At 44.3% G+C, this 72,089-nt stretch overlaps 1 long non-coding RNA gene and 1 pseudogene across 1 annotated transcript; one reads left to right on the forward strand and one right to left on the reverse strand.

The window, feature by feature from the left end:
* Window positions 1-10,174: 10,174 nt before the first annotated feature.
* Window positions 10,175-44,706, reverse strand: LOC136645463 (uncharacterized). Its single transcript, XR_010794137.1, has 4 exons — window positions 44,489-44,706; window positions 20,089-20,278; window positions 17,727-17,786; window positions 10,175-12,527 (listed from the first exon to the last, which is right to left on the reverse strand). It is a non-coding gene; the product is annotated as an uncharacterized lncRNA (long non-coding RNA).
* Window positions 44,707-50,022: 5,316 nt separating this feature from the next.
* LOC136646155 (5S ribosomal RNA) lies at window positions 50,023-50,142 on the forward strand (annotated as a pseudogene).
* Window positions 50,143-72,089: the final 21,947 nt, after the last annotated feature.

The following is a 72,089-nucleotide window of genomic DNA, read 5'->3' on the forward strand; positions in this document are numbered from 1 at the left end:
AATTTTTAATCTACCTGGTGGTACACGAGTCAAGAAGGATAAATAACTTCCAGAGGCAATCTGAACATGATCAGAAGTCTTCAGAGCAGAGTGAAAAAATGTTTTGAGGACACAATTCTTTAGTTTCAGGAACTGTACTTTTTTATGGTTTTAATTCCTCTTGGTGAAAGAGTAAAAAGAAATTATTTTTAAAAAAAAAGATAATTCATGGCTGCAGGAGCAATTTATCTTAGCCTTCAGCTTAAGCCTTCCGTTTAAGCCCAGTTGATGATTTCGCTCCTCCTGTTTTCTTTCCTAATTGTACATTTGTGAAAGTGTAAGGGATGGAGGAGGGAAACTGATATGTGAGAGAGTAGGTGCCGAGTGTTATGAGCCATGTTGAAATTAGGAGTGTGATTGGGCTTGGCTCACAAAGCCTTTTTCTGAGCTTCCTTCTGAACACACACACACACACACACACACACACACACACACACACACACACACACAATTTCTGAAATTCTTCTCCAACCTGGGGGGGTGGGTAACAATAAAGGACGTTGAAAAATCCCACACAATCATTACAGAACAGCATCTGGCAGCCAGAAAATTAAAGAATGAATCATACTATAAGACTCTAAAAAGACAATCCTGCTATGAGAGTCTCACTGTTTTTTAGATTTCGGGAAGGCAATATGCCGACTTTTGGTATTCTCATATCTCACACGGCCCACTGCAAAACCATGGTGTGACATTGGTCTACCGCTCTGGTGAGAGGCAGATACCAAGCCAAGAGGTTATGTGTTCAAAGGTGCTGTAGAAGGCACTGTCATGGTAAATTTTAAAGTGCAGGAGCTTGCCAGGCCACTCCTCAGCCGTATACCATTAAAGCTATAACCAATGGGAAAAGGGAACCAACAATTAAATTTTATCATTAGAGCCTCTCCTACTGCCATTTATTTTTTCTTTGAAACATATTGTACAGTACATCATGTTAAGATCTTCTAGCTCATTTCATCCCAGACACTTTGAGTTGGTTGCAATATTTTTAAAACAAATATATAAAGATCAGAAAATGGAATTCAAAATATTCCAGAAAATGTAAATGGTATATGAAAGTGCTCAGCTTTGATAAGATTACTGATAAGTCCCACCATGTTCAGCAGGATGTACTCTCATATAAATTTGTCTTGGATTGTATCCTTAGTGTAATATAAGCACATATTATCTATCAGGTAGAACTTGGAAAAAGAGATGGCCTAGATCAGTGTTTCTCAAACTGGGTGCGTCGCAAGCCAATTTCAGGTGAGTTCCCATTCATTTCAATCTGCATTTTATTTTTAATATATTAGACTTGATACTACCATGGGGAACTTGATGCATTTGGGGAAATATTACTGATCTGTACTTTTAACAGGTGACTATGTATATGCTTTTAACAATGATAGTCAATGGAACTTATTCCCAGGTCAGTATGGATAGAATTGCAGCCTTTGGGATGTTTGGGGATTTTTAAAAAACAACCACTTGGGAGGGTTGGAAGTCTTCTTCTTTATTTTAAATAAAATGTTTTAAACTTATAGTTATTTTAACTTCGAATTAACTGATTGATTTGATTTTGCTGTATGGGGGTGTAATCAATTTTCCTGCTTGATCATGTCACTTCCAGCCGTATCATCACTTCCAGGTTAATGACATCACTTCTGGTGGGTCCCAACAGACTGTCATTCTAAAAAGAGAGTCCCAGTGCTGAAAGGTTTGAGAACCACTCAGTAGCGGACCTCTGATTGATGGAATGGGGCAAATGCCCTGGGCACGGAGCCTTGTGTGTCTCTAGGACTGTGCAGAAAGCCTTCTGAGGCTCCTGACGTGGTCAGAAACTGTGCTTCTGGTTTCCTGGAAGCAAGGTTTGAGAGCCCCAGGATGCTTCAGTAGGCTTCCCAGGTGTGTCCTAAAGTTGTGCGAGGCTTTGTGCATTCCAGGTAAATGGGGGTGTGGATTTGCATGCAGGGGGGTGGCGGCATCCTGCAGGGATGTGCCATCATGTACTTTCGCCGCGGGGCTGGGGAGGTCTGCCACTGGAACCACTGACTGTGCCCCTAGGCAGGTTTCTCAGTTTGCCGTCTACTGAACCGGATCTTAAGAACATAAGAACAGTCCCACTGGATCAGGCCATAGGCCCACCTAGTCCAGCTTCCTGTAACTCACAGTGGCCACACCAAATGCCCCAGGGAGCACACCTGATAACAAGAGACCTGCATCCTGGTGCCCTCCCTTGCATCTGGCATTCTGACATAGCCCATTTCTAAAATCAGGAGGTTGCACATACACATCATGGCTTGTAACCCGTAAAGGCAGCTAGCGTGCCTGTATGGGCACGCTAGCAATGATTGCCATGCCTAACCCCCTATCAGCCGGCAGCAGGGCTTTGCTGCCAGCTGATTGACTGGCTGGCATTAGGGGGCAGGACGACTGAGCCTGATCTAGCGCGCAGGCACTAGACCCGGCTCAGTTCCATTCCTGGAAGCGACCGGACAGGACGCTTCTCCAGGATCGGGAGAGGGACTGCCCTGCAACGGGGCTTGGGACACGTGTTGCCGTGCTGGCAAGCTCCCGTCACCTGCAGCAGTGGGCAGCCTCTCTAGTTTAGCTCGGGGGGTGGGTGGCGCTGCGCGCTCTGCCTCGCCGCATTTGGGACGGTGGGCTCACGTGCCCTGCGGGCAGCGCTTGAACGGGGACAACCCGCTGCGTGCTCTGCAAAGGAGCGTAGGGAAGGGGTGGCCCATTGCGTGCTCTGACCGAGCGGCAACATCAAGGTGTATGAGGATAAAATGGACCAAAATTGGGGTGGGGCCTTGAGTACTTTCCTCCAGGAGTGTCAGTTGCTTATTGCTCTTTTGACTTCATGTATAATTAGAGCCCCTGCTTGTCCTATGTACCGTTACCAGGTAGAAATATCATTATACATTGTTTCTTACATCTAGCACTGAGCTCGTACATCAGCAAACAGGAGAGTGGGGACTCACGCATGTATGGATTGTCCCCTCTCATAGATTCGCTCCGGCTGTTGCTGTTTCTGTGCATTTCCCACATGGAGAAGGAATATTTTGAACAAGTGTTGGTCCAACCCTTGGGAAAGAGAAAGCAATGCTGAAGCAGACTGTGCTAGAGACACAGCAGCTGCTCCTCCTCGAAGCATCTTACGTTTTCCTTTCACTAATGCCAGCTGAGCAGCGAGAGAGTAATGTTAATAACAATACTTCAAAAAAGAACCCTGCATACTGTTTCAGACTAGAAAATGAGAGTGAGAGGAAACGTCAAAGAAATAACTATTTTCTAGTCCTGCTGCTATCTGTGTTGCCTCTGACTGAATTCTCACGCTCATTGTAAATGTCATTTATTGACCGACAGCCCAATTCTATGGGCCGCTTAGGGCAGCCATACCCCCAGTCAGCAACCATAACTGCCACTGCAATGTTGTAAAAGGTGTGCCACTGTTGTGCACTTCAGGGTCGCTGGCATAGATGGCTGGAGGCTCCACACGCTTTCGATTTGTAGTTCAGATTGGTGGGGGAATAGCAGCCATGACTGGGACGGTGATGGGGGAGTGGCGGAATTCATCTTTCCATTGCAGTGGTCCATGCATGGTTGCAACTGATAAAAGCAAAGAAGGCCAAACAAGATGTTGAAAGTCATAGTTCGTTGGCCCAGACACCAGAGGTATGCGGTGCAGGGGTGGCAGGTGAGGCAGAACTGTCCCACTGGTGTCCTCAGAAAATAGGCACAGCCCAGTGTTGCAGGCACATTCTGCCCACTTACTCAAGTGCAAGTGGGTGGAATGCTTGCACAATAAATGGGTTACAGTCCAATCCTGAGCTCCCGTGGCATGCGGCTGTGGCGGCACTGAAAATGGCTGCCGCCGCATCCTGTACACCAACGGTAGCCACGGGCAGCACCTTGGGAGAAGGGGACAAAAGTCCCCTTCCCCCGGGTAATGGAAGTAGCCTTACAATGGGGCTACTCAATTCACCACAGACCAAAAGGTTGGTGGTGAAGTAAGAGCATTTGTGTCGGGCGCCGAGCCCCATACAAATGCTCTGGATCTGGTGGAGCAGATCTCCACCAGACCTGCCTCCCTCCCTCCCCACTCCCTCCCCACCGGCATGCCTCCCACCTCCCCATCACCCTTCTCCCCGCCCTCTTCCCATCTTCCCCCTCCCCAGAATGCTCACCCCCCGGCCCCCACCCCCGCTTTCCTCTCTGTGGCTCGGCGGTCTGTGATACTGCTGAGCGGCGGAGGCCAGGCATCCACCTGGCGCTAACCCAGCACCAGCCAGCACCAGGCTAGCACGTGTGTTCGCTTGGTATTAAGCCTTGCAAACGTGCCTTATGGCACATTTGTGAAAGTGCGCACCAGCATTAAGCCGGTGCGTCAAGCCCAGGATTGGGCTTAGACTGCAGTGATGCTGGAGGGGAGGTTCTGCCTCACCTGCTGCCCCTGCACCCATGCCAGACTTGCACAGCTGGTCTCCTGAAGTTGGCTTGCTCACAAATGCAACAGATTAGAGAAAAACATGCCCTTGTGAGTAACACATCATTGAAATTTCACAATAGATGTTCCCTTTGTGTACAGGTTTGTGCAGGGCTTTTTTTCTAATGGAACGCGGGGGGACGGAGTTCTGGCACCTTTTTGCAGGGGCCCCTCCCCTTTGGAGGCATTCCAGGGGGGGAGCAAAACAGAGGCATTCGCTGGGTGGGTGCTGGGGGGTGCAGGGTGGGTGGGCGCCTGGCCCCTGCCTGACCGCACAACGACCCCCTCCTGCCCCCACAAGCTCTCGCCTGAGCCCAGCCCGCCTCCCCTCCCCCTGCGCTCGGCTTCCCCATGCAGCTTCCAAGGGCTGGTGGAGGAGGGTGGAGGGCGTGGGGGACACGCGCTGATGCTGAGGAGGAGGACGGACAGCCAGCCAGCCAGGGAGACGGGCTGTGGCACCCACGGAACGCCCAGTTACTGGCTTGGCGGAGGAGGAGGGGAAGGAAGCTGGCTGGTGCAGCCCCATGCCAATCTGCAGCACGAGCCTAGGCATGTCTACTCAGAAGTAAGTTCATCTTTAGGGGAAAGCACATAAAAAATATTTTATTTCTCCAATAAAAAATGGTTTAAAAATAAATAAATAAATAAACAAACAAACAAACAAACAAACAAATAAATAAATAAATAAATAAAAGATTAACAAGTTGTGAGTTCCTGCACCTTTTATTTTACAAAAAAAGCACTGGGTTTGTGTATGTTGCAGAATTAATTGCCAGATGATTAAGAGATGCTACTTTGTGACTGAGAAGCTTCCGTTGGATCCATCAGTTTGGGAACTTTAATTTGCTTGGTTAAATTCAGTCAATTCTCAGTATCCACGTACTCTGTTCCCATGAATTTGCCTATCCATGGGAACAAAAAGTGTGACTTACCTCATGCCATTTGCAGTCTGTTCTCACTTATCTGTGGCCATTCTGATGCTATCAGGGCCAATCTGAAGCAATCCCAGCATCCGCAGCCATTTTGAATCTCACAGTGGCTATTTTGTGGAATCTTGTGGTGGCCATTTTAAAGCTATCTGGGCCATTCTGAGGCTGACCGGTTGGCAACCTTCAGTCTCAAAAGACTATGGTCTAAGCCTACAGCACCTGGTATTCCCTGGCGGTCTCCCATCTAAGTACTAACCAGGCCTGACCCTGCTTAGCTTCCGGGATCAAACAAGATCGGGCGTGTGCAGGCTAACAGTTGCTATTCGCAGCCATTCTGAAGCTTTTTGTGCCATTTTGATTTTCCCCTAACCCCATTGATCCAATAGGATCAATTATTCTGTAGCTGTTCATTCAGTACCTGGTGGGTTTTTCCCACTGATACAGAGAATTGTCTGTACCAGGTTAAACGATCAAAGTTAGCATTGTTGCAAGTGTTCATCCCACCCTATTTTTAATCACAATAATTGAATACTACTTCTTTATCCATACAGTCACTTTGTAAACATGTCCAAGCTACAATGGCAGAAATTTTATTTTGAGGAGACTAAGAAAAGAGCATGTGGAGCGGTGAAGGAAACTGGAGTTAACAGATTGAGTGCTATTATTTCTTGTCATTTAAATGAGCAGAACAGTTCAGTTTTGCAGGGACTGATGAAAAAGAGATGGGTGTCTTTCCAAGGGTAAACGAGCATCAAAACAGCGATCAGAAAAGCCTTAACCTCCAGTGACAATAATGATGAAAGTAGAGAGCTGAAAACAACTGGAAATCCTTTTTGCATGCCCTCCCTGCTATTGCCTGGCTGTTGGGTCCGGAAAGAACAAAACAACACTCAGTTTCCTAGAGGTTTGAATGACAATTGGCAACTTCACAAAGAAAGAAACAAAAGCTTCATCTATCCAGTGCACTCTAATTATGCTAATTGCTAACAATTTACCAGTTAACCAGCAGCCTCTTACCTTCCTTTTGAACTCCCATTTGTTTTGGACTTTTAAGCTTTCAAAAAGACCAAATGCTAATGAGAAAGTCGCTGATTTGTATAAACAACCAATTCTTGTTTTGCAGCTGGGTCACTGCTGCAAACAAACAACAAAAAAAGTTCAGTCATGCAATCAACTGCCACTGTTCCTCTATTTTATGTCCTACAGCCTTTGTTCACTAATTCAATTCAATGATTTATACAGCCATCATTCATTCATTTCTTAAAATTTAGAAGCTCTGCAACAAGACTTTTGTTGCAAACCCCCACACACACACCAGGGATGTGCGGTGGGTGGGGAGGCAGGTGAGACAGAACCTCCCTTTCAGAGTCCTTCAAAAAGTGCCGTTGCCATATGAGGTGCTCAATCACTCACAACCCACATGTGGAGGTCACTGCCAACAGCCCCATCTGTGGAATCAGGTGAAACCAAAGGACCAATCCTGTGACACTGTCTGATTTAAATCTGTTGGAGAAGTGACAGCATATGAGCTGGACCACTGAGTGTATGGTCAGCAAGTGTATAGATGGTGGCCTCCACCAGTAGGGGGAATTTGTCTCTGGTTTAAAGGTTTGTGCATTGCTTCTCTCCTTCGATGGTAACTGCTCTAGATTCCAGGAAAGGGGGAGTGGATAGATTTATGGAGGAAAAATCCATCGCACGTTACAAAGCATGGTGACTTGTAACCTGTGATGACTGTGCAACCTCTGGGTTTTAGAGGTAGCCTATCTCTGAATGCCAGATCCAAAGGTGCCTTGTTGTCTTGTGTGCTCCCAGAAGCACCAGGTGGGCCACTGTGAGATGCAGGAAGCTGGACTAGGTGGGTGCTTGGTCTGATCCGGCAGGGCTTATGTTCTTAACCTCTCTTGTCTTGTTGTTTCTGCCTGTGTGCAACAATGGTTGCCATCCTTTATTTATCCCAGTAAAGGCAGTTTGTGAATGAGGAGGGCTGAACAACACAGTGATTACATGAAGTGTTAAATTAAGCAGCTTGTGCAGCCACTGCCTATATTGAAGAACTTCTGGAGTGAGCTTGCTGTTCCCCTGGGGGTCCATGGGCCTTCAGCTAGTATCTGACATGGCCAGGCAGGTTAGTTAGTGCCTGACCTGGCAGCTTCTAAACCTGTCCCCAAATATATGGAAATCAACGGATTATGTTTTCTATGCATGGAGATAAACATCACAAGGTGCTAATGCCTACAAGTCAAGCTACAGCTAAAGAATAGCTACAGGGACCAATGAAGAAGATGGCAACCAAAAGGACAATCCTCTTGGGACAGGAAGGGGCTCGCTCTCTTCCTGACAATTCATGTCTTGAATTGTATTGTATGAATCATGTATTCATGTATTCTCTCATCAAAAATGTTGAATGGGTGTATGACACAATCTCTCCAATCCTTCTTATTAATACCGGAGTGGTTCTCTATCACTTGGTTATCCAGGCACCGATCCACGCCATCGACGCACAAGCCAAAATGATTTCTGCAGCGAAGAGTAAACCTCTTATGTCAGCATTTCCACTAAATTAAAATGCAAATGTCAAAGACTATAAAATTCATTTTCAAAAGTGAAGGTTATAATCCTGTTTTTCAAGAAGGTAAGACTTCTTAGCATTCATCCACTGTGCATGTATATTGGCTCCCCCCGCATAATGTGGTGGGAAGGAATGGCGCTCGTTGCATGTAAAAGGAATTGTGTCGGATGATTTGGGCGAACAAATGCAGATAGGAAATGGGCTATTTCTGTCTTATTTTATCATGAAACATTCCTTGGCACAGCATGTGGTGCTTTCAGAATCAAGCTCAGTTGTTCAGCTCTTGAGCTGTGCAGATTGGAGAGAAACTGAACTTATCTCGCCACTTAATTTAAATCAATTTTATTGCACAGGGAGTAATAAGGACCCGCCGGTTCCTTTAATTCTCAAAATGCTAAATACTTGGGACATTCTCCGGGTGTGTATGATATTTTCATTAATCTCCCGAAGAACTTTTTTTTCCCGTTATTGGGCTATTGGCCAACTCAGTATTGGCCGAGGCCAAACAATAAAACTGGAAGTGGGTGGCATTATCTTATTTTTCAGGTTCTGGAATTCATCAAGACTATAAACGCCCCATCTTGCAAAAAATAGGATTTCATTACATTGTTTCAAGCAAGTGTGCTGCAATTGAGAATTAACTTTTATTCATTTGTTCCCTCCAGTGAGAAATACCCAAACAATCCCAGCCCACATGCACTGAGGAACAAATTGCCCACAACAAAGAATGTGGATGTTGGTCTGTTTTGGTTTTTTTCCTTGCTGTTTAAAAACTGCACAGAGGGTGCAAAATTGGTCAAAGATAGACCAAGAAGCCTGGGGGGGGGGGCGCTTTAGCTCTTTGCCTTTGTCATGGTTTTTATCCCAACTGTGCCTCCATGGGACATTTTTATTATTATCATTATTTTAAGCATCCATTGACTTTCAGCTTTTCCCCTGTTTTGACAAGTTTCATGCCCCATGGTCAAGAGAGGGGCTGCCAGCAACTGCATGCTGCATCCATGGCAGTAGTGCATAGTGGTTAGCACGCTCACTCCTTTCCCCGTTCCTCTCTTTCTCGTGTTTGGACATGTAGTTCACTGGGGAAAAGCCTTGGTAGATTGAATCCAGGAGACCAGGCTAGCCAAAGAGGCTCCCTGTGTAGAACCCCCTCCTAGAACAGTACTAAAACTCAGGAGTCTCTATCAAAATCATTCTCACTGTAGTGCCTGCAGAGTGAGAAGACATGACAATCCATTGATGTTTCCCTTATCAGGCATACTCAAAGTACAGACATGCGCCGCTTACCAACTGTTCACTTAACAATAGACCGCATATATGAGGGTGATCAAAGCACAATAAAGATGCTCTTAATGAGGCAATCACATCTCCCATAGCCTGCGGCAAAGTGTCTGTTTACACAACAGAGAGGCTCTTAATGCAAAGAAGAGGCAATCTATTTCCAGTAGCCTGTGCAGTCAGCTAGTGTCTGGCAGGGAATGTATGTTTATGCAACAAAGGCAATAGATTGGACTGAATGTTCACTTAATGACCTGATTGCATAACAACAGGGATAAGAGAGCATATCCCCGTTGTTAAGTGGCACACACCTGTATACATAAAAGGTTTATTAAATGTCTTATAGAAGATAAGAGATAAAAACATCAAATGACAAATGTAAGAAGCATTGATTTTGGCAAGAAAGGGGTTGAGTTAACCTGCACTAATTACTGCAGTGCAATAATACAAGCAACCAGCAGGAGGCACTGCAGAATCACACAATCCCTGCCTGGATTGCTGGTTGGCTGGAGGAGGAAGAGAAAGACTACCTTCTGCTTGGGAGTTATTATTCTGCTGGAGTGATGTCATCCTGCCCTCTGATTGGAGGAGTGCCAGATGCTTGGTCACTTGTCTCCCTGTGAAACTTGATCTTTACCTTTTCCATACCTGGATGACAGCAGGTAGGAATCAGAGTCAATCAGCAGCTGAGTCCTAACCCAACATTCCTGACTTTGCAGTAGGAAATGAGATGCAAATGAAGTTTCAGCAAAGAATCTCTGAAGGTTCTGATGGGGAAAAATTCCCCAAGCCATGACACATACATGCATAATTCCACAGAGAAACAGGAAAAACTCCACAGAAAAAGGAACAGAAAGCACATAAATATAGTGATTTTATGGCACATCAAATCTCTGGGGAGTGTAAAGAACAGGGGAGGAGGAAAACAGGCCAACATATGAAGGTTGTTCAGCCATCTCTACATGTTTTTCACAAACTTTCCATCTACAGCAGTGCTTCTCAAACTTTTAGCACCAGGTCCCACTATTTAGAATGAGAATCTGTCAGGACCCACTGGAAGTGATGTCATGACCAGAAGTTACATCATCAAGCATGAAAATTTTTAACAATCCTACCCACACTTACCCAGGAGTAAGTTCAATTTACTACACAGTAGCCTGTTAAAAGTACAGATCTATAATTTTCCCCCAAATGCAGTCACATACCAGGGTAGCATCAGGTCTAATATGTTAAAAACGAAATATTGAAAATGAATGAGGACCCACCTGAACTTCACTCATGACCCACCTAGTACAACCCACAGTTTGAAAAAACACTGATCCAGGGTTCAAGATACCTTTACCTTGGATATCTTTCTAAGTGGCATCATGTGTATTGCAGTTTGGGAAAGCTTTAAGAAACTGATAACAGCTCAGGCTGCAATCCTAACCTCACTTTCCTGGGAGTAAGTCCCATTGAACACAATAGGACTTACTTCTGAGTAGACCTGGTTAGGACTGTGCCCTCAGATGTCTTTCTTGCATTGGGCATCTGTGTTTGTAGGATTAAACTAGACAGGATGAGAAATGTGTTATCACATTTTCCTATTCAAATTTTCCTGCATACTATAAATGTCCGTGTCCATCAGAAGGCTCATCTGATCAGAAGGCAGCACGTGATGTACTATCAGGGGGTGGATGGAGGCACCACGCGTGGCCCAGTTCAGGTCTTTGCTCTGGGCCCCCCAAAACATGGTGCTGGTTTGATATGATATATGTGTATCATATAGTGACTAGTGGCTCCTTGTAGATTTGTCTGTAAATGTGTCTAATCCTCTTTTCAAGTCATCCAGTCTTGAGTAATCGCCACTCAGATGTTGGGTACAAGGGAGAGAATCTTTTTCTGTAGTAGCAGTCAGACAGTGGAATGGCTGCCTTTATAGCGGAGACATGCCTAGCTGTTTTGGAATTAAGCACTGCATACCACCAGAATTCTAACTTGTCAGACTTTGAGTGTTGACAAACATTGCCTGCTTTTTTTTGTAGGGCAGTTAGGACCTATTTATGTCAACAGAACTTTTGTAGCTCAGCGGAATCTGATTTGCTTTGATGCTCCTGATTTTTTATGTGCTGCTCCTTTGGCTGTTTGTTGGAATATGTTGTTCTATGGATGCTGTTTTATTTTGGTTTGCTGCTATTTTGCAAGCTGCTTTGATGATTAGTGATAGAAAAGTGGGGCAAAACGTTTTTTGGAAATGAAAATAAATAAATGCGTGCAGGAAAAATGCAACATGTGAGCTCGCTGGCATTTCTGCACTGATTATGAGCTTTGAAGTTGAATTAGGTTGTGCTTTGCCCTGACCCTGGTCTTGCAAGGATTGAAGTGATAGGCAGAATAATTCCGCACAGCCAGCTTCCTCAGGGGTTTCAAGTCAGTGAAAAATGTTTTATTTAGCGCATGTGTTGTGCCTGAACCTGGGTAGAGAGGGAATAGAAGCACTCTGGCTAGCCACACCTAGGGGCATATCTAGGGTGTGGCACGATGGGGCATTTGCCCTGGGTACCACTTAAAGGGGTGCTGGGTGAGGACTTATGGTGGCAGTGAAGCCCTCCATCCACAGCACTCTGGGTGTTTCCCTGCCTCCCTGCAAGGGGGGGGGCACTCATAGCCCATAGTTGGGCTCACCTGCTCTACCAAGGTTTGATTTGGCTCCAAAAAGGGGCCATTCTGGCGGGGGGGGGGGTGTAACATCCAGGCACGGGTGAAATGATTACTCAGAGTGGTCACATAACCGCATCACTGCATTGCCTCACCCTGGGTGCCATTAGGCTCTGGGACGTGGCTGGCCACAACCCTGTACCAATGTGCTCTGTGGCTTCATCTCCTGCATTCATTGATTATCTGCTGAGAGAATCACTGAAACCCACATTACAGAAATCTGGCCAGTCTGCATTCAAGAAAGTGGGGAAGAAATTCTCCCTGGGTTCAGTGCGTGTTTCTGCAAATATTTTACCAGAATATATTATTCGGTTAAAATAAAATATTTTATTCTGGTAAAATAAGTCCACACCTTCATGGTGGGTGGAATCATAAGTTTTAAAGCATCTCTTTCACTGTCTTGGAGTGTGGGGAAGGGGAAGGGGCCCAGCCAACTGCCCCGTCTCCAACCTGGACACACCTCCAAAAGGTCCAGGCGCTGGATGTTGGGTCCGGGAGGCACCAAGACTCAGCCCATCCATGCAGCGAGGTGGCTGGGGACCTGTGAGGAAACAGGAGTGGGAAGCAAGAAGAAACTCCTGTTAGGCGTCAGGGGTTTGAGCGAGACAGATGAATGTTAAGCTACTCTCCAGATTACATTGCGTAAACAGAAACTGGACTACAGCCTCTGCTTCAGCTCTAATGGCGGGTAAGCAGCGTGGGACCCCAGGGAGGGAGGCGGCCCTGAGAATGGACATTACACTTCTCTTTATGCAGAATCAACAAGTGTTTCAAAAACAATGCTTGCCCTGGCACAGACATGGGAAAAAGAATTTTGAATGTGGACTCATTAAAAAAAATAGAAAAGGACGTATACTCCTTTTCCTAAGATTGTCTTCCTTCTCCACTCAAACATTTGTGCAATGATCAAGAGACTGAGTGACTTTTATCATGAAGCCTTGTATGAGCTCATGTACAGTGATGCCACTAAGCATCAGGGGAGATTAATATGCCAGACAGAAAAAATGAGATTGTGCATGCAGGGCTGGCAATTCTTCATGGTTCCTTATGTAGGTCATGAAAAAGAAACAGAAGGCTCTCTGGTTACCATGCAGTGCCCAAAGTCAGGGTCAGGCAAAGTCTGACAACTTAGAATTCTGCTCATATGCAGTGCTTCATTTTAAAAAATTAAGTATTTGGAAATGTCATTCAGACAAAATGAGTTGTGTTTTTTTTTTAAACATTAGACAAGCATAGATCCAGTTATGTAGGAGGAAATGAGAGACTGTTAACATTTATATTCTGGTAGTTAATATAGAATATATTTAAACATAATAAAGGTCAAGTTTTAGTACTCAAAGGTTCTCCTTCAGCCTTAGATTGAATTACCAATGCCTCTTGCTGCTACGAAGATGGAATTTTTGGCACTTACATAGGAGTGCAGCATGGGCTGCTGCCTGAATAAACGGCATCTTCTCAGAACAAAACCATGTAACATGTGTGATTCTGACATGCCTTCTGACTTCATTCTGACTTCATTCTGACTCAATGCCTTACATTGAGTCTTCTTTTTTAACATTTATTTAGGCTGGAAGATACCATGCAGGTCATCAAAATGACATTGTCCCTGAAAGAATGTCTTCCAATCTACATTAGATGGATCGCACAAGACAGGAGTAAAGGAGGTAGTGCTCGGAGACAGACAAAATATAGGGGAAGAAGTGGATGACTGGTGGAAAAGCAGGAAATACAAAGTCGGATGGGTTTGGGGAAAAGCTTGCAGATGAATTGTCCATTCAGGAAACCATGCCCTAACCATTAGCTCACACTGAAGGAATTTCCACAGATCATCTCAGGCAATTAGCAAGCAATCGGTTTTACAAAGATGCGCTGTCAGGCTCAGGCTCAGTTGAGAAGGTCTCATTCATGTTTTATCTGACTTATTAATTGGCAAATCTGTTGGACCGATGACGAATGGAAATAGTCTGTCAGGAATGAACAATTCGAAGAAAATGGTAGAAAAAGAAGGCCTGAGTTTCTTGAGCTGGGCGGCACCCTTCTTGTGCGTCTCTTGACGTTTTCTTCAGTGTATGCTTTGAGAGACAACCGAGAGACCAAATAAGGGGGCAGAGTGCAACTGTGGGCAAACCCCAGGCAAGCTTTCTCATCTAGGGTAGCTCTCACAGTGATGAATCTGAAACTGTGCTGTACAACCTTTAGACTTGGCCTCCTCTCTTCCAGATAAGATGTCTGCACTGCAAAAGACCCATCATTATTTTCCGGCAATTATCCCTGACAGATGACAACCCCAACTTATTTCACTTATGACCTGGACAAGATTTATTCTCACATGTGGCACATTTTGGACCTAGGGATTTAAAAGAGAAGTGGCATAGGATGTTAGCCTGAATTTTGACATAATGGTATTGGAGGACGAAGGCAATTCTCAGTGCTGCCTCCAAGAAAAAGCAGACCCTGAAATGTAGCTCTCCAGTAACGGAAACCGAGGCTATGCCCACGGAACAAGATGCAAAACCTCCTAATTGGCACAGTTGAACAGGCCTTGTTTACATGTTGAATTGCACAGATTTGAGAAACGACAGGACAGTTCAATGTCACTAACACTAGAATTATGACTCCTGCTATCAGAATGGGATAGATTATATTATGCTGGTAGCACTCATAATCTTTTTATTTATGTATTGTGTATTTATTGCATCTGTTATTCACTTTCCAGCCAGCTGAAGGCTGAAAACAAGCTCCCAAAGCAATTTAAATAATAAAAGGGTTCACTGTGTTTGGTGGAAGCATTTATGAGTGTCTAGCTGCAGGTTGGGACAGACAAAAAACCTGAGGGTGCAATCCTAACCAATTTTCCAGCACCAAGCTAAGGGCAATACAGCTCCAAGGTAAGGGAACAAACATTGCCTTATCTTGGAGAGGCCTCCATGACTGCCCCCCAACTGAAGGATGCAGCACATGCCCTACTGCCTCTCAACTACACCTACACCCCTGGTCTGAAGTAAATTTTGGACAAAAGCGCAGCCGTAAAGTGTTTAGCTTTGGCTGAATAGAGCATAGTTTTTGCACTAATGCAGCAGTTAATGTGACTCATTTTGAACACATATTTGCTTGCACAGCAAGTCTTAGGACTGGACCGTAAATTCATGTGAATTTTAATGATATGCTTAATGGTAGCTTCCTATTATTATCACAGCATCATACCATCAGCTCTTTTTATTGTTTCTTTTTTTTCTAATTCAAACTAGCTAGTAAAATCCCATCCGACGTACATTATACCGCCCTTGATCCTCTAAGCTTTTGGTAGGCAATGCAGTGTGGAAAAGAGAATGGGCAATAAATTCCAAATTTAATGCAACCCAGTGGAAGAGATAAGACAAGATGATACTGATATGTAGTAGAAGCTACTCATGAATATTGGGAGTTTTTTTTTTTTTTTTTTTTCAAAACCTGACTTGGGATATATGGGATTTGTGCTCGGTTTGGGATTGCTAAAATGTATCACCAAGAAAAACTGTAACCTATTTAAGACCACCCTTTACTCCGCTCAGCCCCATAGCCTTTACATCCATCAGAGAAATTGCAGTTGAGATCGGATTGAGCAGGTCGTTTATTTATAGATGATGATAACGACAAACAAATCTTTACTCACCGTGCCATGCAATCTCAGCAACAAATCCAAATGGCACAGTAAAAGCTTGTTCCCAGTTCAATAAATATAGCTATTGCGTGGGTGCATTGTCATTAAATGACTGGGATAACGAGAAAGCATATTCCTCTACCTTATATTATCCATCGTACTCCCGCTTATCACAGTGATACATGTCGCGTTGGATACTTGGTTCTGTACTGAAATGTCATATGCTTACCGATTCATGCAGACAGCAAACTTGATTATACGACCCGCAATCAAGTTTGTAGTACTAGGCTGCGTTTTTCTCCCCTAAATGACGGTCACCTTTTTGTCTCCTTTTGGGAGTACCAGATCCCATACATATGTACAGAGAAATAATTTGGGTACTTCTAGGGAGAAAATGGGAAAGTAGTATTCAAGGGGTGGGAGACCTCACAATCTACAATTTTGCTGCCATGATCACTGCCATGTGAGAAGTCTGGAAGCCTGTGAAATGAAGCTGTGATAAGAAAAAGAACAAAAATGACATAGTTCAAGAAAGAATTAGTTACTTCTGGTGACAAGAGTCTGCTAAACTACAGATTTTACCCACTGACAAACCTGGCATCAAAGACTATGGCCTCTTAGCATGTCAGATTGCTACCTGACAATGTAGTACATTTCAACCTATTATGCCCATATTGCAGCTGAGGCTGGGAGTGGTGGTGGCGGCTTGCTGAAGGTCACTTAGGGCCCAATCCGGTCTCCTAAGCACTGCCCTGGCAATGGCCATTGCAAATGTGCCGTAAGGCACGTCACAGCACCCAGGAGAGGAATGCTGCCAGTGGAAGGCCAGTGGCAATCAGTGCTAGGCCTCAGAACCAGTGGAACGACCACCTTGAGCCGCTAGAGATAAGTTTCCCACCAAGTAGTGGGGAGGTGTTCTAGGTCGTGGGGAGGGTGGCAAGGAGGCAGGGAGGGGGATTTCTGGGGGCAGTTCAGGCCTGCATCCCACCCTCCATTCTGGGCCTTGGAGCCCTACATGAGTCTCTGTGGTTCTGTGCCAGTTTAATAGCTGGTATAGATCTTAGCTTGGAGGCAGGCTGTGCAGCGTGGCCTTTCCCAGTTTGAAGAGACACTTGGCCAACAGTCTGAGGCTAAGAGGCAAAGAAGGAAGGCCCATAGCCAGGGAGACAGACCAGGGACAGACTGCACTTGCTCCCGGTGTGGAAGGGATTGTCACTCCCGAATTGGCCTTTTCAGCCACACTAGACGCTGTTCCAGAACCACCATTCAGAGCGCGATACCATAGTCTTTCGAGACTGAAGGTTGCCAACACTGCATAGGGACTACTTGGGCCTGCATGGGATAAGGGAACTCATGTTCCCTTAAGCCAAGGAGACCTCTGGTTGCTTCCTTGGCCCCACGGAATACAGTGGCAGCCATTCTGGTACCATAGCAGGGGCAACCGACATAGGATTGGCCTGCCTGTAAGTTCATGGCAAATGGATATTCAAACCAGAGAAGTCCAGATCAGCAGCTAAGGACTCAAACCGATCCTACTTTCCAGCACTGATGCAGCAGCAATGCACCCGGAGGTAAGGGAACAAACGTTCCCTTACCTTGAGGAGGCCTCCATGACTGCCCCCCCCACCACAAGATATAGGACATGCCCCATTGGCACGCCTGCATCAATGCTGGAAAGTTGGATAGGATTGGGCCCTTAGGGCCAATCTTATAGGTGGCGGTGCTGCTAGGTGCAGTGGAACCAAAGCAGCTACCGCTGCATCCTGCAACACCAATACAGCCACTGGAGGTCTTCTTGGGGGGAGGGGACTTTCATCATCTTCCCCGGGGAAAGCCCCAAGCCCAACAATGAGGTCTCCACCAATCCTGCCCTGCTGGATGATCCCTTTTTAATATTTTACTGCAGTGAGCATGCCGAAAGTAAGGAAAAAAAAGAAGCAAATATTCCAGGGTTTATGTGGGTCTCTTGGTGGTTTGAGACTTGGGCCATAATGAAAGATATTTGAAAGATATGAATTCAAAACAGCACACTCCTGACATTTTGAAAAGAATGCATTTCTGAGCCACTGAAATAGCCAAAAAGCTTTAATGATACATTACCTGACATAATGAATGTTTGCTCTCTGTGCTATTCCAGTTTCTTCCTAAGATGCTGATGGTCTGAATTTGAAAAAAAAGGAATAAAATTAAATATGACAGTAGGAGGAAAATGAAAATAAGACATACTCTTAAATTATATTTCCCAGAAAAAAATGAGAATAAATTGAGCAAGATTACAAAGTGAGGTAGTATTATTTATGGGTCTGCATCACTCGGCTAATAACTTATGGAAGTTTATGACTGCAAATGAAACAGAATCAGCAATTTCCTATAAATTTCTTGATTATACTTTAATAACAAAGGTATATTATTTTGGTGTGGGGGAAAAAGGCTTCAGTTTGAAGTTATGTTTGGTACAGAAGCGTTTGTGTAAGCATCTCAGAGACAATTGTTTGTGTTAACTCAATTTTATCTTCAACGTTTCTTAATTTATCTCCTTATCTATTTTTCCAAGGTGCTAAAAAGAACAATATGAAGTAAATTGTTGAGGCTCAGCTCTAAAAAATGAAGAATAGATCCAATAATTTGTAGCTGCAGTCTAGCAAGTGAATCCTTTTACCTTCCTTTTCAATGGTGGTGGAACTACAGTAGGGCAGGCAGTGTCAGCCCAATCCTATCCACACTTTCCTGGGAGTAAGCCCCCATGATTCTATTGGGACTTACTTCTGAGTAGACATGCATAGGATTCGGCTGTGTACCTCCCCAGACACAGGTACCATGGATTGTGCTGTACACTACCAGCTATGAAGATAATGATAACCTATGTAATATTTTCTTTATTTCTAGAATAATTAGATGTATTTTCAAGGTATTAGATAAAAAAAAAAAGTAGATAGCTTCCTGTGAGACTTAATGAAGGCTTGATACCTACGTTAATTCAAAAGTGTCAATTTTATTTTTGGGAGGATTGTAGTACCAAAACGAAGAGAGTGATATGTTTTGTTTATAAGCCTGTAAACTGGAGTTGTCTAAATTAACAAACAGGTTAATTTGTTAAATTAACAAATAGGTATTTAATGAAGAATTAGAACTGTCTCACCAAAAAGACAGCTGGAAAGAGTTTCACGGTCCAATTCTAACTAACTTTCCGTGCTGTGATATAGTGGCAGCGGTGTGGTCTCTGCTGTGTCCCATGGGAACTTCTCCTTAGGGTAAGGGGATGTCTCCTTGCCCTGGGGTAAGCCGCAGCAGCTGCTTGAGTCAACTTGGACCTGCACTAGCGGTATCACTGGCACAAGTCTGCTTTGATCTATGAAGGAGGATCAGGAACAGGAAGGGGCTTAGGATTTGGCGGTTGCTGCTGCTGCAGAACCCACCCCCTCCAGGGCCTGATCAGGTCATCCCCCACCATGTCACCTCTCCGTTCTGCCCTTCCCCACCACAATCCACCCTCCCACCACCCTTTCCAACCTCCTACACCATCATACCTTCCTCAACAGGTCCTCCAGGCCAACAGGATCTGCTGGCACATGTAGGAAGGTTCTGGCTTTCCTGCTGGCGAACCAGCAAAGCATCAACTAGTGCCAATGGAATAAATGCTGTGCTGGTGGGGCAGCCCAATAGTATCCAATATGAGCTAAGAATCCAAACTATTAATCTGTGGACTTGGAACAAAGCTGTGTGTAAAACCGGAGTCACAATTGCTTAGCTGCAGTGTGCTGGTGGTTTTTTGGTCAGTACAAGTCAGCTGTGCTAGAGGCCACAAACCCCCACATTCACTGAAGGCATGAAAGGGGAGTGTGTTGGGCAGTAGCACCCCCTGTTCTGGCACACCTGCTGTCCTTGCCCACTGGAAATCCCCTTGTTCAATGCCTGGCTGCAAAGGGCAGCATTAAGCATGAGGATAATTCCTCTGGGCCTGTAGAATCTCAACACATGAGGGCTTTCTCCCTGAGTGGAAAACCAAAGTGAGGTTACAAGCCTCTTTCTCCACAGAGGATGATGGAGCTGTGTGTACAAGACTTTACGTCTCCTGGAGGGAAAGCTGTGATGGAGTGAAGGACCAGCTTGAAGTAGGTTGCGCCCACCTTGGTGCTGCTCAGAACAGTTTGACAGGAATGCTTGCATGATCTCTGGGAATCATTCATCCCACCTCAAGTGAAATGGCAGATGATGCTCTATTTTGGCACCTATTTTGGTCCATGCATGTATATTTACATGTCAGCACTAGAGACCCTGAGAGGAGGCCTAGGATCTGAAGAATGACGACCTGGATGTCTGCTTATATGCATGAAACAAGGTAAACTTCTCCCAACGTTAAAGTAGAATGGTGATCGGTACCAGCAAACAGGCACTCTCCTTATTAAACACATAAGAATACACATAAGATTAGAGCATGCATGTGTTCAGTTGTGTATATTACCAGGCTGTCTGGCTCAGTTGGTAGAGCTGCCGCCTTGTATGCCTGAAGATCGAAACAACCGGAAGTACCCGAGAACTGACGACAGGCTGATATACTGATGAGCTGACCCTCGGTGGCAGAGAGGAGTTGCCGTCAAGTGGAGCGTGAGAGGCGAAGGGCCAGAGAGAGGCCAGACCGGGAAGGAATCCAGCTGGAAAGAGGAGTTCGATGAAAGACTAGAACCATTCAGTTGTAAGGTTTAGAACAGCCTGCCTATGTAAACCGCCTTGGATTAAATTCTGAGGAGAAATCTGACAACCAAAGAAAGGCGGTATATAAATACCTGTATAAATAAAATAAATAAATAAATTTCCACTCCTTTGGGGAGAAGCAGGATCACTGAAGTAAGGTGAATTATGCATACAGATGTGGATTTTTGTATGCAGTGGTAGATGTGCATCATCTACCCTAATCCCCTGACTCTAATCCCCACACTCTACCAAACATAAGGTCTTACCAGGAGAGTAACAGCCCCATCCTATCCTTTCCCCCGCTATAGCATGCAGCCATGCCAAAACTGGCTGCACTGTATGATGGGGGGACAGATCAGGAGGCTTGGCAGGGGAGAGAGAAGATATTTTCCCTTAACCCTCTGTAAACCTCCTGCTTGCCAAAGCATCCTCTTGAACCTACACCAGCTCTTTAGCTGGTGCAAGACCAAGGAGCCAATGGGAAGGGTTTGCTGACTGCTGTTAAAGGGTACAGCATCTGGCATGAGTTGCCTACGCTGGGTGCCGCCACCTCCTGCCTCTATCAAGTGCCCAATCCTCCCATCCTTCCCCTTCCCCATTCTGCCCCTCACTGACCTACTTGAGTTGGTGGGTACTCCTGCCCCCACTGTCATCTGCTGGGCCTGTGTGTTCTCTCTGGTGGTGGGCTGAAAGCACCTGGTTCCACATGCTGCCAGCAGGCCATTTACTACTGCCGTAAAGCATGTACTGCCACTAGAATGCTAGTTCTGGCAGTGGGGATAGGGGATAGAATTGGGCTGTAAACATCTGAACACATCTTGGTGGCTCGCAACTGAATGTGTGGACTGAATCAGTTGAAAAGTGCAGGTGAGAGGAAGCCTCTGCCTGTGGCATTGATTGGGCTGACTCATTGTGGCAAATGGCTGCTTGCCTTTGCACTCATCAAGTGACTTATGTGCATGTGTGAACAGGGTCTTAGTGGTTTCTAGCTGTTAAAGTCTCTCTCTCTCTATTGGCAACCTTCAGTCTCGAAAGACTATGGTATCACGCTCTGAATGGTGGTTCTGGAACAGCGTCTAGTGTGGCTAAAGAGGCCAATTCGGGAGTGACAATCCCTTCCACACCGGGAGCAAGTGCAGTCTGTCCCTGGTCTGTCTCCCTGGCTATGGGCCTTCCTTCTTTGCCTCTTTGCCTCAGTCTGTTGGGCGAGTGTCTCTTCAAACTAGGAAAGGCCATGCTGCACAGCCTGCCTCCAAGCGGGCCGCTCAGAGACCAGGGTTTCCCACCTGTTGAGGTCCACTCCTAAAGCCTTCAGATCCCTCTTGCAGATGCCCTTGTATCGCAGCTGTGGTCTACCTGTAGGGCACTTTCCTTGCACGAGTTCTCCATAGAGGAGATCCTTTGGGATTCGGCCATCATCCATTCTCACAACATGACCGAGCCAACGCAGGCGTCTCTGTTTCAGCAGTGCATACTGAACACATATTTGATTCCAGCTCATTCCAGGACTGTGTTGTTTGGAACTTTGTCCTGCCAGGTGATGCTGAGGATGCATCCGAGGCAGCGCATGTGTACTATTCAGTAATATTGGTGATTTTCCATCTCTGGCGGGGGTGGGGATAGCTATGCAAATAGTTGCAGGTGATAAATAATGAAATGAGGAACTATACTGCCAAGCACTGCTCTTCATTTGTGAACAATTATATAAATGAACACCGGCAACTTTTTAACTCCAATTAGTTCATGCCACTGCAAATGGAACACAAGTAAGGTGAAATAAATGATCGAGTTAATAGGATTGCCTAATGGCCACTAGCGTTTTTATCTGTGCTTTGGGGGCCCAATTACATCCTGATTAATCAAGAAAATTGGAAGGATTGAATGAAGTGGGGAGGGCTTTACAGGAATCAATTTGGCAAGGCCTTAAGCAGCCAGACCTGAAGGTATGCATGAGGGGAAAACCAAGAAGAAGCAAGATTTACATCTTGACCACTTCTGCGCGGATCAGGACTGCCTGGAACACTGGCCTGAGCGGGCAGGTGGAGCAGCCCCTTCCCAGAACCCTCATGTTACTTAAGATTCTTATTCCCTGCAGGGCAGGCAGAAAATGTGATGCCCAGGCCAAGGGATTTTATGCCATCACCTTTTGTAGAGGCCAGAGACATCTGCTTTATTTTATGTCATTTTGGTTGATGATTGACAGCCCAATACTAGGCAGGTCTACTTAGAAGTAAGTCCCATTAGATTCAATGGGGCTTACTCCCAGGAAAGTGTGGATAGGATTGGGCTGTTAATACATTATAAATTTATATATTTACGTATACACCCTGAATGCTAAGGCCGAAAAATGGTACCTAAGCAAATATGGACAAATGTGAATAAATAAGAATATGAATAAATAAATACTCTAATTTGAGGTCACAAGGGGAGCAGAAGAACATGACAGAACATCAGCTGATGGGATCTGGTTTCTTCTCATTATTTTTGTTTTCATTTTTTCATTTTCATTTTAAATTTAACAGACTATTTGGTGGAGTGATGACTCTCCTTTCCCCACTGTGAAGGCACAGCAATGCCTGGCAAAACAGCCGTGAATAGTGGACATTTTAATTTTACAAACGGTAACATTTGCAGGCTGATGCTATCAGAAAGATCAAGCTGTGCAAACTATGTTGACCATCAGGAATCAGAAGGTGGTTTTTATCATACTCAAACATAACACGAATTAAGTGAAACAGAAATCCACTACAGCATGAAAAACTTAAATAGCACCCTTCAGTTGCACGTGGGCTACTATCTCTTGCAGTCCAGAGTTTTGAAATGGCCCCTATTGCTAGTGGTTCTGGGACGCGGGGCCCAAGGCCCTGGTACTGCTTCACCTGTTCCAAGCAATGGGTCTAGCATATTGTTTTCTCTAGATCTCTGCCCCAGGGACTCATAGTCTCACTGAAGCTCATTAGAAGACCAGTCCTGAACAGACCAATACGAGCATTCAAAGCCAATCACGGAAACGGCTGAAGTACAAAGAGTGATGAATAGAGTGATGTGTTAGAAACAACTCATCTGGATACTTTACACAAGTACACATGCGGCAAAACAACTGAGAGCCCAATCCTATGCATGTCTACTCAGAAGTAAGCCCCATTAGAGTCAATGGGGCTCACTCCCAGGAAAGTGTGGGTAGGATTGGGCTGTAAAGCATCTCTAGTGAAATTGATTGAAAAACAATTTCTAAAAACCATTATAATGCATTTGTTTAAAACAATGAATATTCTTTTTGCTGCCTCTACAGATTACAGCAGCTTGAAGAAACAGTTCTGGCTGCTAAATAACTCGAACTGTTAAATGTAGTAGTAGAATCTTCCCCTATATGTCATACATGCATTCTTGTTATGCTGTTGCGATTGCATATCTAAGGAGAGATTGCAGACTGCGATTGCAGTCTAAGGAGAGAAAAGATGGCAGGACAGATTTAAAAAGAGAGGATAGGATCCTGGCACTGCTGGGATCACACCTCCTTGCCCCCTGCCTTTCCCCTCCCAACCATGACACGCCTCCACTGCCCATTTACCAGAATCACGGTAACCTGGTCTCCTCAGGAGCAGGGGTGTGAAGCCGCCACCACTTTGCACAAGCAGGTAGGACAGGTAGCAGCAGTCTGATCTTTGCACAATCACTGAGTCTTTTATAGAAGTTCTACTGTCATAAATCAGCCATAGGATTGGGCCATAAATGTGCTGAAGACCACTGCTTTTAAATGGCCTGATCCTATATTGGAAGGATGTGCAGGCTGTATGTCTTGACAACACAAGATCTGGGTCTAATATCAGTTGCACACGTTAGAGTCATCCACCTATATTCCAACAAGGGGAAAAAAAAAAAAAATGTCAATTTGAAGCAGTAGATGGAGTGCTGGATTTGGAATGGGAGACTTGAATTCAAATATCTGTTCAGTCATGAGGACTGAACAGGGTTCAATTACTGCCTCATATCCTACATCACAGGATTGTTGTAAAGATAAAATGGGAAAGACCCACATATGCTACTCTGGGATCCCTAGAGCAAGGACAGGACGCAAACATGATTAATAGAGATGCAACCAACTCAGATTATTGCAGGGGGGGTTACAGTTCCCTCTTATTACCACTTTGTGGCTTTGTTGTGTCATTTTTTTTTCAGAATCATTTTCAATGCCATAATAGACTGTTCCAGAATGAATTTCATTCTGTATGTGCAGTTATGGGGCTTGCAATATTGGGAAGCAAGTGGTTGTTGAGTTACTTCCATCTCCATTTCCACAACTGCATGGAAGCATTTCAAAGTTCTGAGATTCTGTTCTCTGGGGATTTATCACCTCCAAGACATGAGTGTACCCTAAGGAAGACTGATTTTATTTGTGAAAGTCATGGGCTCTAAATTTATCACTACAGTATCAGAATGAAGATGGAAACTGCTCAGGGTTGACTGCATTGCATGTTTCCTCTCCCTCCCCCAAAGTACCTTGCAATATTTTTGCTCTTCATTTTCCCAACTGGAACATCAGTCAAAGTCATAAAAAGTCTGCTGTAGCAAACTAAAATAGCTTAGGGCTATTCCAAGAACTTACAAAAAGATCACCTGAGGGCATGTGAGAAGGGTGGTGGAAATGAGAGGCCTACCGTTCTTTCGTGGTCAAGCATTTGTTCAACTTGAGTGACAGTGACAATTCTGACTGAAAAAGGAGGGGAGGGAGGAAGAGTTTTCTATAGCCACCTCCATTGACATTTGAAGAAATGGGCAAGAAAGGAAGCTTCTTTGGCGGAAAAAAGGCTTCTAGGGAACTTGAAAACCATGGCCTTCATCATCCTATTCAGAAGTCTTCCTGTCACTGGTTGAACCTCTTTCAGCCTGTCTCAGTGCAAGAGAGACAGGACTCATCTTTAATTTATAGCTCTTAGGCTTTGGAGAAGGGGAATGAAAGTGAATACGGACTTTGCTAACTTCTTGCCTTTGTACAGATTTCTATGAAACTAAAGCCTCCTCAGACATTCCAAGTCTGCATATAAGAATGCATAGAGAGCCCCCGGATCATGCCAAAGTTGCCCTACCCCTGCTAATAATGCCTGCGCTTAGCCTTGCCCCACCCTCCAGCTGTTCATCGCATGGCACAATTCCAGGGACCTTTCATACATTGTTGTACACAAATTCATAAGTGAAAGAAGAAATTTAAAAAGAAGAGAGACATCAATACATCTATATTCAGTATACAATTCCAGTGGGTTTGCTCTCATGAAAGTGTGCATAGGATTACAGCCATAGACCCTGTGCAAACATAATCCTAAATCCAAACTTGTTTTTCTTAACCACATTAAGCATTGTATCTGAGTACATAGGATTGTATTCTAAGCTCCTCTTCTGTACACTTCCATTTGTATAAGATGGAGGGTGATTTGGCCGACCTCCTGTTAGATCTACAGTGCTCTGCACCCCATACAGTCCAGATTTTTGGAGGGCACAGAGAGTTGTTGAGATGAGGAAATGATGTGTAAGTTAAATTCTTTAAAATTCCATCTATGCATGCTTCTTAGGATTCAACTCCTAAATTGTAGATATTAGTTAGTTAAAACCAGGATGTGAAACCAGTATTTGAAGCCAGAGACATGCAGCTCCGTGCCACATGCCTAATCAGCTGAGTCAGTGTTTCTCAAACTGTGGGTCGTGAGCCAATTTCAGGTGGGTCCTCATTCATTTCAATACTTTATTTTTAATATATCAGACTTGATGCTCCCATGGTATGTGACTGCATTTGGGGAAATGTTACAGACCTGTACTTTTAATAAGCTATTATGTATATTCTTTTAACAATGATAGTAGCCATCTCCTCATGGCAGGAGGAAGACTTTCCTTCTTGCAAGCTATGGTAGGAGCTCAGAAACAGGAAGTGTGTGTGACTAGTGCTTCCCACCACTGTGCAGCATGCAAAATCAGCTTTGGTTTCATGCCTTTGAAACAAAGCATCCCAAATTAAACTGGCTTGCTTCCAAGCACTCCAACTTAAGTGATTCATGGAAATTGCTGAACATCTGGACCCGCTACTCTGAATTGCAGGGTCTGTTGACAGCTGTTCATGTGCTTTGGTTCTATTCATCTCATTTTGTGGGCTCTTTCTTTGGTGAAGGCCTCCAAATCAAAGCCTGGTGATACTAATTGGATGGTTCTTGTTATGGCATTTTATTTGCCTTTGAATGTACCCAAATAAATGTTTTGCTTGCTTGGGAAAAGGTTGTTATCAAATTATGTTTCAGCTCTTTCAGTCCACTAATGATCCTTGATGTCTAACAAACATGCCTGTCATTCAACTGTTAGAAGCCTTGGGGGTGTTACTGATTCTCATTTTAGAGTTGAGACTGCTAGAACACTCTGAGCTTTTTTTTTCACATAATATTCCAAAAATCTGTATCCATCAGCTTTGCTACAGACCTGGATTTTATGTCAAAGGACTATAGCAGCAATTTTTAACCATTTTCATCTCACAGCTCACTGACAAGGCACTAAAATTGTCAAGGCACCCCATCAGGTTTTGGACAACTGACAAGACAGACCACAATGCCGACGAGGGGCTCATATCTCCAATGGCCCTAGTAACAAATTACCCTCCCCTGAACTTCCACGACACACCTTTTGACCATTTGTGACACACCACTGTGCCATGGCACACTGGTTGAAAATAGCTGGACCATAGAGTACTCCTGGGATCCAGGGTGTGACACCCCATGCCTGTATTCTGTTGTAATATAGAAGAGCTTGAGTCAGAAATGTGGGTTTCCCCACTTTGGTTAGAACCCAATCATTGTGCCTTTCATGGCAGCTACAAAAAAAAAATGGCTAATATCTCCAAACCTGAAATCACGGGGTGGGGGTGGAGATAGTGCAACCCAACAGAAGGCGAATTGGGGTAGGTTCTACAAGTGACCTCTAAAATCAATGCTTGCCCAAGCCTTCACCTCATCTGAAATACAGTGGTGCCTCGCAAGACGAAATTAATTCATTCTGTGAGTCGTTTCGTTTTGCGAAATTTTCGTCTTGCGAAGTGCGATTTAAAACAAACCCCCCCCCCCAAAAGGGAAAAAATTCATCTTGCGAAGCACGGCCATAGAAAAATTCGTCTTGCGAGTCACCAAAAAAATCACAAAACGCTTTCGTCTTGCTAGTTTTTCGTTGCGCGAGGCATTCGTCTTGCGAGGCATCACTGTATTATGCTCCCTTTCCTACCCCATCTCTCTTTTTGTGTGTGTCTATATTGGTGTGCATGCACCACTGCTCTCATTTCTTCCTCCTCCCCTCCTCCTCCTCCTCCTTCTTCTTCTCCATTGCTGTTACACACTGTCCTCTATGTCCTCCTTTTCCATCTGCTTCCCAATCTTGGTAAGTCAGCAAAACAGAAGGGTCTGGAGGAGATGCAAGGCAGTGGCCTACTGCATCCTTGCCTCCCCTCTGTATACTTCCTTAGGATCCAGGGAAGAAAGAAGCAGAAGCAGCAGAGGTGGCTGCTGGGACTGGTCTCTTGCTGCCTTCCTCTTTTGGCCTGATTGGACCAGCCTAAGAGGCAGGTGAAATGACCAGCCCAGCTTGGAGCTGGCTGCAGCTGATGAAGCAAGCCGTTGGGCTACTTGTTCTCTATCCTTCCTGGCTGGATTCGTCAAAACACATGGGCAGTCCAGCAGCAACACCACAGGGGCAGGGTGAGCATCAAGCAGAGGCAGTGGGCATGTGTGAACTATGTGGTTGGGGTGTCCTGTCTAGCCCACTACCTTAAACACTCACTTCATTGTGCCTCATGGTGAACCAGCTCTGCCCGAAACTCACAATTAGGTCTAAGACTTTGAAGAACTGCTCTGCTGGCTCAGATCAAAGGTACCTCGTTCTGTTTCCAGCAGTGTATTTTTATATTAATGTACTTTTTCAAATTTCAAAAGAAATCTGCTCTTTTATTACCCTCTCTGAGTGCAATAGTATATGGGTCAGCAACAAGAGAACTTGAGAAGCTCCATTAGAATTTCCATTATGGTGACCGGCTGAAATGAGGGCAAGGCTGAGGTACACTGAAGATGCCTCTCTCTCTCTCTCTCTCTCTCTCTCTCTCTCTCTCTCTCTCTCTCTGTACAGCAAGGAATACTAGAAATCACAGTGTGTCATGCAAGGGTGGGTGAAACTGCATCAGCTAAAATTCCCCCTTCCACATAGCTATAAAATCAGGTTGCCAGTTCTTTTTTCATACCCAAATGTATGAAAGTTTCCCTAGGAATATTGTAAATAAAATAAATGAATACCCCTCCCTCTCTCTGTGGCTAACTGGCTGGATGGAACACTGTTGGTGGTCATTTTGGGAGCACTGCTGCAAGAGGTGGCAGAGCTCTGTGGTCATCACTGGTTCCCACCACACCTGCCAGAGCAAGTAAGGCAGCAGTGGGGACATCAAGTGGGCAGGGCGGGGGTGAAGCTGGGTGGGGAGGCTGCAGGAGAGTGTCAATCTGGCAGCGATGGTGCACACCCTATCCCCTCTTCTAGCAGTCTCCCTGCCCCTTCTTCTCAGACATGCACCAGCTAGAGAGCACCAGAAAGGAACATGTTATATCCAGCTAGAGAGCTGGTGCAGGTCTGAGGAGACCCATCGTTGAACAGGAGGCTTACAGAAGAGTGAGGGGAAATAATTTATCTTTCATCTCTGAAGCCTCCCAATCCACTCCCACACTGGATATAGCATGTTCCTTTCTGGTTTGGCCACATCAATAGTGGAGAGATAAGATTGGGCCCTGAGCGAGTGAGTGTATGTACACAGATATATACTTTGAGATCCTCCCTATATCTTGGTAACTCTTGGAATTTCTGTTTGAATTATGAAAATGTAGCTGATATTCTTCAACTTCTTCATAAACTTCTTCAACCATCCTTTGCTTGGTGTGTGTGTGTGTGTGTGTGTGTGTGTGTGTGTGTGTGTGTGTGTGAGAGAGAGAGAGAGAGAGAGAGAGAGAGAGAGAGAGAGAGAGAGAGAGAGATGCCCATCACAAGCACAATTAGAAAACATTTTGCTACTTGGTACTGGTCCAAATGTTCTGTTTCCATCCATTTTTATTTTCAAATTTGTTCATCCCAGTGTGATAGACTATTACGACCAGTCTCATTTAATTAGTAATCTCCTCCGTGAGGATTCACATCCTTAGCACCCTTGTTTGGAAATCAGAGAGAACTGAATGCAATTAAACACAATTACTTTAAGCTTGCCTCACTCTAATCCAATTACTTAACATGTTTAGCCATTTAAAGCCAAATCCTGGGAGGAGATGAATGCCTGCAACTTCTGCTGAATAGTACCCTTAACTCCTATTAACATCAAGAATTCATAAAATGTCTTCAGTGGTATACAACAGCTTGCCCTGCTAATCTTGTTCTCTTTTGAGTCAATGGAAGTTGAGCTACTGATCTCATTTGTAACCTAATCTTATTCTGGCGGCTACCAGTGAATACAGTATTGCTGAGTCTGCTACCAGTGAATACACTGTAGTCGACTAAAATACTAGGTCCAGATTATAACAGTTAGAGGAATACATATGGCCAAGAATCACTTAAAAAGTGATTGACAGCATTGACTTATATGTCTGAAAAGTGAAGAAATAGCTATTTTGGGGCAGCCATAACATTTATATGGAATTGGCACATGTGAAGGCTGCCATTCAGCAGATTTTGAACATTCACTGTAGCATATGCTGATCTAAATAAATACGTGTGCCATAACTCACAATTTGTAATTGTCACATGTTTTAGTACTGAGGAATGTGGCGACTGACTACGTAGGCAGTTATTTGACAAATTTAGGTTACAATCAGAGACACGTCCACAGTCATCGGCATCATAATGCCAAACTCAGCAGGGTTCTCTAGGAATGTCATTTTAGAACACTCACTGGGGACAAAAATATATATAAATGAGGTGTCAAATTAAAGCACAAGCCATGTAGATGTGCTAAGAAACAGTAATTTTGCCAATTTCCCACAGGGGCTTGGGAAAAAAAAAAAAGAACCTATCCCAAGACAAATAAAGACAGATTGTTATCTGATAGTCTGTGAACCATCTCTAGTGACAGCAGTTCAGCTGCTGTGATGTCACTGAAGTCTAGAAAGAGCTGGGAAGGCTGGAAGATTGAAGAGGAAACTGAGGCCTGGGCTGTGCAAGTTGAAGATTAAGATAGTACAATAAGAAGATGATTGAATAAATTATGTTCTTTGCAAAGTATTGGTGGCAGTTCAATAGCGTAACTAAAGGGGATGCAAAACACTAAGTTTAAGATTTCTGGAATTTGCTGCAGCCTGGAATGGCTCCGAAAGGAGAGAGGGCCACCTGCATGCTGCAAAACTTAGTGTTTTGCACCTCCCTCGTTATGCTAATGGTTAAATCATATTTTGAATGAACCTTTTCATGAAAAACTCCCTGGAAACAGAAAACTAGCACAGTCAAAGGACTAGGCCAGACCCTTTATGCCTTGAGTGCTAACTTTCTGTCAACAGAAGAGATTTAGCATGGGGCAATTGTTCCCAAATGGTGGGTCCATGGTCCACCAGTGGGTCATGACCCAATTTTTGATGGGTTGTGAAAATTACAAGGCAAATTAGACTTTGTGCATCAAGGGTTAAACAACCTGCTTCTTGGGGGGGGGGGGCACTGCTGCCCAGTCACCATTATAGCCACAGAGGCTTGAGCGGCTGGTAAAGTGAAACTACTTTTTCAGGTGGATCCCAATGCTAAAAGGTTTGAGAATCAATGACATGGGGGAACATTTCAACATGGCTTCTTCTACTTGTAGTGTGACTTGCTGGAGTCCAGTATATCACTCCATCTCATTCTGCTGAATGTCTAGAACCAGCTTGAAGAAAGGGCTTGCAAGGAGATAAGGAGCAGGTCTGTAGGTGGTGCCAGAGTGGAGCAAGGAGGAAAGACAGGAAGCTGTCTCTCCATTTCCTGCCATTGTTGGAACCCTGACAGAAGCAGGAGAGATGAAGGCAGAGGTAAGCAGGAGAAGCACATGTAAGTTATTCATACTTATGGCTCGGTCCTGTGGGCTCACTGCAGTCTGGTGATGTAGTGTTCTTCAAAGCAGTCACAAAGCATGACTTTCAAGTGGCTACACCCTACGCAACTAGCTTCCCAAACTGCCCTGGTGAGGGGGGCAGGCTGTGGAAGAGGAGTGGGTAGAATGGGGAGAGGAGGAATGGGGTGGAGAGCAAGGCAGGGAGGGCTGTACTGATGGCATCAGTGCTGCTAATATCCTAGCTTCTTTCCTGGCCATGACTCACCTTGCCAGGTCCACTCAGACTTGTACGGGTCCACTCAGACTCGTACCAACAAAATTACTGGTGCAGGTCTGAGTGGACCCACCAGGGCAGCAGAAGCTTATCTCCAGGCAAGGGAAGAAATATATTGTTAACTAGAGAAGACCATTGGGACTGCCCGCCTACAGGTTGCAGCATGTGCTGCAGTGGTGCAGATTGGGTTGTTTAGTTACAGTAGGGATAGCTAGAAAGCCTCAATATAGATAAGGAACAGTTCTCCTTGGGCTAAATGTTTATATTTAGGATATAAGAACATAAGAAGAGCCCTGCTGGATCAGGCCAAAGGCCCATCTAGTCCAGCTTCCTGTATCTCACAGTGGCCCACCAAATGGACAAGAGCATGTGTGTGAAATGCCCCACTGTTTCTCGTTTAGAAAGTGAACTTCTGTGACAAAGCTTGCCCTCTAGCAAATGCACTTTGTCTCTTCTGTGACCCCCTCCCCCCATTTTAGGGAGTTGCCACCAGTTACAGTTCCCATTTTGAGGAGCTGCAAGTTACAGATTTGCAGTGGATTATTAGAGGGCTTAGACAATGGGAAGAGAAGAGAAGAAAGCAGCAGCCAGAAGAGATAAACTGGGGACTTAGTAAAAGACACTTGCCTTCTTCGCAAAAGAAGGGTGTGAAGTTATAAGTGAAAGGAGTTTGGTCAGGATTGTGCTTTAAATGTTTTTGTAAACCTGGTTGTGATATAAACTATCTAATGTTGATTGTGCCATCCCTTTTTAAAAAAAGCAATGAAAAAGCTGTATTAAAGAGAATGAAGTTTAAAGGAGCAAACTCACATTTTCCCTTCAATTAGTTTTTGTGAAACAAATTTTATGGGAATATTCATACCCATGTTCAGCATCATCTATACTACCACACTTTTAAAGAGAAAAAAGAATTAACTTTTCCATCTCTCCTTTTCTTCATTATCCCACCTTACGCGAACAAAGAACTAAAATCTATTCCCTGTTAAAGGCAGAAAACTGTGACTTTAAAAGCAAGCATGCTGCTGATCTAAGTCTGGAGGGCAGATTAATAGATCCATCCCCCTACAAAAGCTATTATAGGATTCCAGCCTGACAAAGAACACAAGGAGACATAAGCAAATGTGTAAACTCTGTAGTTGATCTTTCAGGGTGCATGCAGCTGTCATGGCCATCACTCACTCTTGCCCTGGTTTTACTCCACTGTAAATTAATTGATTTCAGCTGAGCTCCACCTGCAATAATCGCACTGGATTTACGCTTCCAAGAAAGGAAAACACAACCTGCTGACTCTTGTATATTTGCCATGTATATTACCGGACTCTCTCCCTGGAAAGCTTCTCTTTCCTACCGTTCTGTAGCTTGACTTATAATACCCCTTTTGCATATAAACCTGACACCTTTCACCATGTGGCCACAAGTTAGTGGCTTCTTTTGTTCATAGTCAATATACTCCCCAAAGGCCTTATTAAATTACCGCAGTCTGATGAATCTATAGTTTAGAGAGTATAGATGCAAGTTCCAGAGAAGAAAAATACCTTACCTCTTTGGAACCCTATCTGCTGCCACCTTTCACATTTGGAATAGCAATGCATGTGTAGTTACAGGAAATAATACTTCTCCTCCTCCTTCTCCCCTCTCTGATGGACAGTGGCTTTCTTCTTCTGTTTTGTTCTGCCTACCTCCATCATGGCACCAGTGTCATGGTCTCAGAGTATCATGATAATAATATGACTGTTTCTACTGCAATAAAATGCATCAAGGTTACTGTGATGGGTTTGGTGGGTCTCAATGATTGGAATCGACACAGGGAAGTTTAGCCTCTCTTCCCATAATAAGTCGCTGAGTGACCCCTTCTTTTCAATCAGTGAATAACTGCTATTCACTTATAGATCATAGCTGCTATTTACTCAAATGGGAAATAATGTATTCACAAGTCATTGTTATGGTGAGGAAAAAACCTTCCTTCTGCTCTTGACTCAGCCACCTCTGAAAGAATTCTAGTAGAGGGTGCATTAGGGGAGATGTATACTTCATTCCATCGGGGAACCTTGCCATATACAAGCTTTCTCAGTGCATCTTCACCCATAAAATGGTAGATAATATCGGATGTTTGTATATTTTATTTGTTATCTGTGATACCAATAAAGGTTTCTGATATCTGAAAATGGTAGATAAGGGAGCAGGTGTCCTACTTCAGTAGCCTTCAACATGTCTCACTTTACACCTCAACTTGCAACATGGAACCCACCTTCAAGAGGTGGGGAGGTTGAGAGAGCTGGGTAAGTGAGTGGCCAAACTCCTATGGTTCTTCTTCCTTCTCTTTTTTCTCTCTTGTTCCTGGCTACAGTTCAAGTTAGGTAGGTCTCAGTCTCCAACAAAATGTTGGCAGTAGCATTGCTGCAACTCAGCTGACTCCTGACCCTCCAGTTGAAGAACTCTGTCTTACTTAACTTTAAGTGAACATGCTATAATCTGGATCCCACAGTAACCAGCTGTCTGTAACCAGATGAAGTAGTCGATGATAGAGTTTGATGGAAAATATGGGCTTTTGTCCATTATGTTCTTAACAACACTATCAGATGTATTATCTATCCACTTACAGCACAAGCCTATACTCAGAAGTAAGTCCCATTGTGTTCAGTGAGGCTTTCTCTCAGGTAAGTGTATCTAGGATTACTGCCTCGCTGAGGTGCTTTCCCTCATTAGTTCAATGCCAGCCACTCTTATTAATCTCTTTTTCTGCCCTGTTTGCAAAACACATTTATCTTCTCTTCTTTCTTCATTAACCTCTACCAACCACTGAGAAACACAGACATAATGTTATGCTTACAGTGTCTCTCATCATAGCCTTATTTCCATACCACCTTTGCAGACATTTCTAACTGCAGAAGAGTCTGCGGGTTCACCTTGCTAACAAGAGATCATGACTTGAATGTAAGTAGTGTACTCTTGCTTGTAAATGCTCTGGCTAGACTTTTCCCCTTGCCCCCCACAAAAAAAATTCCAGCATTATTGGAAAAAAAGGCAGTCAACTAAAACTAGTGGTGTTAAAAACACTTCAGAAGACAGCTGTTCACATTCTCAGAGAAGAGAAAATGATACGGAAAATGCACTCGTTGGATCAGTAAAGAGAATTATGTGCCACTTATATAATGTAGGCAAGTAAAATACCCCAAGGTTAATTGAACCAGCCTCAGTGGGCCATGTCTGCCATAGTATTCTCCTGCTATTGTTCTTTGTTTTCAACAACTTATCTGAATAAAACTTAACTTTTCTCACCAGATTCCATTTGATTTGAAGGTATTCCAGTGACTTGCCGTGAAATGAATTGCTGGGAAGGAACTTGCTGTGTGCTGCATTTTGGGAGCTACTGGAAAGTGCAGCACCTGAACAATCATAACAGAGGCTGAGCTCTTGCTGCCCCATCTCTAGTCTGTTCCTAACAAGCAAGCATCTTTTACTATCCAGGGAGAGACTAGCACTAAGGCAGACAAGAGCTGAACCTCCCCAGTGATCATGCAACCAGTCAGAAACTGGGTGGGGCACTGGTGCAATCACAGGGAATCACACTGGGCGCTGCAGGATCACAGGGGAGACAGCTTTTGTCTGCTGCAAGCTCTAGTCTAGCGGCAGTGAGAGCTCAGCCTCCCCTGTGGTTGTGTAATCCCTCAGAAACTGAATGCTCATCGAGGAGGTTGAGGCTATTTTGCTTGGAGTATCACAGGTGAGGCTCTGCCTCCCCTGATTGCAAGTCCCTGAGGTATTCAAGGTATTACTGCTGCAGTGCTTGAGAAGATCACTCTTGCTATTTTTTCCCCAAAGACTAATAATGCTCACTTTTTTATATTGGTCTTGGCCAGGGCCTGCTCCAGATTTCAAAGGGCCTCCTTGTGCCCTTAAGTTTTGTAGAGTTTACCTTGGCAGATGGGGTGAGAGAGATGAGGCAATGACTGAGGTCTTCTAGGCACTCTGCCACCACAAGACAAAGGCCACGGGCATCTCAGGGATGGGCAATGGACCATCTGAGACCCCTAGGCTCCCTGTAGAAACCCAACAATGCTGACTGCTGATGCTGGACTGCTGGTCCAGCAATGATTACTGGAGGCATGAAGAGAGGCAAAGACTAACAGCCCAATCCTGAGCTGCGGGGCTCGCAAGGCATTCAACATGCGCTGAGCAGCCTGTGGTGGCTCCTTGGGGGAAGGGAAGGAAAGTAGCCCTGCAATGGGGCTATTTGATTCTGCAGCACTTGACGGTTTTCAGAATTAAAGAATCCTGTGTTGGGCCTCATGGTCTGATACAGGGCTCAGGATCCAGTGGAACTGAGCTCTGCCGGTCCTGCCCCTCCCACCCTGCTCCCTCCCCTGCCACGGCTCCTCCTCGCCCTATCCTTGCCCTCCCCCAACTGCCCTGCCCTGGAATGCCTCCTCCATTCCTCCACTAACCTCTCCGCCACCCAGCAGTTCGGGCAAGCGCCAGGTGGCTGAACGTGGGCCCAGCAGTGCTGACCTAGCATGGGCTCGCTCTAGGCTAGCTCCGACACTGGGCCCATGGTAAGGCTCCCAAATGTGCTATGGCACGTTTTGCAACAGTGTGCACTGGCGATAAGCCAGCGCACTGGGCTCTGGATTAGGCCCTGAGGCTGCAATCCTATGCACACTTTCCTGGGAGTAAGTTCTATAGAGTGCAATGGGACTTACTTCTGAATAGATTATGCATAGGTTTGAGAACTGAGACTGCAATTCTATACATAATTACCATCAAACTCAATAGTTCTTGCCTTTTAGTAGACATGCATAGGATTGTACTGTTAGGAAAGAAAAATGGAACAACTAGGAAAATAAAACCAGAAAAGAAGCAAGGAAATAAATCTAACAAAAGGAAAGAAAAATATATATATATACATTTGTAGCAGCCCAGATACAAAGTGTTCTGTGACATTTTAGTTTTGCCCAGAATCTCAAATGCACCTCCTTAAAAGGGATTGGCAACAAGGGAATGGCAACAGGATACAGCTATTGTATTATTTTGTCTTGAGTGCCCCCTAAGGCATCTGGTGGGCTACTATGAGATGCAGGAAGCTGGACTAGATGTGCCCTTGGCCTGATCCAGTAGGGATCTTATGTTCTTATGTACAAGTAAATTTCACTGGAGCTATGGGACTTACAAATAAACATGTTAGAACTAAATTGGCTTGACCTGAGTTTTCAGAGACTTTGGGTATAGATTTGTGAAGCGCTGTGTATATTGTGCCAGAGATCAAAGCAAAAAGAAAACCATTTTACAGCATATGAACTGTAGGTCTCCTCCACTAGGTCTGGAGGTCCTCTTATGGTCTCACGGGCTTGGATTCAAAGTTGTGTAATGCGAGCAGAAAGGCACTTCCACTCAGTTTCTGTTAACTCTCCCATTATATCTGCAGTTCTTCATATCATATCACATAGCATTCCTGAGAGGCCCCAACCCTCAGGACCAGATTGGGTAGTGATGCTGGGGTTACAGTGGGAAGGAAAGTTCCATTCTACAAATGGAACACCATTTGGTATGGTTATCAGCAAAATTAAGGCCCCGGTTCTATTCCCCAACAGTGCCAATGCAGCTGTGCCAAAAAGGCACATACTACATCTAATGGTGTGTGTGTGTGGGGGGGGGGGGACCCAAGGACAAATGGGAGGTAAGTAAAAAAATATTTTTTTTACTTACTTCTGCTTAAGCACTGATGGCCCAGTCCTATCCAAATTTCCCACACTGCAGCTGCAATGTCACCCCGAGGTAAGGGACCAAATGTTCCCTTACCTTGAGAAGGCCTCAGTGACTGCCTTCCCACCACAGGATGCAGCGTATGCCCCATTGGCACGGCTGCCCTGGCACTGGAAAATTGGCTAGGGTTGGGCCCTGGTGCCATCCATGGGTCTTCTTGTACAAACATCACTGTGGTGGCATATATCCAAGGAGAAAAAAGGGACAGGGAGGTTTAAAATTGCGCACATCTAAACAACAACTCAGTGATCAATAGAACCCAATATGGATTTGTCAAATATAAATCTTGCTAGACAAATCTCATCTCCTTTTTTGATCGGGTTACTAGCTTACTGGACTGTGGGAATGCAGTAGATGTAACATATCTTGACTTCAGTAAAGCATAAGAACGTAAGAACAGCCCCGCTGGATCAGGCCATAGGCCCATCTAGTCCAGCTTCCTGTATCTCACAGTGGCCCCTCCAAATGCCCCAGGGAGCACACCAGATAACAAGAGACCTGCATCCTAGTGCCCTCCCTTGCATCTGACATGGACCATTTCTAAAATCAGGAGGTTGCACATACACATCATGGCTTGTAATCTGTAATGAATTTTTCCACCAGAAATTTGTCCAGTTCCCTTTTAAAGGCATCTAGGTCAGATGCCATCACCACATTCTGTGGCAAGGAGTTCCACAGACCAACCACACGCTGAGTAAAACAATATTTTCTTTTGTCTGTCCTAACCCTCCCAACACTCAATTTTAGTGGAGGTCCCCTGGCTCTGGTGTTATGTGAGATTGTAAAGAGCATCTCTCTATCCACTCTATCCTTCCTGTACATAATTTTGTACGTCTCGATCATGTCCCCCCTCAGGCGTCTCTTTTCTAGGCTGAAGAAGCCCAAACGCTGTAGCCTTTCCTCATAAGGAAGGTGTCCCAGCCCAGTAATCATCTTAGTCACTCTCTTTTGCACCTTTTCCATTTCCACTATGTCCTTTTTGAGATGTGGCAACCAGAGCTGGACACAATACTCCAGGTGTGGTCTTACAATCAATTTGTACAACGGCATTATAATATTAGCTGTTCTGTTCTCAATACCTTTTCTAATGATCCCAAGCATAGAATTGGCCTTCTTCACTGCCGCCACACAAAAGCATTTGACAAGGTCCCACATGGCATCCTAATCAGCAAGTTGGTAAAATACGGGTTTGAGGATACAATTGTTAGATGGATTTGCAACTGTTTCGACGGCTGTACCCAGAGGGTGTTTGTCAATGGCTCCGTGTCAACCTGGAGGGTGGTTTAGCCTGGGGTGCCCCAGGGCTCTGTCTTGGGCCTGGCTCTCTTTAACATCTTCATCAATGACTTGCATGAGGGGATACAAGAGAGCCTCACCAAATTTGCAGATGACACCAAACTGAGAGGAGTAGCAAACACAACAGAAGGCAGTAGAAGCCTTAAGGAAGAACTAGACAAAATGGAATACTGGGCTGAAATGAATAAGATGAAGTTCAACAGGGAAAAATGAAAAGTTCTGCACTTGGGCAAAAACAACCAAAGATGCAGGTATAAAATGGGAGATACATGGCTTTGGTAGCACTACATGTGAGTGAGATCTTGGAGTTGCGGTGGATCACAGGATGAACATGAGTCAGCAGTGTGATGCGGCTGCAACGAAGGTGAATGCAATTTTAGCCTGCATTAGCAGAACCGTCGCTTCCAAGTCATGAGAAGTTGTGGTTCTGTTTTACTCTGCACTGGTTAGACCTCACCTGGAGTACTGTGTCCAATTCTGGGCACCCCACTTTAAGAAAGATGCAGCCAAACTGGAGCAGATTCAGAGGAGAGCAACGAGGATGATCAGGGGGCTGGAGGACAAGCCATCCGAGGAAAGGTTGAGGGAACTTGGCAACTTGGCATGTTCAGCCTGGAGAAGAGAAGGCTGAGAGGGGATGTGATAACTCTCTTCAAATACCTAAAGGGCTGTCATATGGAAGAAGGGAATAATTTATTCTCAGCTGTCTCTGAAAGTAGAACTACAACCAATGGGTACAAACTGCAAGAGAGGAGATTTCGATTGGACATCAGGAAAAAATTCCTGAAGGTCAGGGCTGTTCAGTGGTGGAACAGATTGCCGAGAGAAGTGGTGGACTCTCCCTCACTAGAGATATTCAAGCAGAGGGTTGACAAGCACCTGTTGGAGATGCTCTGAGAGGATTTCCTGCCTAAGGCAGGGGGTTGGACTAGATCACCTATTAGGTCCCTTCCAACTCTATAGTTCTATAATTCTATGAAAATGGAGGGGATAAGATCTGTCATGCACCATTGCCACTGGTTCGCAGCCCAATCATAGGATTGTGCTGTATGAGATGCAAATTTTGAAATTCAGACTACCTCATACAGTGATCATTATGAAGAAACAGCCCCATATCATGAGTTTCAGCTGGTCAGAACACACTATTATCAATTCCAGACAAACATTCTGGAACATTCTGGAACAATTCTCACAAACATTACAGAAATGGCTCAACAGCCACTCAGCTCTGGAGTAGACACAAATCTTGGGGCTGAGATCAAAACTATGGTAGGGCTGTGGTAAAAGCCCAACACTTCATATAATTTCCAAGTGCAAAAATCTCATACATTTCTTCCACCTTCCATGCTTGCTTCAGAACCTGTCAATGCGCAGTGATTACAGTATCTACTTGCCAAGGAAGAATTCCTGACTGATCTTGGATTAAGCTGGCCAAGAGCCACCTGGCCACCTTATTGAAAGAAACTCCATCTTCTATCAACCTCCTCAGGATTGTGAGACTGTCCTCTTCCTTGTGTTCAGACCGCTTCCTGTTGTATTTCAACTCTAATTATATCCCAGGGTTGTTGTTTTCTCATGCTAGAAGCCTTGAAGGAGCAGGCATTTGTCCCCACAGATATTTCAGGAATACTGCTATAGTGAGGTTTTTTCCGCCTAAACCCATCCTGCAAGACCATCCTCTGGACCGTTCACTTTTGCTCAACCTTTCCTCCTCCCCGTTGGCTGCCTCCACCAATCCTGCTGCTTTATTTGACCTTCAACTGGATTCTTCAGATTGTCCGGCTGGCACATCTTCCAACCTCTACTCCTTTACTGCGAAGCCTAGTGTTGACTCTGTGGCCTCCAGTCGTCCTTTGAGGACCTCACCCGACTGCGACAACTTAATTGTACCACCTGCCTCCAACAAGAGTGTTTTTCCTTCCCCCTCTCCCGCTCAGCGACCGAGCATTCCTTTATCTCCTACCTGTATTGTGGATAGGTGCTCCCAAGGTGGTCCTTTTCTTCTCGTTGATGCCTCAACCCAACTTGAACCCACCCCTGAATTATGACTTCTTAGGTTCCAACTCCGAGGGGGGAAGATTGCCCATTCACATGGAGACTTCTTTGATGCTTCCAGTTCATACCCAGCCACCTACATCTGTCAATTGTCCCCCCCCATCGCCAGCCAAAACCTCTGCAATGGGAAGCATCTCATCTAGCTCCACCAAGTGTATAACTTCTACTAACTCTACTTGCTGACTACCAGATGCTCCCCAGATTGCCCCAGACTTGACTTCCATCCTCAAGTTGGTGTCCTGGAACATTGCGGGCTGGGAGAAAAAGAGGTTTGATCAAGATTTCACCAACTTCCTGTCTCTTTTTGACATTATCTTTTTGCAAGAGACTTGGTCTCTCTCCCCGCCAACCTTTCCTGGATTTATCACTCATCGTCTCCCAGCTTTTAAATGCAAGCAATTGGGCCGCTCTCGTGTAGGCCTATGTTGCTTGTTTAGCTCCTCCTCTTGGTTTTCCCTATTTCCCCTTCCTACTCAATCTCACTTTTTGCAAGCTTTCTTATTCCAATGTAAGGAGCTTAAGATTATAATGGTTAATATATATATCCCTCCCTCTGACCCTTCCCCTCATGTTTTTTGGAGTGTGGTTAAGACCTCTGTTGGAAAATGTCTGGCCTCCATGCCTTCTGCTCTTCTTCTAATTATGGGTGACCTTAATACCAGACTGGGACCAAACAATCTTGCCCTGGCCCATTTTATGAACTAGGACCTTGATAAGCAAATCCCCCCTTGGTTCCAGGGCTCTAGGTCCTCCAAAGACCTTGTTATTAATGGTTACGCCCCCTTTCTAATTGATTTGTGCTCTGAGCTCAATTTAGTTATTCTCAATGGTTCTACCAGAAGGGACATTCCAGGCCAATTCACTCACTTCGCTCCTAGGGGGACCAGTGTTATCAATTATGCACTTGCCTCCCCAGCTCTCCTCCCGCTTTTCCCTGAATTTTTCTGTTAACCCCCATTCGGATAGTGACCATTTACCCATTCAACTATCCCTAGCTCCTCCCCTTTTCATGTCTTCGCCTAAGAAATCTTCATTACAGCCCCCGCCCCGCATTAAATGGTCTCTTAGGATAGAGGACGCCTATCATCATTGGACCAAATTGGACAAGTCCATTAATTTAAGTCACATGTTGGCAGAGACTGACTCGCCTTCTACTGCTGTTCTAACCTTTGACTCTCTCTCCGAATCACTAACCCAATTTCTCAGAGCTTCTCTTCCTCCTCACTCTGATAACCGTGTCCCTACTTGGTTTGATTCGGAGTGCTGGTTAGCCAAGGCTCGAGTCAGGCAGTCTTTCCTTTTAGTATGTTGTAACCCTTCTCTTGACTCCTTAAGATCTTACTTTTACTTGAGGAAATGTTGCCAGACCCTTTTGGAGGAAAAAAAAACAAACACTCTTTGCCCAGCACAAATGGCTACATCTTTATGAGGCAATTTTATCCAAAGACCATAAATCCTTTTGGTTCCTAGTTACCCATTCCAACTTGCCTTCCTTTAGCAACGTTCCCTCCCCTATCTCCCTGCCAGTTTGGGTAGCCCATTTTTCGGAAATTTTCTCTGCTACTGACTCTTGTGATCCCCCTATTCTTATCCCTTCAAATTTCCCGGAATGGCCTCCCGTTACCCCGGACGTGGTGGTGGGGCTAATTAATACCTTGAAACCCAGGAAGCTCCCGGCCCCAATGACATTCCATGTGAAATTTTAACCAGCAACCCTTCCTGGTGGTCAGAACCCCTATCTAACCTATTATTATTATTATTATTATTATTATTATTATTATTATTATTATTATTAACAGTATTTATATACCGCTTTTCAACTAAAAGTTCACATAGCGGTTTACAGAAAAAAATCAAACAACTAATGGCTCCCTGTCCCAAAAGGGCTCACAATCTAAAAAGATGCAAAAGAACACCGGCAGACAGCCACTAGAAAAGACACTGCTGGGGTGAGGTGGGCCAGTTACTCTCCCCGTGCTAAAAAGAGGATTACCCACTTGAAAAAGTGCCTCTTACCCAGTTAGCAGGGGTTTTCTCCTTAATTAATCAATCTGGTCTTTTTCCCATTTCCTGGCTTTCTTCTAATCTCATCCCTATTTTTAAGAAGGGTGACCCTTCCCACCCGGGAAATTATTTTAAAAGACCTATTAAAGGACTCATATCTCTCTAAGTGGTTCCAACTTATTGATCTCAAGTTTTTATCTTTGGATTTGTCCCCCGAATCTCTCGCGAATATTAATCTCCATAGGGCCCATTCAATCATTAAATCCAAACTTTGGGAATCTGAATCCAATCAACTCTTTTCCAATCTTAATCCTATCTGTTCTCCTCAGTTTTTTGGCCTTCTCCCCTCACTTGGCCACCCTTTTAACTATTTTAGTAAGTTAATTAACCCTATTAAAAAGAGAGCGTTTATGCTTGCGAGATTTAACATCTTCCCTTCAGCTGTTCACTCTGGCAGATTCTCCAAGATCCCACATGATTGCAGATTATGCCCTTTTTGTTCTCTAGAACCAGACGCAGTGGCTCACATACTACTTTGTTGTCCAGCCCACCAAGCCCTTCGAGACACATATCTGAACCCTTTCCTGTCTTTCTTCTCTGGTTTCTCTACTGAAACTTTACTTGCCCTTTTAAGTGATAGCTCTGTGGCGATCACTAATGCTGTAGCAGATTATCTTTCTGCTGTTTCCAAGTTAAAATTCCCTCCCTGACCCTATATTTCTTCCTTGTTTCCCCTCCTTTCTCCCCTCATTAGTTCCTTGCTGTGATTTTCTCTTTGGTAACATAGCCACTGCGTTGGCTCTTGTTATTATTGTTATTACTGTTATTAACTGTTTTTAATGCCAATAAAGGTTTATGGATGGAACCTGTCACTTGGGGTCATACTGGCAAAACCAATCTGTGCGGATTATGTATTTGTATATTAGGGTATTTTACAAAAGTGGTCACTGGAGAATGCAACCACTCAGCTCCCATATGAAGTCCTTGCAGTGATTGTTCCAAAATAATGAGAGGCCACAGCCTGGAATAAATTTTGCCGGCGAGTCACCAGCCAATTATGTGAAGCAGAAGTACTGTATATTGTTATTTCCATAGAAAAAAGAAATTGCGGTCATTGTTATAATATTTTAATGGCTCATAAATTTGTCATCGGAGACTGACATCTATAATTATTACTAAACCACTTCATCTAAAAGAGGAAATCCATTAACAGCTTACACAGGACTCTAAATGCTATGCACATAAATCATTGGCTTATAGGGTAAGCCTATGCACGTCGATTCAGAAGTAAGTCCCATTATGTTCAATGGGGCTAACTTCCACGTAAGCGTGCACAGAATTGAAGCCAAGGCTTGCAATCCTAGTCACACTTACCTGGGAGTAAGCCCCATGTATTTTGATGGCACTTACTTCTGAGAAGACATACACAGGATAAGCAAATGATAACTGAATGAAAGAAAAATCACCTAAATGTGTATGTCTTCCTGGCTTTGCTTGAGTTGCTTTTTCTTCAAACTTGAGAGGATACCTTTTATTTTCTGATATTTCTCTGTATGAAGTTTTGTCAAGAAAGTATGAACATAATTTCTTAGATTTCCCAACCTAATGGGGAGAGATTATGAATGTTTTCTTGACCTCACTGTACTGGAAGAAGCTGAGGCTCTGCTTAATTAATGCCAGGTTAATTGATGTCAGATTGATTAAAAAAAAATACCCTACCTGTGTAGGGTTGCATATCCTTGGAGTCATGAAGGTCCCTTTTCAAACTCTGTGAAGTCTGCAGGCTGAGTGTTGATTTGAGGCCTCACTTCCTTCACACTGGATCCCGGTGATATTATTTTCCTCGCCCTGCAGTGTACCCGTAGCCAAGGCCCCTCCATGTGTGAGGCAAAGGGAGACGGACTCAATTGCTGTTCCTGGAGTTGTGTTTAAATTCATTGACATTTAAAGTCATTAAAGTCATTGACATCTACACAAGGTTCATTAGCAGGCCAGTGTAGCAAATTTGCATGTTGGAAAATAGGCACAATGCCACCTAGAGGACACTCAAGGGCATTGTATTTTCCAGAAGGCAAAAGACTCAGAGGCTGCCAGCTTCAGATCTTTACACTTCAGTTGCATGCCTGCCATAGATGGGGACGGGGCAAAAGCCCCAGGCGCCAGCCGCTGGGACCCCACAGAAGCCTCTCTGAGGCTCCCAATAGGGGCAGAAACTGTGCTTCCGGTTTGCTGGAAGCACAGTTTATAGCGCCGGGGAACCTCACAGAGGTTACCCCGGTGCAAGAGGAGGTCACGCAAGGCTCCATGAGCCTCTAGTGAGTGGGGGGAACAGATTCTGTCCGCGGGGGGTGGCGATAGCCCACGGGGGGCGCCATCGCGGAGCTTTGCCCCAGGCGCGGGGCTGCCGAAGTCCTTGGCTGTTACACTTGTCTTCTCTGACCTGAGGGGGTTATGTTCCTACCTGGCTTCCCCTCCCTCTCCTCCCTCTCCTCCTGGTCTCCCAAGATGCAAGCCCTCTCTCCATGAGCTCTGACTAGCCACATGGCATCAGCCATGCCATGAGGTCTCACAGACCCATGCAGAGGGCATAACTCTAAGATTCCCTGTTCCAAAGTCTAGGACCTGTGCAGTCAATAGGAATGTGCATGCTTGTGTATTGTAAGTAAAGCATTTTTCTTTGAAAACTTTTTACTTTTTCTTTGAAAACTTTTTCTTTGAAAACTTTTTACTTGTTCCCATTTTACTGTTAGCAACAACCTAGCAGGGATTAGTGGAGGGTAATCAGAAAAAGGGCCTTCCACTATATGACTCTGCTTTTTCCAACTTCCTAAGCCACAGATCCCTGGAATGTTAACATCACATTCATAGGGGTAGCAAACCAGTTCCAGTGGATTAGGCTCTCAGTATGATACCTAAGATAGTGTCTTTTCTTCCATGCTCAGTGTCACATTTGGATTTGGTCTCAGTGAGCAATGAGAGAAAATATATTGACTGGCCACTCTTTTCAAGAGGCCTCTTCTCTCGTAATGAGCGTCCAGGAGAGAAACACAAAGCATGCCACATTTATGAGCTGCATGCAGTTAACAAGTGTTCCCAAATCTTTTACCTACATTAAATGAATGCCTTTAGCCTGTTAACCTGTCACTGCAATATTCTCTCCTATGCCCAACAGAACATGACAAAGCAGAAAAAAAAATTACAAGGAAAGACAGCATGCAATCTAAAAATATATGTTAACTCTAAAAGACAGCAGGCAAGCACCAATCCATCAACAGACAAGTGTATTGTATAACTAGAGGAATAAGTTTTCTTCCAGAACTTTTTCTTTTTTGGTAATATCCTCTAGGTTACGTAGAATTTTTTTTTAATGAGATAGGTAAAGATCTTACCTTTTGCATTTGTCAGCAGGAAACTACCGAATCCTCAACACATGTGGAGGGAGAAACATTGTTTGCCTTCTCCCATTACATTAGAACTCAGGATCATCCGATGAAATTGGTTGGCAGTGTATTCACAGCTTCCCAAAGGATGTTCTTCTTCCTGAAACACGTACAGTACACATGTATTGTCCCAAGAAGTGGTGATGCCACATGCTGTGTGATGTCAGACTTTTGTTACAGCTTCCAGCAATTATAATTACACTGGTGTTCTATTAAGATAAACACTATAACCATGTCCAGATTCAGTTTGTCATTAACTGGTGAAAGTCCAAGGCACAATATGGGGCCGGCAGCCTCAGGAAGGATCCAGTGTGTGACACTGCCATCAGATCCACCCCTCCCGCTGCCTTCTTACTCCTGTTCCTCCCAACTTCCTTGCTCCTATCCTGCCCCCAGCACTTATCTGTAGGAGGCAGCTGCCGTTCCAGATCTTGCCACTGCGCATGTCACCTCTGTGGCCTTCTCTGGTGGTGGGACAGAAGTACATAGCTTTGCAAGCTTCCATAAGGCCATTTATGATGGCTGAAAAGCAAACCCTGCTGCTGGAACACTAATTCCAGGGGTGGGGGGATAGGACTGGGTTGCAAGTCATGTATGTGCTTATATTTTGGAAACAACTTGTTTCTAGGTTAACCAGATTTTTCCTTGTAATAACAGAACAAGCCACAAAAAGAACAAGTTACATGCATTAAATATTTAAATAAAAGGGGAAATCTATTTGACAGGAAACTCACCGTGAAGAAAAGCAGCTGAGGGGTTACAAAGGGAAAGTGTTGGCTAGGGATAGGGGGACGCCTACCTCTCTGTTTCTCCAGTATGAATCATCTCTTACGAAGAGAATATGCTTTTGAAGGAGCCATTGCAGTTTTATTTACTACATCCAAGTAATCGTGGACAAACAGTACAGGGATATGTACTCCTATTCATTTCTGAGGACCATGGCACAGGAGAATTTCCTGGTTGCAAGTAGCCAAGTTCATGCGTTTGAGAATCTAGCTACACAAGGTCTTAGGTTTTTCTCTTAAGATGACTATGGATTGATGTTCACCCACATAAGGATTTCTACTTTTAGAAAGACTTCTCAGTCACCTTAAAACTACCTCTAACATCCTAACTTTAGAGCTGAATGAAAAAAAAATGAAGCTATGCCATACTACTCAGAATTAAAACATCTGTTTTTTTTCATGTATTTTGATAGGCTTCAGTAAATAATCTTAAACTGAACGAGTTAAGGAAAAGGAGAGAAGACATTGTATTGTTTCAGAGAATTGATATTTCTGTTGTGCCAGAGCAATCTCTCTAATTTAACTCTTTCTTCTGATAAATCGTCCTGTTTCATTTCTACACAATCTCTCCACTTTTATTTATGTTTCCTTCCACCTACATTTCATTTTCTCCACCTCTTTCTTCATGATAAATCAGCTGATGTTTTCTTTTACCCTGCACCCCACAATAAAGGCACAGGCAAGGATCTATGGGAGAAAGGGCCACTTTATTAACTATTTAACTATTTAACACATATCAAATACAGGAGGACTGACATTAAGTCATGGGGGAAATGGAGCTGCCCATTTACATCTCCCGCATTGGTTATGGGCGACAGCACCTGACTCTGGGCTGAGGCAGGCCAGAGGACTGACGCCCCCTTCTTTGTCACCCCGAAGGATCATGTTGGCTGGCAAACCAGGCCACCCAGGTGAACCTTAGGTGCTCCTTGGTCTCCAGGTCGAGGTTTGTCCAGCCCACCTCAACAAGTTGGGTAAGCAAGCATGATCAAGCATGGGCTCCCCTCAGCCCTTGCCACCCCACGGTGTACACCAAGCTTGCCTTACCTACCCAAACCCGCACAACACCTGCATAAAGTGACCAAATTAAACATATTTGACAGCCCAAATGACTCCATTAAAAACTCTGCAGTCTGGGGTAGGCGAAAAACCCACTAACACTACAGCCAATTAGTTGATGGTAAAAAATTTGGGTTTCCTTAGTCACTCTTTAATGATCTCTGTACTGATCATATTGAGTTCTTTTCCATTAGTACTGTTCCTTTATTTCCTCCTCCTTCTTTGCAGCTTTATTCCTGTCCAGAGGTGTAGTTCAGATAGAGCAGGGGGTCAGAGAGTTCCAAGACTTCTACAGCAGGAGAAGCCATTACATTATCACCCAGAGTTCTCTTTCTACTTTTTCAAAGGACCTTAGCTTGGAAAGCATCTGATTCAGGTGGAGGCACACCAAGAAATTTGTCTGAGACATATGTTCATCGGCTGAAGTCTAGGCCAGTGGTTCTCAAACATTATAGCACTGGGACCCACTTTTTAAAATGACACTCTATGGCAGCCATTTTCAACCACTGTGCCATGGCACACTGGTGTGCTGTGGATGGTCTGCAGGTGTGCCACAGGAGTTTGGGGAAAGTCACTTATTTGTAGGGCCATTGGAGGATTTGAGCCCCCTACAAGCAGCATGGTGTGCCTTATCAATGGTCAAAACACTGATGGTGTACCTTGGCGATTTTAGTGTTTTGTTAGTGTGCCATGAGATGAAAAAGGTTGAAAATCGCTGCTCTTTGGGACCCACTTAGCTTTACAAGGCTTAAAAAAAGTTTCACTTTACCGGCCGCTCAAGCCTCTGTCTGTATCATTTTTCCAATGGTGGTGGGAGAGGTGCCTTCTGATGCGTCTGCTGAGGTCCTCATTCATCAGATTGGGCACAAGGCTGAGAGACAGAATGGGTGCTGAACACACATACACAAAAGGTTAGGGAAGGGAGCTGGGCAGTTGTGTTTTAAAATCACAGAGAGCATTAACTCAAGCAAGAGGATTTTCATACATGATACGAAGAGTTCAGTCTCTTGTACATCCCTAATCCACGTCAAAGAATGACAGTCTTTGGGGTTCCTTCTATGACTGTAGTGTTGGGTTATCCTTAGAAAGTGCTTTAGAATCACATACTGTTGTCCTGTTTTATTTGCAACCTGATCCAACAGAGTGAATATAGGAAAACTGTGGCTGTGTTGAGGAAACTGAAAAGCTGTTTTGTGGGAAGAGGGAGTAGTAGCAACTAAACCACTGATTAAGCGTTGCTTATAGTGTTACTAATGCATAACTGAGATTCTTATATGTGAATGGGAATCATGTGTGTGGCCTCTATTTCTTTGTACTCAACTCAACTCAATCCAGAAACAGATGTGGAAGACTGTTTCAGACATGTATAGTACCTTGTTTGATTAGGGGTCAGTTCAGAAGATATTCTGAGTCAGCCCTTCTTACACATAATTAGGGACATGCACAAACGTATCTCTTTCCCCCTCCTAGTGTATTGCTTTTCTTTTTGTAATCAGGGAGATACCATCCAAATCATGCCTCAGACAAAATTTAAATACTGCTTTCATGTAGATCAGGGGTGCTCAAACTTTCAACTTTAGGGATGCTGGACCTTTAACAAGTGTATAGAAGAGAGAATTGCAGCAGGTGCAACTTGTCATCCCACAGATGACAAGCTACACCTGCTGAAATTCTCTCTTCTATACACTTGTTAAAGGGCCAGCATCCCTAAAGTTGAAAGTTTGAGCACCCCTGATGTAGATCATATGTGAGGGCAGGTTAGATGACTTCATCCCCTTTTGACAAGGGGACAGGCGTGTTTGGAGAGGGAGTGGGAAATGCATGTTCCTAAGATTTGACTGTAGAAAGTGACAGATTGGATGCATCACTTAAACTAGCCCGATTATGAATGATGTTTGGTGGGGTGCAAGGAAATCATCACAGTTTCTTAAACTGATGCTAGGCTCCAAATTTCTAGGAGACTGAAACAAAATGTAGCAACTGTTACCCTGCACATGCCTGATCTTGTCTGATCTCAGAAGCTAAGCAGGGTCAGGCCTGGTTAGTACTTGGATGGGAGACCGCCTGGGAATACCGGGTGCTGTAGGCTTATACCATAGTCTTTCGAGACTGAAGGTTGCCAACCAAAGGCTACAGTTTTGGGTCTGCCAATGGCCTTGCAGCCCAGTCATTTTTAGGTTGTGCATTTGTCAAAATAAAGTCTGCCACTTCTTTTTTGCCACTCATTTTTTATGAATGAGCAGGTAAATGATTTTATTTTTGAATGCTGAGTGCTGTCTTCTGTGTTCTGTCCACTTATTCTTTGGCATGATCATTTCAAAGTGTAGTATTCAAAACAGATGCAAACTGAAATAGCCAAGTGATATTATAAATCCTGGGTTGTTCTCTCTCCCCCCCCCCCCACAAGTCATTTCAGAATAGCTTCCCTGACAGGCCCTTCCACATCAGCACTAGTGCACAACCAAGGGGGATGGATTTTGAAATAAATTTTATAGACACTGAGATAGCATTGTGGCAGCAATTCTTTCAAGTCATGATAAGTTATTACCTAGAGCGGTTTCATTAAATTAATGACACTGACACTTTCCCCAAGAGATTATTTTCCAAATCTGAACATCAAAAAGCTAAGAGTGTAATAGTGAGCCAAACTTGGGCATTCTAAAGAATAATTGTCTGCTGCTCCAAGCGATGAACTGGATGGGTGTGCAATTATTACAACAAAAGATCCCTACGACAGGATAGTGCTATTAAATAAACATAATAGTTAAAACTCAATTTTCTGTATAAGGCACTCATCTTTTACTTTATACCATAAAAATCAGTTTAGGGCTGAACAGTGATAGGGGCAGTTCTCTTTTTCCCTTAATGAAGCTGTATGCCAGGCAGATGGAGTGACTTTATGTCTCTTTTGAAGTCAAGATGGATAATTCAGAGCAGTCAATGCTTTATTATTCACCCAAGGTGTGGTGCTACCTGATTGTCATGCAAATCCTAACATCGTCTGGTAGTTAATTCTCAACTTCAAAAGTGCTCTAAATATTGAAGAGTGAAGCAATTATTAATTCACTTGGCAGAAATAGGGCTAGCTACAATTGCTGCCAGCTTTAATTGTTTCATTAAAACTCCCTTCTTGTGTAGAGATCCACACTGATAATCCTTCACTGTCACTTCAGGCCCCCTTCTAAAATCAGTGCAGCCCATGTCAAGTAGTCTTGAACAGTTGCCTGTAGCGTCAATTGAAATAAACCCAGTGTTCTGCCATCTGTTGTCCCGTGTATGTGGCTGGTTTTTGTGGGCAGCATCACAGCCAGAAACCATCTCCGATACAGTAATTGCTTCCTTTGTGGTCATAATTGCCAAGTGAGCTGCTAGATCTCCTTCCTAACAACAAGTGTTTGTCCTCTGACAGAATGATGATGCAAGGATTTAGCAACCAGTTACCTTTGCTGTGGAGTAACTAGTAAGTTTAGGTTTGCTGCTTCCTCTCATTCTTCCCAGGCAGGGAACTTTACATCATACGGTGAGAGGGAGAACATTCTGCCCACTTACAGAGTGTATGCAGAGTTTACATAGGAAGGGAGACATTAATACTGTTGACAGTCCCTTTATTCACAGTTTCAGAAGATTCTAGGGGAGGAGTCAAAATCCTGGATACTTCAGGGGGACATGGGAGGAGGGCTGGAAGAGGGAGATGAAGATGGGGCCAGAAAGGAGGAGACAAAAAAGGAGAGCACAAGGCAGAAGGAGAGAGAGAGAGAGAGAGAGAGAGAGAGAGAGAGAGAGAGAGAGAGAGAGAGTCTTCCAGGCTAACTTGGCAAGGGAGGGCATTGTAAAGAAGGGAGTGGATTGTCTCTATTCCTTGAGGTCCCTCATGCAGAAGAAGATTGACAGCCCAATTCTAACCTGACCTGGAGTAGGCAGGCTGGTGGGCTTGCCCTGCATCCAAGGCAGGGTTGGGGCCAAAAATGGCGCAGCCTGGGGCAAGAGAAATGCTTCCCCTTATCCTGTGTTGTGCTGCCACAGCCCCAGTGGGGCTACTCAGATCTCAGCCACCTCAAGAGGTGCTGCAGATCTGAGCAACATGGAGCTACCTGGAACAGGGATAGGATCTGGCATAAGTACTGGATCCTGGCCCTGCCCCCAACCCACCTACCTGCTGCCTACCCTGAAACGCCACCCTCCCCATGCCCCCCCAGACCCTGTGCTGGCTGAGATTAGCCAGCACGGACTCATCATTTAGGCCAGTTGACTGGGTCTCGTGTCAGCCTCCAGAGGCCGGTATATGTTCATGCGCTGGCCTCCTTCCTCTTCCTGTGGTGCAAAAGTGTCTTACGACACTTTCATGACACTGGTGGGCCAGCGCAAGGGACATGTGTTGGCCAAAAGAGTACTCTGGATTGCACCCTGAATAGCATTGCAGAGGAAGCCCTGCCCAGTGAGTGAAGGAGTGGCTAGAGAGCTTGATTAGTGGTATAAACAAACACACAGGGTACACATCTGCATGCACAAAACTGGTAAGGGAAAATCGGACTGCCATTATTCAAAGAGATTCTGAGTCTGCTTAGCTGCACTGTGTAATATCTCAAGTCACCCTTTCAGTCTTTGACATGCAACGTCTGAGCGATGCTTCGGCAATTCAGAATCAATACCTTCAGTACCAAGAAAGGCTAGAGAACTTAACAAGGTTTTATGAAGTATGTAGCATGCCAAGGGTAGTGAGGCATGTTCATTCAAAGGGAAACTGGCAGCAAAAGTGGTATTTAAAAGGATGTATAACCTTTTAAAGGTCAGCCATTCATTCCCCCTTTCTTTCCCTGTCCTGTGACTGAAATAAATGTCTCCATAATTCCAGTGGTGTGTGTGAGTGTGGGTGTGTGTATAGCAAGAACAGAGAAGTTTTTCTGCTTAGTTCACTGGGTAGAAATTTGACACAACATGGTACTACTGTCTCAGTTCTCATGACTCTTGCAACCTTAAAATATGTTAAGACGCTAAGGATCAGCACATAATCACTAAGGCTGGAGGTTACCAATAGTAATGTCTGTCTAATTTCACAAAGAACTATGGGCATGAGTCAACAAAAATTAAAGACTTGTGTTTCTGCACAGTCACGTATACTGAAACAACCATTTCTCCTGGACAGAAAAATAAAAAAAGAAACTAACAAACAGTCCAATTCTATCTTGGTCTTGTGCTAATGGAAATTGTGTTCCATCAATACAAGGCAAGAGCCAGTAATGTGGCAGCTCCTGTGACAACACATGGGCCAGGCACTTCTGGAGCCCCTACTGGAACAGGCAATCTGGGGCAATCTGGGGCATTTTGGGGGAGGATTGGGGTGGAATCAGGACCATCTGGGGGAGGTGTCAAATGTGGGCAAGGGGCAGATATTGGCAGCAGTGGCACTAATAGTTTATGTCCCCAGTCTGAGCTCAACACACCCCCTTCAACCCATGTAGTTTTACTCCAGCCAAAGAGCTGGTGCATATTCAGGTAGGCCAATTTGAGACAAGGCTGAGGTGGAGTAGATTTTTGCTTACCTCTCCATTGCTGCCTGGTCCCCAACTGGCCCGTACTTGTAGCAGAAGTTGCACCAGTGATCTGAGCCAGTCCAGGATAGGACTGGGCTATTAAGAAAAACTGATAACTTTGGGGCATGCCCATGGGTTTTTGTATGAGATGTTAAATTCATACATTAAAATCTGTAAAACCACACACGATGCAGTAACAAGCTGTTATAACAACGAAGAGCATCAAGTGTGATGCCTTTGTCTCCTTTAAATGCAAAAGGTGGAAATTAGTTCAGTTGTAAAAAAAAAAAAGGTAAATGGAACAGGGTTGAGGGAAGCTGTGGTCAGGAAGCCCAACTTAATCAGGATTTCCATATATGACTAACCGTGCAATCCTTGACTTCAGTGGTTCCCAAGCTTTTAGCACTGGGATCCACTTTTTAGAATGAAAATCTGTCAGGACCCACAGGAAGTGATGTCATGACCGGAAGTGACATCATCAACAGGAAGAGTTTTAACAATCCTAGGCTGCAATCCTACCCACACTTACCCAGGAGTAAATTCCACTTCCTATCATTGTTAAAAGCATTATTAATATTAAAGGTATGGATCTGTAACATTTCCCCAAATGCAAACACATACCATGGTAGCATCAAGTCTAATATATTAAAAATAAAATTTTAAAATGAATGGGGACCCACCTGAAAGATTGGCTCACGACCCACCTAGTGGGTCTCAACCCACAGTTTGAGAAACACTGCTTTGCATGTCTACTCAGAAGCAAGTCCCATTGTGTTAAATGGGGCTTACTCCCATGAAACTGTATAGGATTTCTGCCTCAGGACATCAGTACTATACATACTTACCTAGGAATAAGCCCCATTTAACACAGTGGGACTTACTTCTGAGTAAACATGTATAACATTGTGCTGTAAGGCAACATGGGAGCCAACAATGGAACAATTTTTCAACAGTCATATAATGACTCTGTGGTAACAGATGAATTACATCTTACACAATCTGAAAACTAGCTGAGTATGAACATATATAGAAAGCACATTTTGTGATCTCTTCATTGCACACTGAAAGGAAGCTCCAATTAGGTTGGGTTTTAGGACACCAAAGTTCTGATTTTTCACTACAGGCTGCATCTCACTCAACACAGACTTCTTTGTAATCAAAAAGGTTATGAAGAATCTGAGAACTCGGTCATGAAATTGGTGACTACATTTTCCGAAGAAAATTCAATCAGCCTCTCGTATCATAGCCCCGAACATCCATCAATTTTGTCGCAGAACATCTGTATGGCACAACTGATGTGCAGCTTTTTGCGGATCTCCAGAAGTATGCCAAAGTTTCTATCTCAAAATTCTGCTGTGATGTTCAGCTTTGTTTTTTCTTCACAATAGTGATTTTCCAATTTAATTGCTCAGATGATAAACACACTGCAAAGCTGAAATATATTCAACTCAAGATAGTTGTTGGTTGCATTAAGTGAGGGGATTACCTGAGCTTTTGTGCATTTTTGTCTATTTTTGGTAGGAACACTACATTGTGGGAGGCTGTTGTTTTTTATGTACATGGAGAATAATATCACTGTCGCAGAAGGAACTGCTGCAATAGATTTTTGTCACTGTGGTAAAAGCCAAACTGTCAGAAATATATATGCATGCTATCAGAAAACAGTATTTGACTACACTCCTGGCTATTTCTTTGACCACCTATGCTACAATATACAAGACTATAACTTCCAGAGAATTGATATAAATGGGGTCAGTGATATTTCTCATGTTATTTCTTGTTACTTGGTGAAAGGAACATGGGCTCCTAGCCATTTACTGTAACTGAATGGAAAGTGGGATGGAAAGCCTACCCTTTTGCACGTGGAGGAATTTCTCACTCTTTGCTAAATAGCAAACTTCCCCAAGAGGAGAGCAGGTCTCAGTGCTTCCTGTCATATGTCATCATTCCCATGTATTTGATCTGCGAGCACGGACTGTTCAAAGCCAGACGTGGAACAAAACAACTGCTGCTGAGACCTGGGTTGATACACCTAGGTGAGTGTCCCAGTGGGCACAGTGATATAGCATATGTTTACTTCCTCTATGCACAAAGCATACTTTGTGCATTAGGCCCTGATCCTATCCCTCACCAGTTTACATAACACAATGGTGGCAAAAGAGTGCGCAATGTATCCTGTGTGGTGGGTGGGTAACCAAATGGCCCAGGAGAGGTAAGTAACATTATTTTTTACTGGTAGGCTGCCTGGTTACTAATAATGGGTCTCCAATGAGATTCTGGGGATAGGATCCCGGCATGTGTTGCCGCTGCTATCAAAATCTGCCCCTGGTTTGGCCTGCTCCCCACACCTATTGTCCTCTGAACTGCTCCCTCCACCTTACCTGCTCTGGTGTGGCATCCAGGAACTTGCATAGAGCCTTTAACTGCACTGGCAGGTCTGTAGCACACAAGAGTGCTGCGGGTTTTTCAATGCTGTAAGAGGACTTATGGCAGCCGATGGTGAGATCAGCCACTGTAAGCCCTCGATTGCATTGCACCGTAATCCTGGTAATGTGTGAGATGTGTGCGATTAGTGCTCCACATGGAGGCCTATTTAAGTGGTGACCTCATTTGTGTGATCTTCCCACATTTTCGAAGGGAGAAAAACTGAATGAAGAGAGCTTATATTCCGTTTCGTTTGGGTGCTTGGGGGAAGGGAGGAGTGTGTGCCACCAAATGAAAGGATAAGCTGGCCAGGTAATTGTCCCTATCCAGCATAAAATGCAGCTTGAAACAGGAGGCGAGAAACGGGTCCAATGTTTTAAACAAAAAAATATTCACTGCCCTGCCCACCTCTCTTGTTATGATTCAGGGTTAGTTAAAAGGCACCCAGATGACAGCAACAGTACCAGCTGAGTAGACAAGATAGATCTTTAATTCCCCACCCATTTCAAACTCTAGCCTTTCTCCAGGGGAAGCATTGCATCATAAATAAGTACAGCAGTTGGATTTGCTCACTGATTCAATGGAAGTCACCCATTCAATGAGCAAACCAGCTGCCTTATTTATTGTGATGTCATGTTTTCTTTGGTGTTCGAAGCACATTGAGAATGTAAGATATTTTTTCTCAACACAGCTGCTACTGTTCCAGGGTGGGGGTCATGGTATTTTTTCCCCCACAGATGCTGGATCCCTTTTGTTGCTTTGTAGGTTAAAATATATCCTTAAATTATTCTCCAAAAAAACTTTGAGGCTAGAAAGAGAATATGGTCCCAATTCGGGCAAAATTTCAGCACTGAGACCTTTTGATTACAACCAGTGAAAGTTGCATACATGGTTATAAAACTGAGATAGAAATTAGCACAGTTCATACCCTGTGTTCACTGTCACATATCAAATTTTCACTCGGTATCCCAGTATGGGTTGCTTCACTGAGGAAGCACTTTGGGTGTGTGTGCACACGGACATACAAGGGAAGTTATTGCTTTTCACTGCTATATTACATTCACGTGAAGGTACTGCTTGAGAATTCTGACTTCCACGTGGCTTCTTCTGTGCAAGGCTGTCTCGGCTGCAGTATGTGCAGTATGTGGAGTCTTCAATAATAGTCTAGCAGTCAAATTCTAACTGAACACCACCTGTGCTTTGCAGCTGCACTAACAGAGTGGAAGCTGCATCCTGTGGGAGGGGGATGGTCACTGAGGACTCCTCGAAGTAAGAGAACTTTTGTACTTTCCCTGATAAGCCTAACTGGATCTGTGCCCGCACTTTGACACAATTCCAAGTGGACACTGGGGAGGTGGATCCAGGACAGAAGAGGGTAAGATATTGATGGAACTACTGCCACTGATATCCAACCCCTTCTTGCTATTGAAAAAAACCCCTTTCCACCCAGTCCCTGACCAATTCTGCCCACCTCACCGCAGCAATGTACCAGAGCAGGGGCATTCAGGAGTGCTATTGTTGTGTGAACTGCCATTTTTACTGCCATCCTCCCACTGCCATTTTCAACAGTGGGTTCAGCTGCACACGGCAACATGTCACATTTTGCAAAGACTTACAGCCCAATCCTATGCATGTCTACTCAGAAGTAAGTCTCATTAGAGTCAATGGGGCTTACTCCCAGGAAAGTGTGGATAGGATTAGGCTGTTAGAGGCCTGTTAGGATTGGGTCTCAATCATGTTTCAATGTTATTCCATATAAAACATTTATGCAAAACTAGTATTTCAGGGGAAAAGGATGGCCGTCTTCCACACTACAGGTTGTTCACCTCAAGTCCTTATTGCCTGGTGAAACCATCTCTGGTTTTGTCTCTGCCTGTGTCACTGCCTCCATGGTCAGAGGCAATATACTGCTGAATCAGATTCTGGGGGAAAAGAACATGGAAAGGCTGTCAGCTTCAAGCACTTGTCACCTGCATGCTGTTGACAGTTCCCAGAAGCATCTTGCTGGCCAATGCTGGAAATTGAATGCTGGACTAGATGAATCAACTTCATGGTTCAGAGGTTATGTACCTATTGCAAAGTGCTTAAGTACCCACCAGCATCACTCCTTTCATCATTGACCACAAAGCAAAACAGTCACTTGGAAACCATTCTCAGCTTCTCACAAACTACCATCCAAGTATTAGGCTTCATCTCGGCATGGAACTTAAAGCTAAGTAATTTTCATTAATTTCCATTTCTCTGAACCAGTAGGTTGATACTGAAAGTTAATCAAAACCTGAATATTCATCCAGATATTCTGAGATAAGTTATCTTTCAATGAACTTTCTGATGTCAGGCTTAACTGAATAAGAATTGTTTGTTTACGGTTTCTGAATTTTTCAAAAAATTTCAGCCTCTATAACTCCATCTTCTGGCCGTCACCATCTTCTAGCCGTTTCCCGTGATGGTGAAACTTTCCTTCACTCAGCCATCTGTACAGTATATTTTAGCTCTTGGGCCAAACGTCCTTCACAAAACTGATTTTAATAGAGGGACTATTTATGTGCCCTTAAAACCACAAAACCCATAATCCATTGTGGCCAGAAGTTGCATAAGCATGCTCAAAAGCAACCAGCGTCTTTAACTGTTTGGATATGCTATTGGGATTCACATTTTCTTAGGCCCCCTTGTGATTTTTAAGACTGTGTTTTCTGTATCATGCCAAAGAACAACTCCTGAATTTGTGTCCATACTGAAATTGAACATTTATCTTTACAAGGGATCTAAACGATGCCTGGATGATTCTTAATCAATTTTGGCTGCAAAAGCAAAATTGCCAAAATGTTGAAAGTGTTATTTTTACATTATATATTGTACAACTGCGTGCAGAAAATTATTGGGGGGGGGGAACCCTGACAACACTGGATTTTGGGGGCATGTTTTAGAGATTTATCTGATTTGGATAAAGTTGAAGAAATCACCTTTGTTGCTGGCTACATTCTAAAATGTCAGGGATGGGTAAATGAAATTATCATGACTGATAAAATCAAATTGTTTCTGCTGGTAGGACGGTTGTCCCTTCTGGGATGCAGTTGACTGAGAGCCCAATCCTATCCACACTTTCCCAAGAGTAAGCCCCACTGACACTAATGGGACTTACTTCTGAGTAGACACACATAGGATTGGGCTGTGAGTTATTATTTCTCCTGGTCTGGGCCGCATACTTTTGAGATGGGGTTAAGTTCGCCCACGCTTTGCCATCCTGCTTTATGTGTGACTGTGCGTGGGTGTTAATGACTCCCTGGACAGAGGCTAGGAAAAAAAATATATGACTTGGGGCAGATATAAATACTGAAGTGAAAGTGTGCTGGACACAACTGTCTGTCAGTTCTCCTGTAATGGTAGATCACAAACCTTTCTCTGGGAAGCTGCTGTTTTCAGCTCAAGAGTTTCATTCCTCCTCCTCCTTTTCTTAAAACCAGCTGCTGCTGACACATTTTATTTGGAAGTCTTGGAGCGGAATCGTCTTCAAAAGAGTCCGTGGTCCTCACAATCCTGTCAGGTGTACAGGCACTTAAAGAAGTGTGCTAATGGCTCTCACATGTGCTATGTCAATTGTTTCTGACTTTCACCAGTAATTGTTAGAAAGCAGAGCCCCACAGTGCTTCTTGTGGGTTCTCCTAATGGTTCCTGCGACATGCAATGTCAGTTGACGTTTCACACAAACCTTTGAGAACTGTCTTTGCTTTGTTTCTGTCTGCTAACAGCTGTGTTCCTTACATCCTGCGTCCTGTCACTAAGAATACTTGGCAACTGGAAATGTGCGTGTGAGTTGCATGTGCATGCATGCCTGTTACATCTGAAGAGTCAAGCTCTGAGCTACTGCATGTCTTGCTACAGGCATAAAAATCTATCATTTCTGCAATCTAAAACTGCAAGGCTGAGATAATACCTCACATTCAGCCTTCAGTGAAGTGCTGGAGGAAATAATAATCACAAACACTACAGAGAAAACTTGTCTCCAATGTCATATGGGATCTGGAGCAGTACAATGGTTAAGAGTATAAGCACTGAGCCAGGAATTCCTTGCTTCTTTTTTGCAGCTAACCTGTCATCGCTCTCTAAATTGATTTAGGGAAAGCCACTGTGCCTCAATGTCCCCTTCCCTAACTCTGCAATATCAGAAGAATTGGACAGCCCAGTCCTAACTTGTGCTGGAACAGGCAGGCTGACAGCAAGTTTTGCTGTCTGAGACTTGACCTGAGGCAAGGGAAAACTTTTCCCTTAATCCCGGGGAGAGCTGCAGCAGCCCCAGTGGATCTACTTGGATCTGTGCCATCTAAAGACGTGGTCAAATCTGAACAGCCTGGGACTGCCCTGGGCTACCTGGGAACAGGGATAGGATCTGGCATAAGTGCAGGATCCTGGCCCTGCCTTCAAATCCCTACCCGCCCGCCCTTGGGAATGCCCGCCACCCACCACCCGCCCTCCCTGCACCTTGAAATGCCTCCCTCCCACTTTCTCCCTGCTCTCCCCACACACACCCCCTCAGACCCCTGCACTGGCCAAGTTCAGTTGATGCAAACTCACCTAGACTGGGGCTTGCGTCAGCATGGGAAGGCAAGCGCACATCCGTGCTCCAGCCTATCTCCCTGAAAAGTGGTACAAAGGTGCTTTACAGCACTTTTGTGACACACTTTGGCTGGCGCATGGGACTTGCGTCGGCCAAAGGGCCACTCAGGATTGTGTCCTAAGTGTAGTATAAGTGGTTGCTTTAAAGATGGCCAAAAGCACATATTGAGCATTTAGGAAAAACACTAGGTAAACATTAAGGCCAAGACCTAAACTGGTGTTAATTGAGAACCAAGATGGTGAAGTACAGCCATTTTCAACCACTGTGCCGTGGCACACTGATGTGCCTCGAATAGTCTGCAGGTGTGCCGTGGAGTTTGGGGGAGGGTCATTTATTAGTAGGGCCATTGGAGGGTGTGAGCCCCCTGCTGGCAGTACAGTGTGCCTTGTCAATTGTCAAAGGATGGAAGGTGTGCCTTGACAATTTTAGTAGCTTCTCAGTGTGCGGCGAGACAAAAAAGATTGAAAATCACTGGTGTAGTCGTTCTGGCATTGGACTTAGATCTGGGAGATCCAGGTTCAAATCCTTGATTAGCCATGAACTTCCTGGATGACCTTGGGCCAATCACTATCTCTCGGCCTCACCAGCTCACAGGATTGTTGTGAGGACAAAAAAGGGGAAGAGCTATGTACACCATCTGAGCTCCTTGGAGGAAGGGTGGTTTAAAAATGTGAAAAATCAATAAATGAAATTGCTGCTCCACTCATCCTTAGAGGCTTTCCAGCTTCAAGGGGCAGTGCACCCTGCACCTCTAAAGGATTGGTACTAGAGTCTGAGAAACCTCTTGAACAGCCACTATAGGTCACAAGGATTGACACTGAAAAGTAATTTTCCCCTCCACCAACACCACAAATGGGCTTCTTCTGCTTTATTTGACCTTTGGGTTAGCTTGTTTAGTGCCCTTAAAAGCTAGCCTTCCTTTCATGTTGTCATAATCAACATGCAGGAAATGTCTTGCCCTATTTGCATCATGTACACTCAGGAGACAATCCCTGTACTCACCCAATTGGTGAGAACATCTACTCCCATTGGATGGAAGCAAGACAATGATCTCCATCTCTTAAGTACTAATGGGTTTGCAGAACTACCTCCTTTCACTAGATCACTGAGACAACATGGTGACCCTTGACCCCTGAAAAATATAATGTGAATATTCTGCAGGATATCTTGTGAATGTTCTTCATGTTTTCACATATGGAAATGTATATGTTGATTTTTCAAAAGCATTTCCGGCAAGCAGAATCGATTGTGTGAATGTTAACGCATGGCCACAAGACAGCAGTGGTTTCCAATCTTACCATGGTCACAGCACCCTTCTTTCATGACACCCTCTCATGGCAGCACTGTGCCATGGGAGGGGGAGCCAGACTCCAGCACTTTCCCAATTTCTTGTGAGAATAGTGTGAGGTCTCAGGAGAATAGCACAAGATCTCATAAGAATTGTGCAGTCTTTGCCAGGCCAAGATGGTGGTGCTCATGACTGCTGGGATGAAGAGGCAGCTGGGGACATCCTGTAGTGCGCCTGTGAATTTGCTGCAGCACCCCAGAGCACCATGGTACACAGTTTGGGAACCACTGCATTACAGCCTTAACCTGAACAGCATCAAACAGCAATTTCCATGCATAAATAAGCCATCCCAAACTAAATGCCACAAACATAACTTTAATGTCAACTCTTGACATCTCAGATAAAAATGAGTTGCATCCAAAGAAAGTTAATCATGACTACCCACCATTGAAATCAATGTAACTAACTTTGATCCCATTCATTCCAATGGGACTCAGTCATGACTCACTTTCTTTGGGTACAAAGCAATGCTTTTCTGTGGACTTTCAACTAAAAGTGTGAACTGACTCCAATGAAAAGCACTGCTTTGTACCCCAGGAAAGCGAGTCATGACTGAGTCCCATTGGAATGAATGGGATCAGCTATTGGATCATCAGCTGTTGGATAATCCAAGGGAAGTCATCAGGTATTGGATAATCCAAGAGAGGAGAAATCAAATGATGTACTTGCACAAGGACTTGGCCTATAGTGAGCAGAACCTGGCATGTGCAAGTTTCACCATCATTTGATGTTATGAGAAATATTACCTGAAAGAAAATGAATTGGGCTGGCATGCTACAAAAGCAAGTGCATCGGTGGATGGACTGGACTTTCCATCTTGAGCCCTAATGATTCCATTACATCTCTCCTTGCATCCTAACTCTGCTGTCAGCTTAGTTATGACAGAAGGTTTTATCTTGGTGATTTTGCAGTGAAAAATCATGCACTTCTTATTATCTGCTTTTTCGCTAAACTGATCATTTATTTTCGAAATATTCCCTATTCATCAAGTTTTATCTTTGCTTCTTCAGTGAGAACATGCTGTGCTCCTTTGCCATACTCAGAACAGAAATGCAAGAGTTGCACTATTAATTTATTTATCCATTAAAGACAGTCACAATGTGCATACCTAATGATAGTTTCCAAAGCAAAATTTAAGTACCATCTGATTTTAACCCTGTGATTAAAATAAAAGGTATAAAAAGCTCCTTGTATCTCTCTCTCACACACACACAAGCACAGAGAGAGAGAGAGAGAGAGAGAGAGTCTCAAAACACCCTCCTGCTTCTCCCTCTTTCCCATCTCCCACAGTTTTTTTCTGATTTTATTAATAACCTTATATATTAATTAATTATATTAATTAATTAATATTAATTAATAATTAACAATCCTCATAAAGGATCCTCTTCCATTGGGTTTATCTCATGTGTTAGATCTTCTTAACTGAAGTGTCATGGTCTGGATGTTTTTGTGGCATGGCTTCTGATATACTTTCCCTGAAGCTGCATTCTAGGATGTGGAAATCTTGGCCAAGAAGACTGATCAGGAACAAACTCCTTGATCGGGATAACAAGCTTGCCAGTCAAGCCCAAACTAACTTGAACCCCTCTTCCCTGCTACCCTCTATATTACAGCTAGCCTGCTGGGTTTGTAGGGCAAGACTAGCTACCCTTCCTGTTTTTCTATGTCTTGCCATATTTCCATATTCTCCATGTAGAGGATGGATTTGCCTTTGTGTTCACTCTAGAGCATTGTTTCCCAAAATGGTGGGTCATGATTCACCATTGAGAACCAAAACTGGACCATTCCCCCTTAAGGGAAGTGGCTCAGTAATAGGTGCCCTGACAACATTGCAGCAATTGCCTAGGGGCCTTGTGGAGGGTCCGGGAGGCCCACAGCCCACTCCATGGGCCTCCCCAATTCAGATGGTCTGCAGGAGTTTGGGGAGGGTCATTTATTTTGACATGAACCCCCTCCCAGCAGTATAGTGTGCCTTGTGAATTTTCAAAAAAATGATGGTGTGCCTTGACAATTTTAGTGCCTTTCCAGTGTGCTATGAAATGAAAAAGGTTGAAAATCGCTGCTGTAGATCAGGGGTGCCCAAACCCCGGCCCTAGGGCCACTTGCAGCCCTCAAGGACTCTCAATGCAGCCCTCAGGGAGCCCCCAGTCTCCAATGCTCCTCTGGCCCTCTGGAGATTTGTTGGAGCCCACACTGGCCCAACGCAACTGCTTTCAGCGTGAGGGTGACTGTTTGACTTCTCACGTGAGCTGTGGCATGAGGGCTCCCTCCACTGCTTGCTGTTTCACATCTGTGATGCAGTAGCGGCAGCAAAGGAAAGGCTGGCCTTGCTTTGTGCAAGGCCTTTTATAGGTCTTGAGCTATTGTGACCTTAATTCATTCATATACGTTCAGATTTAATATATTTATTTATGTAAACTTTTGTAAATTTATTCAAATTTTAAATGTAAATTAATTCCCCCCCCCGGCCGCTGACACAGTGTCAGAGAGATGATGTGGCCCTCCTGCCAAAAACTTTAGACACCCCTGCTGTAGATAAATAAGTGACAGTAGTTTCTTCGTCAATTTCAGTGACTGGTTTGTTTGGCTTCAGTTGTTTTTGACATGTGTCTCCCTCTGTTTGCCAATCAATCCTGCCAACAAAATGTGTATTAGTTTCAGTACAGTAGTGAACCTGTCATTCACTGAAAGGGGCAAATGCCCCGGGCACAGAGCCTCGGGCACCTCTAGGACTACTTCGAAGCCTCATTGAGGCTCGCGACATAGATGGAAATCTGTGCTTCCAGTTTGCTGGAACCACAGTTTAAGAGTGTGGGGAAACCTCAGATGGCTTCCCTAGTTCATCCTGTAGCCATGCGAGGCTTTATTTTGCTCCAGGTGAGTGAGGGGGGTAGATCTGCACGTGGGCACAGCAACATCTCATGGGGGGTGCCATCGTGGACGATTGCCTTGGGTGTGGGGCTGGGAAAATCCACCACTGCTGGGGTAATGCAATTATGGGACACTGCAGCCATGGGCAACGAACCTATGATGGGGCTGGGGATAAGAATAGGCCCTCAGTTTGGCTGTACTTGTCGTAAGAGGCGACTAAACAACCACCGGGTAGATGGGACTCGTTAGCCTGGGAAGGCAGCTCATCTGAGAGAAGGAAAACTCTGATCCCAAACCTCCACTGCCTTGTGGCTACATCCAGTTATGGAAAAGGCTTCAGGAGTCAACCTCGAGGCAAAATCCGGAGCCGGAGTCCCTGAGGCAGTTCATGGCTGAACACAGTCGCGTTCTGGCAACTCCTGCGACGTCGCTGGAACCAACCGTATTGGCTTCTGCCTTTCCACTGGACCATTCCAGCGACCTGGAGAGGGAGGATTTGCTGCATGGGTAACAGCCTATACTCCATACCTACTTTACCCAGGCTTCGCGCACTGGAGAGGACACTCTGTTCCAGAGCCACCATTCAGAGTGTGACACCGTGGTCTTCCGAGACTGAAGGATGCCAACAATAATGAGAGAGAGAGAGAGAGAGAGAGAGAGAGAGAGAGAGAGAGAGAGAGAGAGCATTTTGCAGTGAAAGGATGGGAGTGAAGGGATAGATACCTGCCAGTTATTTTTTTTCCTCCTGCCTCCTTCCTCACAACCTCCTGCCAACTGCATTTACCCCAGCAGGGATCCAGACCATGTTTGTGAGGAAGATACAGGTCCACAAAATGTGGAGTGCATATATATATGGGTAGGGGAAAGCAATTGGCAGGAGAAATATATAAGCACTTCTTTTTCTTCCAGCCTATCTATCTCTAGTGCAAAATGCTCCCTCCTGTGAGCGCTTTACAAGGAAGAGGCCATCAGGGTTTCATTAGAAATGGTTGGAGTGTAACGTATAGTTTGCCTTAGGAAACACAGTAAGTCAAAGAGAGAGTTTCATCTACTATCTATTGCAGCAAATATTGTTGTGACTTTTACGCCTCGTGTCTCAGTGCTAACAGTGACTATTCACTGAATCTGCTCCCAAAGGGAAGTATGTCAGTTTTTTAAAAAAAATACTGATGTCAAACCGGAACCTTTCTATTGCAGCAATGACCCATATTGCATATAAAGAATCAGGTTTCAGGCAAATGTAAGACTCCCAATTGTCGTAAGGTTCTTTTTTGGTCATATTACCACTTACCAGCTTCACATTTGCTATACTGTCATTAACAATCTGAACCTGGGGGAATATCCAGGATTTTATTAAACTGACACAGTGACTATATTTCTCCTTCCTGAATTAGGACTGATTCTCACTTTACTTTTGATGCTCGAGAATCCATATCCATGCACAAAATAGATGTGGGTCCCATGAAATGGGAAGGATGTGCACCTGCAAATTCAAACATTTGTTTCTGTAAAAAACTGGGAAGTCAGCTGGGAAAGGGTATATCCTTCACAGATTTCTAAAGATCCATGTGTTTTATTCTGTGCTTCATCACTGATGGAGTGAGTTGTCCTTTATACTCAGGTTCATGTACTTGAGTGCATAATGTATAATGACAATTCAGCTTCCTGAGAATCTTGCTTTTCATTTTAAGCTTAAGTTTGTAGTCAGTGTGACCGCATATATGGTAGAAATAGGGATGAATAGACTTTTCTGATCCTTTTCTAAGGCTATTTACATGTATCATACATTGTTGTCTGTCTGGGTGTTCTGTGTGGGTGTTCTGTTTTCCGGTGAATAACTGTGTATACCATTCATTTCAAATGAAAATGTAGGATACTTTCTGCAGATATATCTGTGCTGTCTGCACATTGAACATAACAGGTAAATAATTATGTGCACTTATGCACATTGAGGGCGCAATCCTATCCTGTGCTGGCACAGGCAAGCCAGGAGGCTTGCGCTGTATCCAGCGCAGGATAGTGGCCAGAGGCAGCTCAGCCAGAGGTAAGGATAAACATTTCCCCTTACCTCTGGGTAAGGGCTGCTGGCCCCTATGGATCTCCTCGGACTTGCGCCACCTCTTGAGGTGGCGCAAGTCCGAGGAGAGCGGAGTGTCTTGAAGTCGTTCCATTCTCCCTGGAAACGGGGGGGGGGATCTGGCATAACTCCCGGATCCCAGCCCCACTTCCCACACCCTACCCGCCTGTCTCCGGGGCTACCCATCGCCCACACCCCCACCCAGGAACACCTCCCTACCTCCTCCTCCCCACCTCCCCCACATCTTTTCCGCTTGCGTTGGCCCAGCAGGGCCGAAGCATGCACTTGAGGGGAAGCCGGCACAGGGGCTTATGTCAGCCTCCATAGGTCAGCGCTTCTCAGAGCACTGGCCTGGTTTCCCCTCGAGGAGGCACAAACTTGCTTTAAGACACGTTTGTGACCCCCCCCCAAGTCCCTTGGGCTGGCCTAACACCTCGTTAGGATTGTGCCCAGAATGTAACATGTACGTTGTAACATGACCTTAGTTTTCTGATCATCTATGCCCTAAGTTCTATTCCTCTTGAATCATCATCCAGCTAGAATAATTTCTAAAATTAATTCTGAAATTAGTTCATGTACACTTTTTTGTAGCTTTCAGTGCCTTCATCTGTACCTTTCCTCCTCTGTGTTCCTGCTGTGTGCACTTGCATTGATAGAACACTGCCAAAAATCAATCTTTATGTGGTCCTATGTATGCAGGCTTTTAAATGCAGTGTTTACTCCTGTGCACTGCAAAATACCATACAAAATAGTATTTATATGCCTGTATGTACAATTTTAGAAACATCTCAGTTATGGGAACTATAGGTTGAAATTTCAGGATGCAGACGAACAGCTGAATAAGATGACCAGTACTCATAGGCTGGGGTTCATACACATGCATGTAGAAAACTTACAGCCCAATCCTATGCATGTCTACTCAAAACTACTCAGGTGCGTTCCCTACTCGGGTCTGTGTCTCGAGGTGGGGTTAATTCGGCTAAAGACAATTGCATGGCTAAGATTACTGAAATTTTGGTTTAGGATTTTCTCTAACCCTACCTCCTCTGGTCTAATGCACCAATTATTGTCGGATTCAGTCCTGCCATTAGAGATCACCGATCTTCTAACCAAATTTAAGTCTATAGGGCTGGACACTGCAGAGCTAGGCATGATTGGCTGTGATGCTGCTTACAGAATCGTCAAAGAAAGAATTCTTGATATTGAACAACAAGAGCTGTTTAGTGCCGCCAGAACCATATGCTCTCCACTCTATCTCCATGTTCCAGTCAGTTTTGGGAAACCGGCCTCTTTCTTTTATCACCTGGAGTGCCCGCAGGCTTGGAGAGCATTCACGCTTGCAAGATGTAACGCTCTTCCATCAGCCTTGTTATCGGGTAGGTTCAGTGGTATTCCCTACTCGGAGAGGAAATGCAAGTGTGGTAGGGATTGTATTGAGACTATAACACATACCTTTTTCTACTGCCCACTACATGATGTTTCACGCAAGAAATATCAAGGCCCAATGTTAGCTAGGATGCAGGGCTGGGTGGACTCAATCATGCTTCAGTCTCTCCTTTCCACACCTGACTCTGAGACCCTTGATAAAGTCGCTTCCTTTTTATCTGGGGTAATTGCCAGGCAGAGCTCTGGGATTCTGGGCAGTGTGTGAGGAAAAGGCCGATGTCTATGTTGTGTTGTCTTTGTATATTTTTGTTTTGTTTTGTTCTTTCTCTGTATTTTATGCCAATAAAGGTCTTACTGAACTGAACTGAACTCAAAACTAAGTCCTACTGTAGTCCGTAAGGCTTACTCCCAGGTAGGTGTGGATAGGATTGCAGCCTTAATTGTTCACAGATGTATCAACATTTGACAATACAATCTGAATATGTGAATTGACTCTGCTGAAAAGATTTGAATTTGAGCTGATGTAATGGGACATGGCAGTTCTGCGTGTGGTGCTTGATGTGCAATAGTTCATTGGAATGTGCATGTCACTACTTAGTGCTGCAATGTTCTAGCGTATGGAACACCCTGAGTTCTCTGCCATTTCACATGTTCAGACTGGGTGCAAATCACAATATTCTCTCAATGCCACTTCTGAGTGTTCTTAAAAGTTGAGGGGAGGCACTGAAATGAATACAATTATTCAGGGAAAATGGAAACATGCTAATATCTCATATTTGAAAACCTTTTTAGAAGGCATCTAGGGACACACTGACAAAAGGAAGAAGCAAAAGAAATCACTGGGGAAGTTATAAAAACATTTCAATTTAATGAGGCAAAACGATTCAATAATTCAATATAATGATATATACTGACACAGTCAGGTGTGATGTATCACACATGGGGAACTTCATAAAGATGCATCATTTTGTACAACCACTTACAACTTTTGGACTAAAAGAAAAGCGATACTAATTAATCATATTGATTTGAATTATCTGGTGTGTTAGCTGCAGATTGGAGAATCAAGACTGCATGTCCAAACTCCCACTGGTTTACTGGCAACCATATTTTTAAACGACAGAATAATTATTTAAAAAAGGTAGATGAAGTGCCATTAAAGTTGTCCACACAAACCATCTAAAATAAAATAGGAGAGCTCCGTAGTTATGTTTGCATTGCACTTAAGGTTCTATTTATCTTCATATATGTGGGTGTCCATGAATCAGTGGTTTGTTCCCACAGATTCTACATCCGCTTCAAAGCACAACCGGAACCAGCCAAATGGATATCCCTGTTTAATGGGAACTCATGAATCACTGAGCAACCTATGCTGATTCAGTTAGAACTAAACAATCCCAAAGATGTCAGCACAGGAGACCAAACTTCTCAAATAATAATTGGTAAAACTTTATATGCCCCCCCCCCACTTATTGAGAGATCACAATCAGGGTTGGTAGCATGTAGACAAGGAGGTAGTCAAAGGAGGATGGGTTTTGAGCCTAATCCTTAGCATTATGGAATGCAGACTGCATTTAGTTCTCGGTTACAATTTCAGCTGAGAACTTGTGCAGATTTCAGGCAGAACTAAGATATGACAAGGAGAGGATCTCAGGCGGAGGCATCCTACTATTATCTCCAGTGAGTCAGGTTCGTACTCATGCAATTGTAGTCTGCTATATCCAGCACTGATTCCTACTAACTGAGGACCAACTCACGTTAATCAGAAACTGAGCTGAAATCTGGGCTGAGTGATTCAGTTCAATGCAGACTGCACGGAAAATCAGGACTTGGGAGTGTAATGGAAGCATCACAAAAACCTCTTTGCTATATGCTCATCCACAACTGATGTTCAGATTACATAAGTCACAACTCCTATTTTACAATGTGATATAATGGCTGAAAAAAACTGTTCCATGATTGACTCCCATGTTGCCTTAAATGTAGAAATTCCAGGTACACTGGGTTGCCCGATTGCATTTTTTCTTAGTTCTGCCTGGTTGACCAATTTCCATAAAAAGCTTATGGGGTCAGGGCTACATCCCCAACTTCTGTGTGTTCCTCCAACAGAGCCTGCATGCCACGTCTATGCCTTGCATCACCTCTACACTAGCACTTGTATGCTTTGTAGCAGACGTTCAGATGAATGTGTCACCTTGAATTCACATCAGGCTCGTCACGTGTGAAGAATGGTACATGAACTTGGGGCACTATGACTGTTCAATCAGGGATCCTTGAAAAAGTGAGTAGCCTTCTTTGAATGCTAATGAGCAAACTGAGACAAAATCAAGGCAAGCAAAACTGAGGATGGAGCTCTGGTGAGCAATCAAATTGACCACTTGCAAAAGCTCTAGTGTAACATGTCCACCACTGCTGTCACTTCCACCCCCTCCCCACTCCTCTTCACCCAAAGCAAAGTGCTATCTTTGGTAGTAGGAAGACAGGAGCAGTGAGTAGTTCCAATGCCATGGCAACATCTTTTCCTGGTAGTGAATGTCTACCAGGCCCAAAACCTCTGGTGGAGATCTCATGCAATTTATCATTTCTACCTGGGAAATGTCCCTTCAAGGTTCTTCTTGAGAAGCAACTGAGATAGCTTTCATTTCCCAGCGGGGTATCCTTGGACTAGGACTACTGGTCCACTTCTGAAAAAGATGCCACTGAAGCCCGTGAAGTGCTAGCTACCATCCCCCACAATTCTGAAAGGTAAGCACTTTTCCCTGAACACTCACAAAAGGCTCAAGCTCTTGCAAGCATTTGCAAGGAATGTGTGCAAAAGTTCAACTCCATTGAACTTCATATTGAACTCCATTGAACTCCATTGAACTTCATATTAGGTGTGCTCATGCATCCCTAATATGAAAATTGTCTGGAAGGTCAACTTTGCACTTAATTTTCCACCTCTAACTGCCCAATCCTATCCTTTCCCCTGCCACAGCATGTAAGTGCTCTAAAACAGGCTGCTCTGCATACTATGGAGGGCAGTTGGGAGGGTTGGGAGAGGTAAGGAAAAATATTTTCCCTTGCCCCTCAGTAACCAATGGGCTCTATATCTGGCACAAATCTAAGGAGACAAAGGGAATGTGTTGGGATGCTCTGGAGGGGGAAGCATCTCACGCAAGTCACCTTTTTAAGGGTGCTGCACCTCCTGTGGATCACAGTTCCAAACTGCTATGGTATCCATCCCACCCACCCGCTTCTGACAGTAAAGGACCAGCAATTGCCAATGACCAAGTTTTGGCTCTGTTCCTAAATTGGGAATTGAGCTTTATATCTATGAGTTAAATTGTTAATTAATTTAGCCCATCTGGCTTAAAGTCAACCCCACAGGATCACAACTGGTAGATTCAGTGCAGATTGAAGGAAAGAAGAAATATTGGGGGGGGGGGATGACTGGAGAGAGATTTCACACATTGGAATGATGAAAGAAGATGTACCAAATCAATCTCTCACAGCTTATTGACTTGAGGTGACCTGGGCTCTGATGAACTCAGTGATCCCAAGACTAATGAACTGGCAGATCAGCAATGTGTGGGCCTCCTTGGCACAACTATGTGGGTAGTTATCGGTAAAGAAGAAAAAATGGCAATTATGCAAAGTACCCAATGCTTTGAACAAGGATGGGCTACCTAAGCAAGGCAGGCAGTACCAACTAGAATACCCAACCACAAGTAGGGGAGGCTAGTTTTGACCTGTGAAGGATTACATGAATAAGAGGCATAAATTAATAAAGCTGTGGCCTGTA

The sequence above is a fragment of the Tiliqua scincoides genome, chromosome 3, assembly GCF_035046505.1.
Source record: "Tiliqua scincoides isolate rTilSci1 chromosome 3, rTilSci1.hap2, whole genome shotgun sequence".
Taxonomy (NCBI): Eukaryota; Metazoa; Chordata; class Lepidosauria; order Squamata; family Scincidae; genus Tiliqua; species Tiliqua scincoides.